This window comes from Lemur catta, chromosome 2 (genome assembly GCF_020740605.2).
Source record: "Lemur catta isolate mLemCat1 chromosome 2, mLemCat1.pri, whole genome shotgun sequence".
Taxonomy (NCBI): domain Eukaryota; kingdom Metazoa; phylum Chordata; class Mammalia; order Primates; family Lemuridae; genus Lemur; species Lemur catta.
The window spans coordinates 55310821-55371768 of NC_059129.1; the positions used below are offsets into that span (position 1 = coordinate 55310821).

The 60948-nt window shown below is 41.8% G+C and overlaps 1 long non-coding RNA gene across 1 annotated transcript; it reads right to left on the reverse strand.

Moving 5' to 3' along the window:
• Positions 1-32987: 32987 nt before the first annotated feature.
• Positions 32988-54079, reverse strand: LOC123631987. The gene is made up of 3 exons (XR_006733276.1): positions 53992-54079; positions 51716-51833; positions 32988-33758 (listed from the first exon to the last, which is right to left on the reverse strand). It is a non-coding gene; the product is annotated as an uncharacterized LOC123631987 (long non-coding RNA).
• Positions 54080-60948: the final 6869 nt, after the last annotated feature.

Below are 60948 nucleotides of genomic sequence, written 5' to 3' on the forward strand. Positions count from 1 at the left end.
GAAAAACAATGCCACAAAGTGCTACAAGCAGAAGTTAAAAGACTGGCAGCGGAGGGGCTATGTATATTTATGTTGCTTTCGGCTATTGTTTAGGTAAGTTTCAGCTGTTGTTAATAATAATAATAACCATAGTAATACTTTCACTTCACCAGATCCCTTGCTCTGAGGATCAAAACACACCTCACAATTCACACCTAGCTCCTACACATCTGCTATGGTCTGAATGTTTGTCCCCCCCCAACCCCCTCAAATTCATATGTTGAAACCTAGTCACCAAGGTGACAGCATTAGAAGATGGGGCCTTCGGGAGGTGATTAGGTCATGAGTGCTCCGTCATTGAGAATGGGATTAATACCCCTGCAAAACAGGCCCCAGAGAGCTGCCTTCTCCTTCTGCCACATGAGGACACATGGAAGGTGCCATCTGTGAGAAATGGGCCCCCACCAGACATTGAATCTGCTGGCACTTTGATCTTAGGCTTCCTGGCCTCCAGAACTGTGAGCGATGAATTTATTTTATTTATAAATTATCCAGCCTAAGGTATTCTGTTATAACAGTCCAAATTGACTAAGACAATTTTTTTTTTTTACTAATTGGGATACTAAAAGAATTAAATACAGAGGTGAGGTGGAAAAACAATAGGAAATGAAATTAGGGGAACAAGAGGGCTGCGTGGTCTGAGAGCTGAGTCAGTAACACATAGACTACTTAGTGAGTAAATGGTGGAATCAAAATCAATTATGTCCCAGAGGTGACATTCAAAGTTTGTCAGTGGATAAACTAAGGCAGTGGGAGAAGGTACCCAAGTTCTCAGAGCCAGCATGCTCTTTAAGAACATAGTTTCATTTCATTTTAGTGCGAGTAATAGGCAATCAGTTAGAATGGATGGGATGAGGAATCGGCCCTTTGGTTTCTCTTAATGTGTATGACCCATGAGAAAAATATTCCTCTGATGAGGAATGAGCAACACCTGGCAAAGGGGGTCAGAACTGTCCCCCTGGGTATGATGTGCCACCATGCTCAGAAGAATCCTCTGTTGTGGGGAGTGAAGTTGGTTGGGTGCCTGCATTTAAGCAGAGCAAGCAGAACACAGAACAAAATTTGATGCAAAAATGCAAAAACGTAGATCTTGGCTTAGGAGTGAGAAACTTTTACTCTAAGGTTGCTATTGGGTGAGACAGGTGAGAGGAAGTCCTTCACACCAGAAATTTCTGTGTCCTCCTTTCCAAGACTCCATGGTGAGAATTTGCAGGTTTCTCTGCGTGGATGACAAATATTTTTAAGGACACTGGAGCTATTTTTATGCAGGATGTGCAAAGCACATTGCCCCAACCTCCATGGAAAGAGAGAAACAATCGCTACATAACTCTCTGCACGCTGGAAAGCACTCGTTCCTTTCACCATGATAATAATTCTATAAACAGAGCGGGAATGATTGCAGATGACCCCAGTTACACGATAAAGCAGGAGCTGTCTCCTATGACGGCCATCTCTGCTTCATCAGACCCTCAATAACTAAAAAGAAAGAAAGGAAGAGAAAGGAAAATGGAAGAAAGAAATTTCAAGGGAGAAGAGATGTCAGCGAGCCCATCTCTGACACTCATCTCGTGGCTTAGAGGCTAGGGTGGATCATGCCTCATTTTTCTCTCCGTATTAATGATGCTGGATACTAAGAGGCAGCTGCATAGCTACAGGCATAAGGCTGCCCAGGTTGCTTGAGGCATTCTTCTACAGTGCTCATGGCACCAGAGACAGCAAAGGTGTTCAGAGATGGTATTTTCTCCTCTTTGTGTTTAATATATGTGGGCCTAAAAGGTACACATTGTTCTCTAGAGCGCCAACCACTTGGCAGATGGTAGAAAAAACCAACACAACAGCCAAACCCCTGCTTTTGGGATTGGGGAATGGACCAGGGAGCCCCACTGAGATTTAAACACAGGTGAGCAGGGTAAGTTAAATGAGCATCTGGGATAGGTACTCTTCCTACAAATCAGTTTATCGGTTTTTGCTTTCAAACCGCAGAAACAACAGGGTAATCTGCAACAAGCCAAACAGTACTGCAATGTACACCTACCTGTAAAGCCAGACTTCCTTCTCCCTCCATCCTCCTCTGCCCTCCACCTACCTAGGATGAATGGTTTGGTATGTATTCTATCTACCATATCTCGTTACAACCAAACATACATATGTGCATTGTATTGCGATTTTTTTCTTGTTTACTCCGCATCCAATCCATCAGGAAATCCTGTTAGCAGTATTTTCAAAACCCATCCGGAATCTGACCACTCACCCTCTCCACGACCACCACCCAGGTCTGAGCCTCACCAGCTCTGGCCTGGATTAATGTAGTAGCTTCCCAAGTGATCTTGTCTCTTCAGGATTTTGAAAAACGAAGATGCACATCCCTTCCCTGCTCAAAGCTTCTAAACAGTCCCATTTGCCTCAAAGCTCAAGTCCTTTTCTACCCTCCACAGGCCACGCCCCATTGCCTCACCCAGCCCCCACCTCCTACTCCTTCCCCCCACTGGACCCCAGCCTTCCGTGCCCAGCCTGAGCTGAGGCTCCTGCTTCTCACACACACCAGGCACGCCCCCCGACAAGGGTCTTTGCCACGGCTGGGCCCCACTGTCTGGAAGACCCCTCCACAAAGATCCAAACAACCCTGTCCCTCTCTGCCTTCAACTCTTCGGGCCAATGTCACCTTCTCAGTGTGACCCACCCTGCACACCTTATTTTAAATTTAAAATGCTGTGCCCACCCCTCCACCTTACCTGCACTGTACTTTTTCGCAGCAGTAGTTTCCTTCTAACATACTATGTAAGTTCTTAATTTACCGTATTTAGCATTTATTGTTCTTCCCCCAGATAGAATGTGCACCGTTTTCATCTGTTTGTATTTCAAAGTCCTAGATTAGTGAGTGCCCTGGAAGACAATAAAAGTTGAATGACCAAGGAAAATTATTTTTTTACATAATTATTGAAAATTATTGCATGATATTCCATAGATGCATGTCCCATAATTTATTCACTCTTGATGGGGAACTAAACAAGAACAACAACAAAAGATCCCAACAAAGAAACAAAGTATATCCTGTGAAACAGAATGAGGAAATTGTAGAAAGCAGGAGAGCATGCCCCAGCTATAACATGTATTAAGACTAGACCTTTATAAAATGTAATGAACATCACTTTCCCCGTGAGTTTTGGTACCAGTAGTATTGCTGGTACCATTGGAATACTGGAAATAAATAGTAATAACAGAATAAAAGGAAAACATCTGAAAAATAATTTGGGTCAAGCTTCATGATTTAGGAAAAGTCACTCTTAGATCTTCTTTCTTTGAGCTAGATTTCTAAAAATTAGGAGTTATCAATATCAATGCTAACTCTATCTGCCTAGTGCAGTGTGAAAACTAACACAGCCAAAGGTCTAGTATTTCTAGAGAAAATGAGAACTACCAGTCAATTTGACATCAAACCCCTCCAACCCTCCACCTGCCACCTAGACACCTTTATCATTCGTTTTTGTTTATTGTTGCTCCTTTTATAGCTTCCCTGTGCTGTGCAGTTGCTAGAGAAACCATAAACAGTGTCGGATATGGCGAGGGTGAAGAAGGGATTAGAATACCCACGCTGCTGGGTGAAGTTTATTTAGGTTATGGGAGGGGAGGAAATTCACTCCAGGAATTATTGTGATTGCTCTCATGTGTCTAACAGTCTATAAATATACGTGCCAGAGCTTCAAACCTCTCTCCTTGCTAGAGCTCAAGAGCCTTAAAGGACAATTGAGTCTGGCAGGAGTGGGAGGGACTCTTAGCAGGCATGCAACCCAAACATATGAAATTCAACGCAGTTGCTGAGCAGCTAGCCGGTATTTGCAATGACTCCATCCATGCACATTTCTTTCTCCTGGCTCTCCCCTTCCCTCAGACAATCAAAGATCCTTTTGATGTATACAAGATTATCACACAATTACCATGGTATTAGCCCCACCAACCCAGTCAGATCAGTAGTCCCTCTATGTCATCTTTTGGTTAAATATCAGCCCAGTGTCTTGAGTTCTTCCAGATCCAGGGTTTTGCCTCTTTCCAAGTATCATGGCCCAGAGGTGAGGGTGGGAATGGAATGCAACAATGAGAGGGCATCCAATCTGGCTGTTGCCTTGGCAACTTGCTGTTGAGTGAAATCCCAGTGTGGATGGCTGAGTGGTACTTGTGTGTAGCAAATTTTGCATTCATCTGTTCATTTATTCAATTCATCCAACAAACACTTATTAAACACCTAATATATACCCCAAATTGTACCACCATGAGGACAGTGACTATTTATCTTTGTGTTTGCATAATGTTATTATAGATCATAGACAAAGACCCTACCCATAATGATCATCTACTCTTGCAAGAGAGATAGGGTATCTTACCTTTATAACTACAACACAATGCAGAAATTAATCATTACAAAGAAGTAACATGGAGAAATGTCACCTGATAAAGTGCTGTCAGAAAATCCAGGGAATTTCTGCCCAGCTGGGGGTAAGGCACAAGGTTGAATGAGGGGGGGGAAATCTAGTCTTATGGCATAGACATTAACACTATGCTTAAAAGATGGATTTGCTTCTGAACAATAGAAAGGGAGGTGAGAAAAGGGAAGGAGGAGGGAAGGTAACATTTGTTAGTACTATGGAAAAGCTACTAGAACCAAGACCAGTAGCTAGAAAACCTAGAGAAGTATATGAAGTTTGACCCGGCTCGCACGGCCACTTCTCCACTTGGCTGCTGCACACCCAGGCTCCACGCCCCCCTCTCCCACCCCATCCCCACATCCTCCACCTCCCTGAAGGTGGGAAGCTGTGAAAGCAGACTTGTCCCCTTCCCCACCCCCCGTTTCACTCCCTACCCTTTTCCCTTCAAGATCAGATAGTCAGCTCTCGGGAAATGACTCATCCCAGGGTATAAATTACCAATATTGACACACCATGTTACCCCAAGCAGATTGTGCACTTTGTGAGACAAGCAGCCTTTAGCCAAACAAATGACGTGGGATCTCAGATTGCAGGGTGCCCAGAGCAGTGGGCAGTGAGTGTTGCTAAGAGAGGTGGCTCCCCCAGAAATTGCCATCTCATGTGGATGTGGGGTCTGCTCTCCCTTCTTTATGTATTTACTTTGGGTCTTCCCTCCACTCAATGTAAGCTCTTTGGGGCCAGTTTCGTCCATCTTTTTTATCTCTACATCCAGTGCCTAGAACAGTGCCTGGGCTCTAGTAGATATTAAAATAAATACTTGTTAACTGGCTGTTCAGGGAATGTTGTCCATTTCTAGTGCCCTGCAGCACAGATCTGATAAACCGAGGAAGAGAAGGGGAGGCAAGAAAGCCTGACATTTAAAAATAAATATAATTTTGTTTCATAAGAAGTACATGTTTACTGTTGGAAAAAAATTTTAAATACAGATAAACAAACTTAAGATAACAAAAAGCATTCATGATTCTCTCTCCAGAGTCAATTATTGCTAACACAGTGATGTAAACCCACCCAGATTTTTATCTATATCTATACTTATATATATACTTTAATCAAAAAAAGCACACTGTACTTTATTTTATGGCTAACTTTTTAAAATACAGTAGATCATGACCATCTTACCATGTAATAACGTATTTTATATCCTTTTAAATGACTGTTTAATAAGGTAGCACCTAAATATACCAGCAATATTCTACCAGTTCTCTATTGCCAGACATTAGGTTGTTTCCAACTTTTCGCTACTATTTATAAAAACACAGAAAAGAATGTCTTTGTTGCTAAATCTTTGTGCTTGTTATTTCCTCCTACAAGTGAAAATATCATCATCGTTACTCATAAAAAAAAAAAACTGGCCATATTTATTGAATGCACCTCTCTGTGCCAGGTACTTTACAAAACCTTATTTTATTTAATCCTTCCCCAAACACAATTATTTACAGATGAGGAAACTGACTTTGGAGATGCTGAGTAATTTTGTCCGAGATTACCGCTAATCATGTCTTTGATGTTTTTAATACCTATTGCCGAACTGTCTTCTGGAAACAGGTTTTGGAATGCTTTAGGGACTACTGGAAACCTGTCATGTCAGGTAAATCCTCCATTAAGGAGAGATTACATAATCTCTGTTAGGGAACTATTCCCATATTTTATTGACCTGCCAACATTTGTTTTCCCTTTATGTTTACTCAAAACCTTTGTGATAATTTAATTACCTTATACTACCTGGCAGGGAGGTAGCTTTTGATTTGCCCTCTGATTAGACTGCATTCCAGAGAAGCAGTAAAGTCCGGGGCTCAGAGTCCTAAAATACAGGTTTGGACCCTGATTTCATCTCTTTTCCTGGAATGAGGTCCTGGGGCACATCAGTTAACTCATCCAAGCCTTGGCTTCCATCTAAAATGGCAAAAATAATATTGATCTAACTCATCTCCCAGGATTGTGATGACAGGATGAGATAATGAAAATGAAAGAGCTTTGCATGCTGGAAAGAACAACAGGATTGCAAGGCACTGATAGCATTGTCAACATCATCATCATTACCTGCCTCCTGAAATCTATTACCTGCCTCTTATTTGGGCCTTTGCTTTCTTGGACAGAACCAGTTTGCTTTTTGATACCATTTCCTATGTAAAACAAACATATTTTATCTAAATGCATATGGAACAAAGGGAAGCATCTTTTACTGGCAGCTGTTAGCAGCAAGAGTTAGGGCACTGAGAGAGAAGAGTTTGAGATTGAGAGCTGTAGGGAGGTCCTGAGAAAAGACCAGAGTTGAGGGTCACAATTGAAAGAAGAACCCCTTCCCCAGGAAGCAGGAATATGAGGGCTTTTAAAAGGTAAAATCAGGCGGGGCGTGGTGGCTCACGCCTGTAATCTTAGCACTTTGGGTGGCCGACGCGGGTGGATCACTCGAGGTCAGGAGTTCGAGACCAGCCTGAGCAAGAGTGAGACCCCATCTCTACTAAAAATAGAAAGAAATTATCTGGCCAACTAAAAAAATATATACATATAGAAAAAATTAGCTGGGCATGGTGGTGCATGCCTGTAGTCCCAGCTACTCGGGAGGCTGAGGCAGAAGGATCGCTTGAGTCCAAGAGTTTGAGGTTGCTGTGAGCTAGGCTGACATAACGGCACTCACTCTAGCCCGGGCAACAGAGCGAGACTCTGTCTCAAAAAAAAAAAAAAGATAAAAGGTAAAATCAATCAGAGCAAAGGAAAATAAAAGAGGGAGGGAAAGAAAGATAAAAGAAGAAAACAGAAATCAGAAAAGAATGAATGGTGGTATTGGGGGCACTGTGTAAGAAAAAACAATTTATTGAAATTCAGAACAGGCTGAATGAGACTGGACCATACATTCTAGTGCCTGTATTCAGAGGACAGTAAGTTAGAGAAAGCCTATCAGGAAAACGACTGAACTAAACCTGTATAAACCCGCGGGCTACACCAATAATTAGGTTGGCACCTCATTGTCCTAATCTTTAAAATGAAGGCGTTAAAGTATATTCTTGGACCTTTCTAGTTCTGAGTTCTACAATTATCAGCAGTATTTCCTATCAAATTCCTTTGTCCTCTGGGCTATGAAAAGTTCTTGTCCTCCTTCCAAGGCCTCGGACTTCAAGACCACTGAAATCTCACCCTGCAGGGACAGAAAATACATTTACAGCACCCAGTCTGTTATTCAAGTTGATGTGGTCCAAAATGCATTTGTCTTTCTAGCAAGCACAACACAGCATGAAGTAAAGGTTTTTTAGGAGATCCCGTTAATATTGCCTACAGGGTCTGGGGGGCTTGAGAAAATCTACTGTGCAGAGAAGTTTAATTTTTAAATTTAATTTCTGCTTGCTAATTAGTCATTCCCAAAAGAAAGAAAAAAGAAGTTAATCTAATATAAGCTTTGAAACAAAGCAGAAGATTAAAGTTAGCTTCTCAGGAAGAATTCTGAGGACAGCACAAAAAGAAAGGAAAATGGATAATTGATATTAAGCATGACATGTCAGAAAAAAAACTTGAATGCTTTCTAAATGGAACTATTCTCTCCCATTATTTCTTAAAGATGCATTTCCCCCTAAGGATGGACATGAGACTAATGGCTTTCCTTCCCTCACTTTTAAATCGGAGAGCTGGATGTCATTTCACTGCCAAATTTTTCCAACATTATTACTTGGCTTTAAAAAGGCAAAATGGCTTATTTCTATGAACGGTTTGGGACGCTAAAAACTCAAATGACTGAACCTAATTTACAAAGCTGCTGCGGGGGAGGATGCTGAGCCCAGAGGAGGGTTCAATCACCAATTCGTGGGAACCAAACGAGCTGTTTGCACGGGTATCTCCGATTCTTTGCATGGAAAACTGGGACTTGGTTTTCCAGCCCGTCATGTCAGATTGAAAAGCTTTGTCTTAAATCCTGTAGACGTGAAGTTGGGCAACGAATCCTGTGAGGAAATTCAATTCCTGGAACCAAATAGATGAAAAAAATTTTAAAACAATAGGAAGCTACGTGTCGCCGAAGTGGTATTTTGGAAAGAAATTTATTGGAAATGATGAGAAACCAATTAGAGTTAATGAAGTGGCTTGTCTCGGTTACAGAGGCTGACCTGGGTTTTACAAAGTTACCCTGAGGATTTCTGTTGTGGGAAAATACCCAGGAAGGACTGAGCCCTGCCGGTCGTCATTGGAGGCATTCAGGGGAAAAGGCAGGATAGGCTGTGTGTCTCTCCTTCTGGGAACATTCTGGAAAGGGGTAGTGAGGGTACTGACATCACCACATGGCCTCACTTTGCAGAGATAGAGAAAAGCAAGGGGTGTAGGTGGGGAGAACAGAGAGGTGCTGAGAAACCGAGAGGAAGGGACCAAAGGGCAAGGCAGCACAGTACGTGTGGCAGCACTCGTTGTGACAGCCCTACTGTGCGCGGCATTGAACTCCTGTCAGCCTCCCTCACAAGAGGCCTCTGAATAACATAGTTCCCCTATCAACCTGCCCTGAAATCCCCACATATTTCCCTAACAGCAAAAATGCAGACCCCTGTAGAAAAGCAAAGAAACTATTCTTCGGAATGCTGGAAAATATTAAACTTTCATTACTCATTCACATCTTGGGAAATTTTTATTTACCAGAAGTTACCCCTTTTGCAGGCATGCTGAAGAAATAAGTTACTGCTATTTTGTGTGAATGATGGAGAGAGGAAGACTGGGAAACGCTTGGGAAGAGTTGCATTCATGTACGTATCTAAGCATCACCTGTGTACTAAGCATCTACTCTGTGCAAAGTCCCATAGTTGAAATAGAGACTTCCAAAGAGGCCTAAGACAACATTCTTGTCCTCAAGGTCTTACCCTCTACTTAGGGATCTAAGTTAGGTCCCTGAACTGTATGGAAGGGAACACAGCAGAAGGCAGGACATAAATGCAAATAAAAAGTAGAGGCAATTCTAAGTGGCAGAAGTCAGAGGAAAGAGAAGACCTTCAAGGAGGTTCATGGCTACCCCAAGAGAGGGCCTGAGTAGAATACAGCAAACAGCACAGAAGATGCAAGGGGAATGTGAGTGCAGGGCCACAGAGGGGCTAAGAAGGTGGCAATGGGGACACACGATAGGAAAACAAAACATGGAAAAGGAAAGAGAGCTCTAATAGGGGGTTTACAGATGGGAACGAGACTTCAACAGACCAACCACCATGCTTCTAGCAAGGCAGTTTGGTACAATAGAAAGAGAGTGGGTTTATAATCAGAACATCCTTAAAGTCACATAACTAGCTGTCTTGTGCTGGGCTCCAGGCAGTGCCTTGGTGTCCTTACTTATAAAACTGGGATAAAAGTTCTTATCTCAAAGGGTAAAATACATAGCCCAAAGCACTGTGAGACCTTCAAGCAAGTTCAATCCCTTCCTTTGACCTCCAGGTCCTTTTGTCCTGCCCCTAGCTCACCCAATACGCAAGGACATATGTCTGTCCTTGGTTAGCTCAATCCATAAATCACTTCTATGAACTGTCTCTGGGAGAAGGGAAGAGAGAAGGTATGAAAGGCCACTCTGAATATGTGGGGGGAGAACATGTAGGTTCTGTCCTGAAAGAAAAACCACTCTTGGAAGTAACATAGAAAACAAGTAACCTCCAACTCCTGGGCTCAGGGGATCCTCCTGCCTCAGGAGTCCAGCACGCCTGGCTAATTTTTCTATTTTTAGTAGAGATGGGGGTCTTGCTCTTGCTCAGGCTGGTCTCGAACTCCTAACCTCAAGGGATCTTCCTACCTCAGTTTCCCAGAGCGCTAGAAGTACAAGCATGAGCCACCACGCCCAGCCTGAGTTTTAAAGATCTAACTGACTTTTATTACCAATTCATGAACCAGGCAGCATCCCATCTGTGATGTAGAAAGGCATTCCTCTGAGGTGAGCAGAGAGGGTGGGTTTCATAGGCAGCAAAGGCTGAAGAAAGCAGAAACAAGGAGCAAAAGGCAGGTTGGTCATTTTGCTGGGTGGGAAAAAGCAGAAGGGACGTCCTTAACCCTCGGGCTAAGGTCAACTGGGCCCTTTTGGTCTGTAGCTGTGAATCTCCTGGGGATTTTTTGCTGTTGTTTTTTAAACTGACCTAACACCAGTAACTCCATTCTGGTCTGGTCTGGTTAGGGCCGAGTGCAGGAGCTCACTCCAAAACAATGGTCTCTCAAAAACTTTATTCAACAATGCAAACTAAAATGTTTTACCTTAGGGCTCTAGCAGGTACATTTAGAATATGTAATAACGATTAATTATAAGGAGGCTTCTTCTTATAATGGCTTAGAAATCTTAAAATGTATCTCCAAAATTTGCCCTTCTTAGAACTCTGCCTGAAATTTGGATAAATTGCTCTAAGATTTACTAGCTCCACTCTGGCCAATGATTAAACAGTTATATATCACTTTAATATGGTTAATAGCATATATGCTTTCCTCCATTATATTTTTAAATAAAAATAGAATTTAAAATGTAAATAATGTGTCAGAAAAAATGTGAAAAAAATCTTAAGTGGGCAAAAAATTACTGGATATATTTTCAGTGGAATATTAAATATTGTCTAGTGGATCTTTCAGAGTTATCTGATTCTCTAAGATCTGTGCTTTTAATGGTTGTTGACTGAGCCATTTTATTAATACAACTTTATAAATTATAGAAAAGTGATAGTAATGCTAATGAATCCTGCCAATAATGTAAAGAAAGTGTGTCCAGTGGGGATTCAATTGATTTCTCCCTGGTGGAAGTGACCAGGTTTGCATTTATTAGGAAATTCATTTCACTATTAGTTATTGCCTATTTATATATATCTGATACATGGATTTGCCTTTGTCTGTCTTACTGGTTTTCTCATTAATTGGTAGTTATAAGATCTTATTGGTTCTTCAATAATTGACAGCTTAAATAAAATCTTTGACATGTATTCATTTGATATTGTATGAATCATAATTTTACCATTTGGAAAAATTTCCTTCAGCAATAGAAAAGTACAATAATTATTGATAACTAATTCTGTACTTAAAAGAATGAAAAACTACAATTTAGAGCAAGACTTATCTAGTACATTTAAGGAGATAAATCTACTAATGATAATTCTTACCAAGTCCTCCAAAAGAATTGTGAAACCCCTGTGAGTTCTGTGTCCATTAGGTCATATCCCTCAGAAAATTTATCAAATCAATTTTTTTTTTCCTAAAGAAATCTCAGCTGTGCCTTCCTTCCTCCTCTTCTACTCAGAATTATTTGTACCACTGTGTTCCTGGCACTTTTTCTTCCATCTCTGTATCTCTGGCCCCATGTTTTCCTCTTCCTTTATTTTTATCCCTTGTTTTGGAGATGCATATCCTACAGTATCCTTTGAGAAAGGGTTTACGAGAAATAAATTTTTTGAGACATTGCCAGCCTTATTCCACTCTTATCCCTGATTTGTTAGTTTGGCAAGGTATAGATTTCAGCAAACCCATCCCCACTCCCAGCCCCTCCTCCAGATGATTTCCTTACAATGGCGAATATGTTTATTCATTATCTTTTTTGTTTTCCATTTTCATATTGAGAAGACAAATATCATTCTTACCCTTGTTCTTCTGGAAATGATCTATTTTTCCTCCTGGAACCTTTTGTATTTTTCTCTTTATTTTCACTTTATGGTAATTTCACAACAAAGCACATTAGTATAAGTTGGGTTTTTATTGTTATTTTGTTTTGTTAATTATTGTGCTGGTCCTTGGTGGGTTCCTTCTATCACGAAACTCAAATTCTTCTGTTGTGAGATGTTTACTTGCATTATTTTAATACTTTTCTCCCTTTGGTTTTTTTTTTTAATTTCTATTTCTGAAACAGATTGATTCTCCTCCAAGTTTCTTATCTTTTTCTCTCTATTTTTAAGGCTAAGTTTTGGTCTTTTTGTCCTATATCCAAGAAGATTTCATCAACATTATCTTCCAACTCTCCCTCTCCTTTATTTTTCTTCTCTCATATTTCAAACTTCCAAGAATTCCTTCTTGTCTCTGACTGCTCCTTTCCCTAGGATGTTGGTCTTAATTTGTGGATGCTATAAATTTTCTTGATTTTTTGAAGATTTTAAGTATAAATTTTTACAATTTTCTTTTATTCCCTGAATTATCTCTGGTTTCAAAAACAATCTCCTCAATTCAGGGGGTCGACCAAGCTCCGTCTGCTTTCCCTATCTGCACCACAGCCTGGAAACTCTGTAAAAGCAGCAAGCTGGGGCAGGTGTAGGACTCACCTCATTTGTTTTCCATCTCTCAGGATGCCCTGTCCTTCGCTGACTAATGTCCATTGTCTCCAAAACAGTCATTTCATATATCTCATCACTTCTTTGGTGGTTTCATTTAGGAGAATAAATTGAGTCTTTCTAATTCCATCTTAAGAAGAAACCAAAGGAGTGTGTATGTATGTGTGGGTGTGGGTGTGGGTGTGTCATTATTTTTGTAAAAAAAAAAAAAATACATTTCTGAAATGTCTTGCTGTTTTAATAGTTATTCATTTTTTTCTAGTTTTCTTGATATAATATTTATATCTCTCATACTTTTATCTAACTGTAATAGTGCTGAGAGAGAGAAACCTTGCCTTTTAAAGTTTCTCTAGTGTTTTCATCCTAAGCCTAAGGCTGACTTAGAGTTCGAAATATCTTTTTATTGTTTTTTGGTGAAGAAAGTATCTATTTAATAGAGTTTTATTGTTTGTGTGTTTATTTGTGTTTTTAGATAAGAACTATTAATAGTTATAGTAATAGATTTTTTTTTTGGAGACATAGTCTCACTCTGTTGCTCAGGCTAGAGTGCCGTGGCATCAGCCTAGCTCGCAGCAACCTCAAAATCCTGAGCTCAAGCAATCCTTCTGCCTCAGCCTCCTGAGTAGCTGGGACTACAGGCATGCGCCACCATGCCTGACTTTATATATATATATATTTTTTAGTTGTTCAGCTAATTTCTTTCTATTTTTTTAGTAGTGATGGGGGTCTCGCTCTTGCTCAGGCTGGTCTCAGACTCCTGAGTTCAAACAATCCACCTGCCTCAGCCTCCCAGGGTGCTAGGATTACAGGCGTGAGCCACTGCGCCCGGCAGGTAGATTTTTATTTAATGTCTTTTGGCCATTGATTGAGATGAACGTATGTTTTACCTTTGATCAGTTTTAATATAGTACAATAACATAATATATGTTAAGTATTGATCTATACTTACCTTTCAAAAATAAATTACACTTGATATATTTTAATGGTTTGCTGAATTATATGTTTTTAATACTTATTTAGGATTTGTTATCCCTGTTCTTAAGAGAGGTTGGTTATTAATTTTCTTTTTTAGTGCTACCTTTGTAAGGTTTTGGTACAATGTTACTTTGTTTTTCTAAAAATAATTTGAAAGCTTTGTATATTTCTCAGTGCTCTGAAACAGTTTAAATAGCACTAGAATTATCTGTTGCCCTAAATTTAAATGATTGGAATAATTCACCAATGAAGCAATCTAGGCCTGACATTTTTAGCAGTGACCAGCAGGGGTAGGAGTCAGGGAAGTGGGTGGATAGATCTTCAATAATCTTTTCAAATTGTTCAGTGGTTGCCAGTCTATTTTGTATCTTTGTAACTTCTGAGGTTAATTTTGTTAATTTGTATTTTCTTGGAAATTCTCTCATCCAAGTTTCCAAGTTCATTTGCATATCATTTTGAAAGGTGCCGTTTAATAATGCCTTAAAAATAGCCTCAGCATGTGTGGTTATTTCTAATTTCTCATTTATAATTATTACACTATTATTGATGGGTTTTTTTTCTTTTGTCTTGCTGATTAAGCTGGGTAGGAGTTAACACTGGGTTAAACTGTAATGGACTTCGAGTAAAAATACCTGGATTCAAATCCTGTCTCATTTACTGTTTGTCCTTAGTGTTTCCATTTGTAAACATGCATATTCAATAGGACAGATTAGGTTATGCCATTTGAAAAAACAACATTTCTCCTTAAAGTAACTTTTTAAATGGTAGCAAGGCAGTGAAAGAAAAAGAGTGACTGGGGAGAGAGATCAATATTTTTCTAACACCTACCATTTGCCAAGCACTGTGCTTAGGGGTTTTGTAAAGATTACTTCATAGGTTGGTGCCTTCACACAAATGAGGGAACTGAGCCCCAGTACGGTGAAGTAACTTGCTCAAAGTCATGCAGGTCATAAGGAAGGAGAACGAGCTTTGAACTCACGCCTTTCTGGTTCTGAATCCCATGGTCTTTCTATCAGACCATGGAACCAACAGCAGGTTGGAGGAACAATGCACCAGGCCAGGGGTTCTCCAGCTGTGCTCCTTAAATCAGCAACATCAGCATCATCTGCGAATTTGTTAGAAATTCAAATTCTCAGACCCTACCCCAGACCTAGCCCAGAATCAGAAACTCGGCAGACGAGGCCCAGCAATCTGCATCCTAGCAAGCCCCCCTGGCCAGTCTGACGCTCACCAAAGTTTGAGAACCAGTGCACGAGGCCAGTTGTTCTCAAGGGTATTTGATGAAGGGCTTTTAAATCTCCGTTTAACTGCCTCGGGTCGGGGGGGGGGGGGGGGAAGGGCAATATACGTAACCTAAACTTTTGTACCCCTACAATATGCTGAAATAAGAATAAAAAAAAAAAGAAAAAATCTCCATTTAATATTTTCCTAGCACTTTTTCTCCTTCAAACATGAAAAGCAGTCTTAGAGGTGCGCCCTAGGAATGACCTCCGGTGGCTTCCACGAATCTAGGGTAAGCAGCAGCACAGTAGCTGCTGTTGTGTTCACAGATGTCATTGCACGATATAGAGTCCAACACAACCCTGCCCCAAGGGCCCATGAGTAACAGCATGTACATTCTCCACTCCCCTGGAGAGCAGAGAGCCCAGGAGGGATATAAAGAGACTTCCTGTTCCTTTGTACTTATAAAAATGTGGAAGAACTGGGGAGTGGCTTTAGAGTTCTGGAAGATTCCCACCATCCATAATAAAGGAAACCCAGCAAGAGGGCCCCCCCAGAACAGATTTACCTTGGGGGTGCATGAATCACTCACTCATGCATGCATTTTTGAGCCATATTAGCAGCTAAGACCTTGTTTTAAAGAGCAGGGAAACAGTGTGGTGGGCAGGGAAAACCAAGGGAAAGAGATGCAGTCTGTGGGGTGCCCGGAGGGAGTAGGAGATGATGTCCCCAGTCAGCCCATCAGGGTCTGCCTGACTGAGGGGTTGGAGGGCTTGTCATATAACTGCGAGATGTAGCCTTTTTTCACATCAGCTGGTACAGCTTCTTCCTCCCTATCCCCCTGCCCCACTTCAGCTACTACCTCACCTGCCAGGGCCCCAGACAAGTTCAAGATTTCCCCAAGGCATCCAACTCAGGACAAGTGACCCAATTTACCATGCCCTAAGAGAGCCTGGCATCTGGGAATTGCAGTGTTAAGTCACACTGCCCTTTTGTCATTTGCTCTAGACATGTGTGTGAAATGTCAACTTGCTGCCAAGACAGAGCCCAGACCTGAGGGTACGGTGGTGACACCAACCACATGAACTTTACTTTGGGACGAAATCCTAAAGCGGAATTATGCTGACCTTGGAATTTTCCAACAGGGCACTGGGAAGTTTAGAGAGTTGGTAGAGGAAAAAATTAGGTTAACTAGGAACCAAAAGCCATCAACCACTTCAGTTAACAATGATGGAAAAAAAGGAAAACTCACCCAGTTATGCCCACGGGAATTGTGCTTGTTTCTCTGCTCACTGAAGAGCCAGGGCAGCTTGTGAAATCTCAGTAGCCTCTTTATTTATATGCTAACAAAAGAAAGAGTGAGAAGAAAAATATATTTGCTTTTCACTAAGCAAACACCACAGGTGGGTGTCTGGGTGTTTCTTTCTTTTCTTGGCGAACAGGTTTTTGAGGTTTCCTTGTTTTTGTTTTCCGATAGGTGCTGGATACAGAGGAATGGCCTGGATTCTAAATGAGTATTTTTCTATAATAAGGCTTGTATAACAATCCATTATTTGTGAATTATACTTCAATGTTTACGTGAAGAATGGAAGCAAGGACTCAGGCAGATGTTAGAAAGCAAGCTGAATTATTTAGTAGACTTAATCATATGGCTGCCTCTCCTTGCCCTTATAAACTAGGTCACCAGCCTCTTGCAGAAGAAAATTAACACTAGGTCAAACAAATCCCATTAACATGAATCAAACTTGACATTCCCCAATCAGTGGGGGACCAGAGGCACAGCTCCATGTTTAGTGGTTTCCTGGCCCACAGCCACAAAGTCAGCCCTTCCTGCTGGTCCTATGACCCCCTCACTGCCAAATAGAAGACCTTCCTTTCAAACAAATATAAACTGCAGGCTTATATACGTATAGTAAACATTTGTCATTTTCTTTCAATCTCCCAGCATCTTTTAACACTCTTCTTATGATGAGGAAATTTCTCACTGTAAACACCAGATATATTTGCCTAGACTCCGTTGCAGCTAGGGTCCACCATCGGACTTAGATTTTGCCATCCGAAGCACCTGCTTTGGAAGCCAGGGGCATAAAGGAGCAGGTACCACACAGAGTTCATTTCAGCAAGGATGTTGGCGGCCAGGTCCGGTTTCCCAAGGCAGCAGCGATGAGGGGGTTCTAGCAATAGCTCCCTGTCTTTCAGCGCTGAGATAAGAGCCAGTTCTGTGCCCACCTCCACCCCTCAGACCAGATCTTCTATCTAGCTTTAGGGATCTCTGACTACAAGGCCTCTAATCCCAGTTCTCTAGTCCTGGTGGACGTTCTGTAAGTTATCCATTCTCCGATAAATTCTTTTTCAGCTGAAACTGGCCCAACTGGATTCTGTTGCCTGCAACTAAGAATCCTAACTTGTACAACATGCGGCATCTCATTCAATCCCCAGAACAACTCTTCATAGTAGGGTTAAGCTCATTTCACAGATGGGAAGACAGAAACTCTTAGCAGTCACTTAGCCTAATACATGGGAAAGCTAGGATACCATATCTTCTTTTTCTGATTCCACAGACTTTCAACTACACCACACTAATTATCTACCCAGTGAACTTGGCATTGCAGTTTCTTTGATTTTTCAACCTACAGAATTCTATCCTTAACTCATGAACTATTATTTTTCATTGCTTTAGGTACTTAGGTCTTATCTCTCAGTGTGACTCTTCAGCCGCTTGGACCCTAATGCCTATGTTGTATCACAGATGGCTTTTTTAACTTCTTTTTCTTCCATACTATTTTTATACCACTAAAATCTGATTAAAATGAAAGCATCATAGATAATATTTTGGCTTGTACATATCATAATCAGCATGCAGCCTATAAAAATTCTTGGAAGGAAGGAGGAAAATATTTTTGCCAGACTGGTACCCAGTCTGTGTCTCCGTGCTAGTGGAATGCTAAAGAGCGTCAGTTCTACTTTAGCTCCTGTGGCTTCCTGCCATCTACCCCTACCTTTTCATGCACACTTGCAGGCAGGCTCCCCAGCACACTCAAGTCTTCTCACCCCCAAAGAAACTCAAATAAAAATCTCATTACCCCCCAACTCTCCCTGAGTTCATCTCCTATAACCTTGTCTTCCTGTCAGCCCTGGGGCAATCAAACTCATGAAGGAGGAGGACCAACGCTGCCCCAAGCTCCGTAGTAGGGCTGCGGATGAGAAGGAATGGCCCCACTGGCATTACAAGTGGACATGGTAGTAGTTGCTTATTGTCTAACGTGAGGCCCCTGTTCTAATTCTAGTGTCACCAGCCATAGGCCATTGGGTCCTCCTTTGCAGAGAATGAAGCTGTTGATCATGTGAGGGGTGTACTGGGCTTGGTCTCTCCTATCTCCATCTATTTTCCTTCTTCCCTCTCAGCTCCAGGAAAATTTAGTAGATCTGTGCTCCCCAAAGTTCGCAACTCCTCAGGGTCCTTTGGAGGTTAGGGTTCTCTCTCTGAAATCTCTACTGGTGAGCATGGACCAGGGACTAGGAATGAGAGCAAGTCAGAATGGCAGCACAGAAAGTTGTCATATTTTAAACCACTGCCTGTCACTCAGATGTCCTCCCACCATCAACATTATGAATTCATTCCTCATAGCATTGATTAAAAGGAGGTGCGGAAAATAAGCAACTACCATTTCCCAAGTTCCTGCTATGTGTGACATTCTGTGCCAGATGATTAAAGTTTGTTACTTAATCCTCAGGACAACCCTGCAATATCATTTCATTGTCCTTCGATTTTATGAATAAGAAATTTGAGCCCATGAGAGAACAAGTAATCAAAGTTACATAGGTAGTATCCAGTCAAACTATGGTTTGAACTCCAGATTTTTTGTTTGTTTGTTTTATTTTTTGAGACAGAGTCTCGTCTCACCTTGTTGCCCAGGCTAGAGTGAGTGCCGTGGCATCAGCCTAGCTCACAGCAACTTCAAACTCCCGGGCTTAAGCGATCCTCCTGCCTCAGCCTCCCAAGTAGCTGGGACTACAGTCATGCACCACCATGGCCCACTAATTTTTTCTATATATATTTTTAGTTGGGCAGATAATTTCTTTCTATTTTTAATAAAGACAGGGTCTCGCTCTTGCGCAGGCTGGTCTCCAACTCCTGACCTTGAGCGATCCACCTGTCTTGGCCTCCCAGAGTGCTAGGATTACAGGCGTGAGCCACCGCGCCCGGCCTGAACCCCAGATTTTTTATTCTAAAGTTCCTACCACAGTAAAACAGACTTACAAACAATGTTTGCCTTCTTGGAACATACACAGCATAACAAAATATGGATAAACTGAGATTTTATCTTTTAAAATCCAGGGTGTTTGGTTTTACTTTTGGATATTTACAGAGATGTAGATGCTAGTTGCTTCTTCCTTAAACTGGTTTGTGTTCTTTAATCACGCAATGAAAATTATTTCCGTAGCTGACAAGCCTGGAGATTCAGGCACAGCCACACCTCATTCATTTTCATATTTCTTACAGTGGCACCACTAGCAAAACGCATCAAGAAAATAACACTCATCCCAGGATAGCTTTACAATGCGGAGCAAAATGAAGAAAGTATCCTTCTCACGCTGTCAGATCATATTCTTTGAAGCAAGATTTTAATGAACTATAAATGAAAAGCCCACAGCCAGAAAGCACAGGGAATTTTGGAGTACCGCCAAAAAAATTCCCTGTCATTCCAATTTGTGTAAACTAGGAATTTTTAAAAACAACAACAAAAACCAAATATTATGCATTGAATCAATTTCAAAAGTCTGGGAAACAAACAGAGGAGGAAACCGTCTTCTTTTTTTTTTTTTTTTTTCCAACCTTCAGTTGAGTGTTTTCTGCCCAAGATCTCATAATCGAGTCTAGGAATGTGGAAGATGGTTCCGTTAAACAAATGAACAAACAAACAAACAAAAACACTAACTAACGCTGACTCACTCCAGATCTAGCAAGAGAACAAAGAAATCTTTTACTCCTTGGGATGAATTCAAAGGTACTTAAAGAGAGAGAGAGGAAGGGGAGAGGAAAGAGAAATTTCTTTCCTAATTTGCCACCTTTGGGATTACAGTGTTGTGTTACACTTCAACTGTGGCACCTTCCTCTCCGATTGTTCTTCCACATGACGGATACCCAGCAAATTAAAGTGAAAACCTGCTTTGCCACGACACCTAGAATTTGGGGGCTATAGATTGTGCCCATTAGCTGGGTAACAGGTCAGGTGATTGCCAAATATGCATCTTCTAAGACCATAGTTGCAGAAAATAGAGATGTTTAAAAACTCTGTTCTTACTCTAAAAGAGCTTATATACTTTTGTGGAAAAAGATGATTGCAAATGGGCTGGGCAAAGTGGCTTGTGCCTGTAGTCCCAGCACTTTGGAAGGCTGAGGTGAGAGGATTGCTTGAGGCCAGGAGTTTAAGACCAGCCTGGGCAGCATAGCAAGACCCTCAACTCTACAAAAAATTAAAAAATTAGCTGGATGTGGTGGTGCACGCCTATAGTCCCAGCTACTTCCAGCTACTTAGGAGGCTGAGGCAGAAGGATCCCTCGAGCCCAGGAGTTTGAGGTTGTAGTGAGCTATGATGATGCCACCAAACTCTAGCCCAGGCAACAGAGTGAGACCCTATCTCAAAAAATAAATAAATAAATGATGATCACAAATAAACAGTAGTGAAAATGATATTCAACTATTACATTTTATGGCATATACTACAAGTGGTGTAAGCTTTCAGAGGAGGAGGGAATTAATCAGAATGCTGTTCGTAGGCAGAATCCTGCTCATTAAATTCTTTAGCCTTAACCTACCCCTTCACCAAGGACAGCTCTGAGCCTAGAGGCTTTTCTTTGGGGCCAGTTGGCCCCTCAATTTGGAATTGACCTTAAAGTCTCCAGACATTCATTCCTTACTAGCTTCCGGCTCAAACAGAAAAGTACTGTAAACTACTATGTGCAAAATACTTCCTGTGTTTAGAGGACACAGCAATCACTAAGAAATATTCTTCAGCGACACTTTCCTTCCGACTTCGGATGTTGGCTGCTATACAAACGAGACATGTGACCTTGGGCAAGCAACTCTCTTCGGACAGGACAAGTATTGCAAAGGGCTGACAGCTGAGGGCATCTGCACACAGTACCACCCAGGTAGAGGAGTAAGTCCTCCAGTACTGAAAACGGATCTAGGCGGTACATCATGGTGTCTGCTACAGTCTCTTCTTTATACTGCTTGGAAACACTGCTTTAAGTTCTAGAAGCATTTCCTCTAGAATTCCAGGGGTGAGGGTGAAGGATGGGTGAAGAGTCTGCCGAGGGAAACTTAGAAGAGGAAGAACAAGGTAGGACAAGCTGCACCCCTGGCCACTGCAGGTGGTTTCAGTGTCACAACTGACGTTCATCATCTCATGTGATTCTCCTTCCTCTCAGCTGGCACCTCTCCTGGTCTTGGTGGCTTACCTGGGGCGCCACCCAGATGCTCGTCCCTGAAGACTCTCAGTCCCTGGTCACCCTTCCTATCCTGCTACATGCCTCGTTTCTGTAGCAGCCCCTTTATCATCAAGAATGGACAAGGGAGGATCAAGAGACATCCAAGCAAGTTACTTGGGTGACAAATATTTTCTTGCTGCCCATTGTGTAACAGAAGCCACACTTCTTGCAGACACTCGGTGTTAATTACCCCTGCTAGGACTGTGAGTTGAACTTACATATAAAGCCAAGCTGTCTTTGAATCAAGCTCAGGCTTTTGCCTCATCCATCAGCTGATTGTTAAGTATTTCACACGTGGTCATAGGTGTGACACAGGATCCGGCTACCTGCTCCTGCACCTTGCTTGTGCCCTCTGTCCAATCCTTCATGGGCTGCGCTACCTCCATCCTGCAAGGGACAGTTGCCGCCCAGCCCTATGACTTGGCAGGTCTGACAGAGCTGTGCTGCACATGATGGCCATGGTCATTTGCTGCCACACGATCACTCCACCTCTACCATGGCTCACTGGCGTGCCAGAGCCATTTTTCCAAAGGCATATAATGATTTTCTAGAGTTGTCGTGGTCTTGCTCCAGAATCACAGGGGTCTGTGTTGTGATTCTTCTTTGGAACTTGGCATGATCTCTACATGGAGCCTTTTGTCACCATTGATGATATTTCTAATATCATAGATCTTCTAGGTCTTAAGGTCAATGTCAGGGCCAAATGCACAGCAGCCTTGATCTGCTATAGTGTCATTTCCTGCTCTGGGCCCAAACAAAACTGGCAACGTTTCATGTGTATAGTATATGGGTTGGAGCAATATTCCCAGGTGTGGAATGTGAAACCTTCAGAACCTCAACAGGCCCACCAGGTGTTGAGCTTTATGCTGGGAGGTGAAAGACAAAACAATTTGCCCTTTCCTGCAAAGGAGATATATTTTGGCATGCCACTGAATACCTAAAATTTTTTCTAATATGGGACTTTCTAAATTTTCATAGTTTTCTTTCTTATCTTTTGAAGTGCATGGGGCTTCCAATGAACTAACCATTATTTCTTTCATCTGATCCAATTAGCATAATTCCATCGATATAGTGGACGAGTGCATGTTCTGTGGGATGTCCAGCCAGTCCAGTCTCTGGGAGTTAACACAGCCTAAGAGCAAGACTGTAAATATATAGAGCTATCTGTCCCAAGTGAATCAGAACTATTTCAGATGTAATTTTCTGATACAGATACAGAAGAATGGACAGGCTACATCAGTGACCACATCATGAATCTGAAACTATACTAATCTGCTCTAAAAGGGCAACCCTCTGGGGCAGCAGTTGAAATTGGCACTAGCTTGTAGTATCTACTGTCATCCTCTAGGCTCTGTCTGGTTTTTGCAGGGCTCATCTTGGTGAATTAAGTAGAGATAGGATGGGGAACCACCACCCTACATGATTTAGGATTTCAAGGATGGCATTAATTTCCATCACTCCCCCAAGATATATATATATATATATATATATATTTTTTTTTTTTTTTTTTACTTACTACCTTGGCGCAGGAGAAGAGGTATAATTTCAGAGGTTTCCATTCAGCCTTTCCCATTACAATAGCTCTTACCCACTCCAATTGTGTCTTCTCCAACTATCCATTCAAAGACTGGAAAAAGTACTACTGGCTAAGTCCATGGACCCAGGGGACACATTGCAATATAGAGAGAGGCCTGAGTTCCATTTATTAGCAGGTGTCACATGCCCCTACTCTAAATGAGGGCATGTGCTGATGCTGTGAATTTCTGTGTGTCAGTGTCAGCTCAGACCCTGTGCCCAACAGTCTTGAAATGTTTGAGTATTCCCTTTTCTGCAGCATATGTTACCTGAGTAAATGTTCATAGCTTCTTTTAGGGGAATCGTCACCTGTTAACTCATTGTGGCAATGCAGAATCCTTTCTCTTGGGTATCCGACCTTTCCTTTAGTGCATTCCGGGTTTGAAAACCGGGTCAGATCTAGAACTGGGTGATAGGTCATGACTCTTTGTTGGGCAACTGCCTTCAGCATTCTGATCATGCACTTTTGATTTCTTTTGCTTATATACATTGAGTAGTTTCCTTGTTGCCTGCCCATCTGTTTTGTTCATAGTGATAGGGAGTTATGTCAACCATCTCCATCATCTTCTGTGGGTCAGGCCCCCTGGCTGCTCCTTGGTCCTTGGCCCTGTTTATGATAAATTCTACCCACCTGGCTTCTGAGGCTTACATGGCACCACCTGCAGCTATTGTTCTGGGGTCCTCCCATCCTCACTGTTGTCAGGCAGCCCAGCTCTGTAACTGCATCTGTTATGATCAGCCCCAACCTACAGGTGATAGCTACCACTGGACTTGTTAATGGGGCTGGTGCCCCTCTCACTGGTACAGTCCGTAATGCCTTGGCCAGTGGTGCATCCCATGGGCCCTCCCTGGAGCATAGTCATCTGGCGGGTTTGCTGGCCTTCCGTAATACATTCACTGCAGAGTGCCCACTCTGGAGTCTCCGAAGCCCTTCTTCCATAGCTATGACAATAATGCATTTCTACTTTACTTAATGTGGGCTTCTTCCACACTTGTGGGAGCCATCTAGTAGCACGTTCATGCCTTCTGCGGGTATCTTTGCCAAGGTGTTAAATCCTGTGTTCCAGAATTTCCCCCAATTGATAAAGCCTCTTGATGGTGAACCTACAAAATCCAGTCCTGTTTACAGTCTCCTGGCTCTCTCAGGCATGTGCTGGGTAGGTCCTGTAGCCCCCTAGAGTCTAGAACCTTTTCTCCCTTGCCAGGCCCAGCTCAGTCCTCAGCCAAGTTAGATTGTGATTTAACCTAGTGATTGGCTGGTGACCAGGAGAAATTGGGACAGATTCTGAAAGGGACACACATTTTCCTACAGGGGAGAGAACTCTGTGTGATCTTCAAATATGGGAAGAGTACTGGTGCTTAATGGGAAGAAATCAACTCCTTCTAGGAGCTCAGGGCATATAGAGAAATCCTGGAATTCAAGATTTTTTGTGGCAACAATCCAGCCCCATCTCATGTGTCAGGATCCCATTCTTTCTCAACCAAAGTAAAGATCTTGGCACTGTAGATTTGCCTAAATTGACATCTTAGCTTTCTTTGGAGTTCTGTGAACCTTACAATTAAATCAGGGGCTTCAGCTTCTCAGCCCTCAGGCTGCAGAAGGTGAGAGTCTCTTTATAAACTCCCAGAAAAGCCCTCGGGCTTTCATACTTAGCCTTTAATTGCCAGTTAATACCTCACAGCTTTTCATTAGCTAGTTCCTAAACTGTCCATTGTGTTTAGCAACTGCCTCCCAATTTCACTGTCCTTAGAGTTACTTTTTCCCATACAAACACCTGATACACAGCATCTGCTAGAGCATTTGCTTCTTTCTGAAATACCTTTCCAGTTCACCTCTGGTACAAGTTGTTATTAAGGGCACTGCTACCTGTGCCAGATGCTATCCGATGGTTGGTGGAGGTCGTCATTGCCACTGAGCAGCAAGTGATCTGGCTCCAGAATCACATCTTAGCATCTGGTTCCTCAAACAACTTTTGGCACCAGCTGTCACAGGCTGGGTCCCTAGGAAGGAGGTTCAGAGATAGAGCGTAGTATATGGGAACCATATTACAGGTTGCTCTTGCAATTAATACCCATGGAAGATAAGGGAAGGAAGTGGGATGGGGGAGAGAAAGAGCTCTGTCATGCAGTCCCAACACAGCCTCAGGGAACTCCTTGGAAAGCTCTGGATCTGGGATGGCTATAAGGAGTTGTACAAAATTGGGCAGGCCTTCCTACCTTCACATTCAGCAATCATTGGATACAGGCTGACCCAGGCAGGGGGTCTTGAATTTGGGTGAAGCAACCCTCTTTAAATAATTCTAAAGAGGATTGACAGTTGAAGGCTTTGTGACAATGCTCTCTGCAGCTGGGGGAATAGAATCCCTTGCTTCTAGTAGGGGACATAGGTGACACATTGCAGCATCCACTGCAGCCTCTCTCTGTATTGTATAAAGACATGGAAGGACTAACACAGGCAAGAAACTTAAAGGACCAATTTTTCTTAATTTTGTTTTTAATTGACATGTAAGTGTACATATTTTGGGGGTACATAGTGTTGTTTTGATACATATAATGTATAGTGATCAGATCAGGGTAATTAACATATCCATCATCTCAAACATTTATCATTTCTTTGTGTTGGGAACATTCAATGAGAGAACCAACTTTAGACAGCTTGCCTTGGAAGGTGCCTGTGCCCAGAAAAGGAGTATTTTGTTCAGAGACATTGTGTGGGCTGAATGGAGGGCAGGTTGCTGAGTCAGAAAGACATTGAGGTGAGCTGTGGGGAAAGAGCCATGTGGGAGTTCAGGAGATGAAGATTTTGGCCTTTCCTTTCTCAGCTGCTAAATGACTGGGAAAGTCAGTTTACCTTTCTGACCCTCAGTTTCCTCTTCTGAAAACAAAGGAGGTAGACCAGAGGTCGCTAGTGTCTAGAATATTTAAAGAATTCTCAAAATGCAACAGTTAAATAAAAAAAAAATTCAAAAATTAGTAAAAGGGCAAAAGACACATTTCACTGTGGAGATGACAAATAAATACACAATAAGATGGTAAATGTCATTAACCATTACAAAAATGCAAAATAAAAGTACAATAAGATATCACTATCAAACTATCAGAATGGCCAAAATTGTTTTTAAAAATTAGTGACAATGCCAAATGCTGGTAAGGGTGTGGAGAAACTGGATCACTTGCATTTTGCTAATGAAAATGTAAAATGGCACGGCCAATCTAAGAGCAGTTTGGCAATTTCTTTAAAAACTAACCATGTGCTTACTCTATGACCCAGCAAATATACTCTTAGGCATTTATCTCAGAGAAATGAAAACTTTTTTTTTTGAGACAGAGTCTCACTCTGTTGCCCGGGCTAGAGTGAGTGCTGTGGCATCAGCCTAGCTCACAGCAACCTCAAACTCCTGGGCTCAAGCAATCCTCCTGCCTCAGCCTCCTGAGTAGCTGGGACTACAGGCACACACAACCACACCCAGCTAATTTTTTCTATTTTAAGTAGAGACGGGGATCTCACCCTTGCTCAGGCTGGTCTCGAATTCCTGACCTCAAGCAAGCCTCCCAGAATGCTAGGATTACAGGTGCGAGACATGCCAGAAATGAAAACTTAGATTCACACAAAAAGCTGTATGTGAATTTTCATAGCAGATTTATTGGTAATGACCAAAAACTGGAAGGAACCCAAGTATCCTACAATAAGTGAGTGAATGGCTAAACATACTGTGATACATCCACACCATGGAATACTACTATGCAATAAAAGGAGAAAACTATACAAGTTAATGTGGATCAAAAGGGAATCATGCTGAGTGAAAACAGCCAATTTCAAAATTTTATGTGCTATATGACTTGGTTTATATAACATTTTAAAAATGATAAAATCATAGCTGTGGAGATCAGATTACTGGCAGCCAGAGGTTGGGGGAGGTGAGGGAGGGAGGTGGCTGTGGCTCTAAAAGGGTGACATGAGGGACCCTTCTGATGGAGCTGTTCTATTTGATTGCAGTGGTGGTCACATGAATCTACACATGTGACAAAATTAGCTGGAACTAAATACACACACACACACACACACACACAATGAGTACACATAAAATTGGTGAAAACTGAACAAGGTTGGTGGACTCTATCAATATCGATTTCCTGTTTCTGATATTGTGCTACAGTTATGCAAGCTGTTGCCAATTGGGAGAAACTGGGCGAAAGGCAGATACATTATTTCTTAAAATTGCATGTGAATCTATGATTATCTCAAAATGAAAAGTTAAAAAAGAAAAAGAGACTATGGCATCAGAGGTACTTTTAGAGTTGCAGATCATAAACCAGGAAAGTTTTCATCACTTCCAACTCCAATCATGAGCATGTTAATTGGAAGAGATTCATATATCCTTCTGCATATTCCTTCATTCAACAAGTACACAGGAATTACCTGCGTACTGTGCCGGGTGCCTGTTATGTGCCGGGTGCCAGGCAAGAGGCTGGGGATACAGCAATCAGCAGAATAGGCGTGATCCTTGTCCTCATGGAACTCACAGCACGGAGAGGAAGCCAGACATTAAAGAAACAATTACATAAATAATAAACTCATAATTACTACTGTGGTCTGTGTACAATGGGAGGTCTGACCGTGTCTAGGGGGTTAGGGGAAACTTCCCAGAGGAAGTGGAGTTTAAGATGAGCCCAAAGGAAGAACAAGAATTACTCAGGAGTGGAGAGGAGGTAGCTCCAGGAGGAGGAAATAGACTGGAGCCTTAGAGCAAAAGGGTAGTGCAGGGGCCCCAGGTGCGGCTGGCAAGGCAGGCAGAAGCTGGATCACTTGGGGCCTCGCGGGCCAAGAGCAATGGGAAGATATGGAAGGGTTTTATGCAGAGGGAGAGGTGATTGCAGCTGTAGGAGAAATGTATGCTATTTTAGGAACTTTGTGATTATAAAAGTAATTCAGCACTAGACTAGATTATCAACGGAGCTTGGGAGAGCATTCTCCTCAAATAATTGGAGTTGACTGTTAAGGAAGATAAATAACCTCACGTGGGGAAGTGTGCAGAAGAGAGCTGCAGGGGTTTGCACATTAGGTCAGAGAGTGTGGGATCGGGGGAGGTTGGGCAAAGCAAGTATATCAGGCCTGATACCAGGCCTTTGAAGACATCTTGCTCCTTTTGTCCCAAGCTAAGAGTCTATTTTGCAAGGCTAGAGGAGCATTTTCCTGTTTTTCTGAGGTGCGCTGACATGCAGGGTGATAGGGCAATATTTCAAAGGGGGAGGAATGGTTATGACAGCCAGAAGAACATGTCCCCCAATCTTCTGCAAAGACTTGTTCAGAGACTTCTTCATCCACATCCATGAATGATTATTTTCCTGGAACAACCCCTGTATCCACTAGGTGGGCAACTTGTGAGAAAAAGAAACAAGGAAGAATTTTCAAGTTCTCAGAGGACTTTTTCCTTACCCTATACGGTTTCCCTAATGTCAGGTTAACCTCTGTGTGACTCCATTTGTTTTATTTCACAACGGCTATTACTTAAGAACAAATAGTTGCAATGCTGGATGGGGGAAGTAAAATCTATTGGAACAGTGGTCAGTGGTGAAAATTTCCAAGTACAGTCTCAATTGTACTTGATTGATAATTATGTTAATAGTTGTTGATTGCATATTAAGTGCCATGCTATTGTATAGTTGGTGTTTTATACATGCAATTTCTAGAAAAGTATGAGTGCAAATGTTTACTGAGTAAGTGATTAAACAGTAATTGCTAAGCATCATTAGGTAACCAGAAACTGATAATGGAACTTACGAGCATGGATGAATTAAGAAATGGCTGAAAGGAAGTCCTGCTAAATTAAAGAACCCTAACTGTGCACATTTACCAGAGAATAAATCTGGCTGAAGGTAAATGGGCAATAATCCTCTAATTACCTGCATCGAGAGATCTCTAAATTGGCTTGAAACTCTGTAAAGCTCAAGTACATGCTGGTTTTGGCCAGTTACTAATTGACTTGAAGGGATTATCAAGGAAAAGGTAAACAAATTAGCAGAGACATCTGAGTAAGTTCAGCTATTGTGTGAAAAAAACGACTCATTTTGATTGAGTTTGATGGGAACCACCAATGTAAAACCCCTTTATTTCATATGACCAGAGCTAGATACTAAATGGACTATGGAAATTATGACCTCAACCCCTTGGAGAGGATGTGTGTATATATGAAAAAAAAAAAATGTTGAAAATTGAAAATTCCGACTGGGCGCGGTGGCTCACGCCTGTAATCCTAGCACTCTGGGAGGCCGAGGCGGGTGAATCGTTTGAGCTCAGGAGTTCGAGATCAGCCTGAGCAAGAGCGAGATCCCATCTCTACTAAAAATAGAAAGAAATGATATGGACAGCTAAAAATATATATAGAAAAAATTAGCCGGACATGGTGGTGCATGCCTGTAGTCCCAGCTACTTGGGAGGCTGAGGCAGGAGGATTGCTTGAGCCCAGGAGTTTGAGGTTGCAGTGAGCTAGGCTAACGCCATGGCACACTGGGCAACAGAGCGAGACTCTGTCTCAAAAAAAAAAAAAAGAAGAAAATTGAAAATTCCATATCTAGTAGTATTTCAACCCAAGTCTTCAACCTTAATGTCTTATTTGGTATTCCTCATACATGCCCCCTTCTCAACTTCGTTCTTTTGATTCACTGAGCCTGAGTTTAAAAGTTAAAGGATAAAAGTCTGAGAATCTTTTGAATGGCAACAAGATCAATATATGGTAACCAGCAACATCCAGGATGTTGGTTATTCTAGCAGTCTGGCTCCCTAAGCCAAGACCCTTTCTTGACCCATAGTTGACATGCAATTTAAGGAAGAAAAAAATCTTTGTAGCTGCAACTCACTGGGAGTTTAGGGTTGCTTGTTAATGCAGAACACATCTAGAGCATAGGGCCTGGCTCCCACTAGGAATTCAATAAATGTTTTATTTTGTTTTCTTGAATAAGGCACACAGAATTAAAACATTCATAATCCCTGGTTCATGAGACAGTATCAGTAGTAATCCATGCATGGCTCTCTTTCATTTTATTTATTCTCTTGAATTTAATTATTTTTATAATGAGCATCTATGAGCCTACCACCCAGCCCAAGAATGAGAACATTGTCAATAACCACATCTCTGTGTGCTCTTTCTTCACCCCCACTGAGAATTTCAATTTTCTTTTTCTCAAAACCAGTTTATATGCACAAGCAATTTATTGTTTTGGCTTTCTAACTTTATAAAAAGTATATTATGCTGTCCATATTTTTCCTGGAACTTGCTGTTTTTTTACTCAATCTTACCCATCCAGTTTCTTATCCATAGCAGTAATTCTTTAATCTTCTCTGCTTTCTCTGCTGTATAATATTGCATTGTATGACTATCTCAATATTTAAGCCATTCTCCTGTCAATGCAAAATTAGATATCACTTGTTATTAAATTATTTGAAATATAAAAAATTAGAAAGTCTACCAAGATCAAGTGTTGGAATGATAAGCATTGATGGGATCTTTTATACATTGCTGGTGGGAGTGTAAGTATAAGCATCATTTAAAACAATTGGCATTATTTTCAAAGTTGAACATTGGCATACCTATAACAAATCTCAATAAACGTTGGATGAACAAATGAATGAGTAATCACCCAGCAATTCAAGATACTTTCTGTCTCTCTTCATTTTTGTCATGGAAAGTCTCCCAGTGACATTTCCATATTCATGGATTGTGATCCCTGGTCCACCATTTTCTTCTCTGTCTCATGCCTTTCCATCATTTAAGTTGACTTCAATCCCCAAGCGAATGGCTCATCCAACATGCTGGCTTTCTCTTAACATGACATCACTTCTGATGATTAAATAAGCTAATAAATTTAAAGTGTTTATGGCATTGCCTGGCACAGAGTAAATGCTATGTAAATGTTTATTATAATTGTCTTTCCTTTAGAACTCTTACAGGAAAATGTGAGTATGGTCTGGTACATAGCTCAGATGTTCCTGGTTTCTTGGCCAAATATTATATGTGTATATCCTTTCTATTTCTTTCATTTTGATTTTGGACCAAAATATTTGTTTACCATTGTTTTACAGATTTTCCCTTAGGAGGTCCCCCATAGTGAAAGGTCAGACTGCAGTGAGTTCTGGGTCTAGCCAAATCACCTATTATTCAAATAAGTCACAACTCCCTTTCCTTTCCTTTGGGAGGATAATTTCACTCAAGTGTTGCCTGCCCACAGTGATTACAACACCTAACAAATGTCTGAACTTTACCCACTGGAACCCTGCCTGTGTCTCCTGCAGTGAACCTCATCTCCCCTTAGAGTTGACTTCATTAATTTTTTTGGCCTCTTGCCTTAGTCATTTCTATTCCCCCGCTTCAATCACACAGTCACCTTGAAACTTACCAACCAATGCTTGAGACAGCCCATGCTGTTCCTCCTGTTCTTCCCTTCCCCAAACTATCCAAAATTTCTCTCCCACCTTGTATATCTATCTCAGCCATCAAAGGTAGATTCTGCCTTTGGTTTTATTATTGATTCCCTACTTACAGCTTTCAGAGTACTGTTAGAAACTTTCCTTCTGGTTCAGAATAAAAAATGCACTAGGCACGGCTATTTTGAGATTTAAAGCACAAGCCATTGGCTCTGGAGTTCACCATCTATTTAATAGTATTCTCCCCAAGCCAGGAAGGGCTTGGAGAGAGCTGGGATTTAATCAAGTCGTTACCATACTAGTCATGTGGGCCATGAACACAGTAATTCATTTTTATCTCCACCAGGCAGAGTAGACTCGTCAAAACAAGTCTACTCCCAGGGTCTGTGTCCTGGGCAGCCCCAATATATTGTTTACAGGCTTCTGGGAAAGATCTTGAAATGGAACCTGGCTAACTCACAAAAACACCTAGGGATTTGGTTTGCTCAGTCAGGAACTATGGCATGAACTGGCCTGGGTCAAGCAGAAGACAGAAAAGACAGGTGGATGAGTACGAAGAGTGGAAGGTCAGAATCAGATAACAGGGTTGTAGAGGGGTCACACACTAGACCGTGCATGCCTTTGAATCATCGAATTTCAGAACTGAAAGTGACCTTAGAACCTGTCTAATTTAACCAGCTTGTTTTACAGGTAGGAAAACTCAGATCATAGAGATGAATGGATGTGTCCAAGGTCAGAGAGCTGTCAGTTGGATGGAAAATCCTTTCCATGCAAAGGTGTTTTCTTTATCCTTCATTAATTACAAGGGTCGAGAGGATAAGAAATAACATAAATGGCTAAAAATAGGAGAGAAGTAAGGAAAACTTTTGGTTTATATCAAGCAGTTTATCAAAACATGGAAAAATGCTTGCTATGTTGAGGGTTAAAAATAAAGTGGAAATGTAATATAATAAGATCATAATAAAATAAAATTAACTAAAGATTAATGTTGTTCCCTTGACCAAAATACCATCATTATTTCACCTTGGTTTTTAACCATTAATGGAGGTTTTCTCTGGTGCAAGGAATTATAGTTTTTTTTTTCCTTCTACTCTTCTGTATTTCCATTATAAGCCCATATTTCTTTCAGGATGATTAAAAAATATAAAAAATTTTTGCCTTCTTCATCTCCTTTAACCTTTTCCAAACCCCACCCTCTGCTCCAGGACAACAGATGACCACTTAAGTTTTAGGGAATATTTGATTTTTTTAAAAAAATTCATTGTCATCTACTGTTTTATTGCTGATAAAATAGCTAGAAAATTTGGGCTACAAAGAAAGACAGAAAGAAGCAACTAAAAGCTATTCAAAATTTCACCACCCCAAAATGACCTCTTTGAACATTTTTTGCATATTTCTTGCAGTGTTTTTATTAATTAATTTATTTTGCACACACATAATACACACACAACATGTGGCAGATTTTGATACAAAACTGAGATATTTTACATACTATTCATATACATTGTAAACAATTTTTCAGATCATTAAATATTTTTCCACAGTACATTTAATGCCTGAATAATAATCATTTGCTATTAAGGTTAATGTTTAATTATGTTTTATTATCCCCTCTCCTAGGATTTGCAACATGTCTCTATTTTATCTACAGGAATTCTACTTCTGATTAGAAAGTTTCTAACTACTGTAACTGGTCCTCCATTGGACAAATTTCAATAACCCCTATATAATCCTCTCCCTTAACTACTTGACCTTTTGAATTGTTTCCCAGAAATGGTGGATTTTCTGTAAGACAAAGTAGCTGAGATTCTGAAGGCCTCACGGCAGACTTCCTGACAAGATTCACCATCCCCTGCAACCTGCCACCAAAGCACATAGTCCCTTGTTAGTTATACCACACAGCCTGCCCCAAGGTATGTGGCCCTTCCTTTGAAAGCCCAGAATATCCCTTAGTCCGAGAGATGAATTTGAGGCAGCTTCTCCCATTCTCCCCACAAGATGTCTGTCATTTTAAAAATTCCTTTCTTCCTTGCCAATCTTCATTGTTTCAATAATTGGATCATTGTGTAAAGAGCAACTGGACCTAGACCGAAACTCCCTTACAGTTTTGACAACAATTATGGGGGCTCATCTGGGATGGCGTTGCTCGTGGTTTGGTGGCTGCAGAGCAGGGAGAGACTAAATGCTTCCCTTAGCAGCTGCCGACCATATTTGCTGGAGGGTGGCTTTGGACTCTCTTGAGAGCTCCACTGTTACTGGCCTCCATCGCATCCTCACTAGCCTCCATCACACTGGTGATTGCCTCCTGATTGCCTGAGAAGAAAGGAACTCTGGATTTGGATTTTGACATTTGCATCCAGGCAGGTAAGTGCTATTTGAAGGTACCACACAGTGGGGGATGCCCTTCTCAATCTGGGAAATTCTCAAGGAATGCCCATTTGTTTGGGGTTAGATAAGCCCCCAACCATTTGGTTTTTGAGAGTGGGACTAACCTAACTGTTTTGATTTGGCACTCTCAGGGCTTATGAGGTGAAACTGCAGTTAGATCATCTGAAACCCCTTGAATTTGTCTTTATACTGAGTGTTGATCTGTATTCATGTGGGGCATCTAAATGTGGAGTCTGTTAAGTTCTTTGTCTCTATTTTCTGTTTGCCTACTTTAAATTTGCTGTTAACAGTATTACAAGCTCAGTCCAAGGTCTGGGAAGTTGAAAGATATGTCTGATGGTAGTTTCTCTCGAGGCAGGTTCTAAGGTCTAAAAGGTTAAAAGACACCTCCAGCCGAAGGTCCAGGAGATTGGATGACAGCTCTGTCCTAAGGTCCATGGAGGCAACTTGGCCAAGATGTAGGGATGCCCACTCTTGAACAGGGAAAGAGGAGTGGAAACATAATGTATAGAGATTTATGTAGAACTTCAGAGAATCTCATGGCTAGAGTTCTAAAATAAAAGCTATTAAAACTTTGTGTGCATGTATGTTTATGTGTTTTATGGATGCACAGGCATTTATATGTCTACATGGTACCAAAATTGGCTTATAAAGAAAAGGAGCTCTCATAGATTAAATAAATAAGCCCAAATGCTTTTCAAGTTCATGTGAATTTAGTAATCTTTGGTAAACAAGCTAGTTTTTCAGTGTAAGTAAATTAGGATAAATAAAACTCTAAGTAAATGATAGCACAAAACCAGAAACTTATGATCAAAAGTTTATGAAGATATTTTGTTTTTGGTCACTGTTTCCAAGTACTGGTTGCAAGCTAGCCTGTTACACGTACACTGTGTGCCAAAGCAAAGGCCTTTGCCTAGAAAAATTTTAAAAAATAATCCTTGAACTGCTAATGTTTGCACAATAATTTATTTCAAAATGAACAAAACAGTTACTCTTAGAATCCAAAGAGAATCTCCAAACAGTGTTATTCTTTGGAAGTATTACATGTAATTGAATTTGCACTTAAGTAGAAAAATGTTTTGAGACCAATTAGATTATTTTTTAAAATAGCTTGATCTTGATCCTGATGCAAAAAAAATGTTATGACTTTATGTCATTATATGAGATGTTAAGGATTAATGTTAGAGGTTTATTCAGTCTATAGTCAGATAATGTCATGTCAATAAATTTTATTTTTGGACATTAGTATTTTAGAAAGAACAAGTTAGTTAACATCTTTAAGCAGGATGTGTTGTAAAACTTCTACTGTATTTATAGAACTTAAAGATGTTACATTGTTCAGAATAGCAAGACTTACTAGAATACTTATGTCTGTTATTTTGGTAGGTCTTTTAAGTTTAAAAGTAAAAGTTAAAACTATATTTTGTGATTATTTCTTGGTCTATGTTTTAAATTTATTTCCCAATTTTATTAATAAAAATATGTTTAGATATTAAATTTGTTTAGACATTAAATGACTTTGTTAAGGGCACACTTAACCACATTGGTTGTATACCTGATATTCACAGGCTATGAACATGTTAAGTAAACTGCTAAAATAAATTGGGCAAATGTAAATGAGATCAATGTAATAAAATTGCAAGAGGTTTTCTATAATCTGCTTCTTTTGAAACTTCTCAGATCTGTATCTCAGAAGTTCAATTTTGCTCTGTCTCACCGCTTTCAGCTTTTCCTCCCCTTGAGAAGGCCTGAGATGCTAACCTTCTCCTTCAGCCTTTTTGTCGGCTCCTATAACTTTTTTCCAACTCTGGTTCTAAGTCTGCTGTTAAGGTTCAATGCTGAAATGTTTACCTTAAAAGTCTGAAAAGCAATGTTTTTTCTTAGCTTCTTGTTATGTCTGAATTTGTTCAACATGTTCAAAAATCTTCCTATGCTGTTACTAAGAGTTGTATATTATTTCCCTTCTCAAAGTATAGTTTTATAATTTCTTGTTTCCTTTATATGATGTTACATAGTCTTTCTTTCTTTTGAGACAGTCTCACTCTGTTGCCCAGGCTAGAGTGCCGTGGCATCAGCCTAGTTCACAGCAACCTCAAACACCTGGGCTCAAGCGATCCTCCTGCCTCAGCCTCCCAAGTAGCTGGGACTACAGGCATGCACCACCATGCCCGGCTAATTTTTGTATATATCTTTTTAGTTGTCCAGCTAATTTCTTTCTATTTTTAGTAGAGACAGGGTCTCGCTCTTGCTCAGGCTGGTCTCCAACTCCTGAGCTCGAGCGATCCTCCTGCCTCGGCCTCCCAGAGTGCTAGGATTACAGGCGTGAGCCACTGCACCCTGCCCATAGTCTTCTTATGACCAATAAATTCTGGTACCCTTTTCATGACTTCCAAGTTGTCTAAATGGATTTCCCATAAGAAAAAATAATTGCACTAGAGAACTTTTTTCTTTACCTTTTGGTAACTGGCCTAAGAAGCAAAGATTTTATGTTTATCAAAATAATTCCTATGATGTCCTTATTAGGGTTTTGATTGCTTGGGAAAACTTAAAAAAGTTAAGTTTTTTTCTTGGTTAAGTGAATTGCTATTATTTTACAATAACCTGTGATTTTTGTTTTGATCAAATGTTTTGAGCCTTTTAACGTCTTTGACAAATGTCTGCAAAATCTAAATAATTGGAATGTTTAGCTACCTGTGAGCTTCTGCTTCCCTGTCATTATCAGAGCCAGGCAAGACTTAACAATCTGTTTGTTTAGAATGTTGTTTGTTCATTCTGATACAAGAGCCTTTAAATCCTTGGCTCAAATGGTTTTAATAAATGCTTATGTTCTGTATAGCAAATTCCTACAAGTCTGACAGTAGCTCAATGCTTGTATAATCAACTTATAGATAAGTTAATTTTATAAACTTGGCTTTTGGCATTTGGCTTTTTTGCTCTTATGTTGCTTAAAAGGTTTTAAAGTTTGATAAATTCCTGCCCACCTCCAGTCCCATCTGGCCTAAAACATTTAATTGCTTATAAGCCTCTTGATTTAAGTCCTTTGGCCACAGGGTCTCACCGAGGGACAGGATGGAACCCAGGCATGTAGCCACACCACCCCAGCAACAATGAGACAAAATAAATGTTTGGCCACTGATGCTGCCTCTGGAAAATCTTGGTCAAAAGGTGGTAAATATAAACTAAAACAAAATTCTAGGCACCTGAATGGACCACAACAACTGAATGGACCCCCTCTTGGCCAAGAGGACCCTCAGGAAAAAACTTGAAACTAAGTTCTTGGCCATGAAGGGAAGGGAGGTTGGACACACCTCATTATATCCCCATTCTGTCAGTCAAAAAGAAAAAACCTGGAACCCAGGAATACCGGTTTATTCAAGATCTAAGGGCATTAACCCCAAACTAGAAGATACTCTTCTTATGGTTCCTAATCCTTATACCCTCCTTACCACTTTATCTGAAAATTTTGCCTGATTTTCAGTAACAGATTTAAAAGCTATTTCTTTTGCATTCTTCTTGCTCCTGAATCCCAAGTACTATTTGCTTTTGAATGGGAACACTTAAAGTCTAATGCCAAATGCTAGTACTGTTGGACTGTACTTTCTTGGGGGCTACAAATAAACCCCAACGATGTTCAGAAAATTCTGGCCAGAGATTTGAGAGAAATGGTTTTAGGCAAGGAAATGGTTTTACAGTAAGTCGACAATACCCTGATAGCCAATGAGATGAAAGCTGAATCAAGGCAACACACCATAATTGTATTCAATTTACTGGCTGACAAAGGATATAAAGCATCTCAGAAAAAGCTCAGGTCTCACTTCCCACTGTCAAATACTTGGGGTTTGAATTTTCTCTTGAAACTCAGAACCTCCTTCCAGATTAGAGAGAGGCCGTAAATGGAAAAACAGTCCATAGGACCCACAAGCAGTAGAGAGGATTCTTGGGTATGACTGGGTTTTGCTGGATTTAGATTCCTAACTTCAGGCTAATAGCAAAACCCCTCTATAGAATCTTACAAGATGAAGAAAAAGAACTACTTACTTGGACCAGGGAATGTCGTAAGTCTTTCTTGACTATTAAAAATTAATGACTGCCCCCACATCGGGACCCCTGGACTTACATAAGCCTTCTGATTTGTTCATTCAGGAAAGGCAAGGACTTAGACCCGGGGTATTGACACAAACTTTGGGGGATCCTGAGCAACCTGTACCTTATTTCTCTGAGCAATTGGCAGTAGTAAAAAAAGGATGGCCCACTTGTCTGAGAGCGGTGACTGCTACTTATATTTTACAGGGAGCTGAAAAGTTTACCCTTGGGCGACTGGTGAGAGTTCACACCATGCATTGTGTATTACCCCTACTAGAACAAAAGGGAGGCTTTTAGTTACCAGTGAGTGGCTCGAAAGGAAACATCAGAGTACTTTGTGAGATAATCCACCTTAAATCCAGCCACCTTGCTGCTTACAGACTCTCATTCCCCATTCGATGATTATGTTCAGGTTATAGACCAGGAGTATCCTAGCCTCCAGGATTGAACTGATCAGCCCCTGTAGGACGCAGATGAGGAGATCTTCTTGGGTGGAAGCAGTTAGGAAACAGGGACAATGCAAAGCTGGGTATGCTGTGGTTTCTGGCCAGAAGGTAATTGAGGCACAAGCCCTACTCCATGGGACATCTGAAAACATACCCTGTATGTCTAGTTTGACCTTTGGGAATTTGCATTTGCCTTGCAAGTCAACTCTTTAGTTAAGATCTCTCAATCTATTTCCTCTTCTGCTAACCTATCTCACTGCTGGATCAGCTACCTAAAACTGTTTTCATAAGTGACGAGGGGAATTTTAGGATGGAGATTCCTTCTGGGGAACATTGGGCCAATATTTCCTGGGAGGGATCCTAGAAAGGGATGGGTACTTTTATGTATATATACTCTACTATCTTGGTGGGAGAGGATGGCAACTCAGAAACATGTATGAAAACGTTTCAGTTACAAGCCCAACATGTCCGTTCTTCCTCGTACCCCAGCTATGTCCTATTTCAGCAGGAAGTATCCAGACAGATCAACATCCTGATGCTCCAAGATTGAGGAATGAACTGAAAAGAAAGGGAGACTTGTAACAGGTCCCCTCCATTGAACAAATTTCAGTGATTGCTATATAATCCTTTCCCTTAAGTAACTACTTGACATTTTGAGCTGTTTCCCAGAAATGGTAGATTTTCTGCAAGACAAAGGAGTTGAGATTCTGAAGGCCCCTGAGCAGATGTCCTGACAAAATTCACCATCCCCCACAACCTGCCCCAGGGCACTGAAGCCCCTTGCTAGTTGCACCACAACCTGTCCTGAGGCACGTGGCCCCTCTGCTAAAAGCCCAGGATCTCCATTAGTCAGGGCGACTGATTTTAGGTAGCTTTGAATTTCCACTCTTTCCATCCTTGAACACCCAGCAATCCTCCCTCTGAGCTGTCTGTGTACCTGGCTAGCACTAATATTAGTGATTCTTGCTGCCCACCCTGCTGCAGCCGGCAATGACCAGAGGATTTAGATGCTCTCTTTTTGCTTCACAAACCCCCAAAGGGTGCTCAGGCTGGAGACTGTTCTGCTGGTTGGCTTAACTTTACCAACCATGTGAGAAACCACATAGCAAGTTTAGAAGTTTTGATGCTTATACAACCTGAATTCCTAGAGGAAAGAAAATAGGGCTATTACTAACTGTAGTAAGCTTTTAATATCTCCCACAATATATTATCCTTCCTAAGGAAAGATTAGACTTTTGAAGAAAGTGATTATGATGTTATCACTTTTAAGAAAATTGGCATAGAGAAGGCCCTCCAAAACAGTATTCCCATATCAATAGGTTTCTTTGATCTCAAACAATAGAAATTGACGCTGACAAATTTAAGCAAGAAAGAAGTTTAGTAATAAGTCCTGGATAGCTCACAGAATTAAAAAATAGTATTGAAACTCAGAAAGATAGGGAGGAAAGCAGTTCTGCAAATCTTGGTAACCAGGACGAATGGGCAGGTCTGACCAATGACACAAAGCCACAAGGATCATTTATCTTAAGCAGATCACATGGAATGGGGAAAAAGAGTTTCCCTTGAAAAATGGGGCTCTTTTAAAAAGACAAAGGGAGTGATACTCAGTGAACTAATACACACGTGTGTGCACATGTGTGTGTTGCAGGTGGGGAGAAGAAAAATCCATTGACTAACACTGTTTATGTTGCAAGCCATAAGGAATTACAGGAGCAGTATTTGCACCTAAATAAAGGCAGCAAGGAGACCACAGAAAGGTGTCATTTCCCAGGCTATACCAGGTACTGGCTTTCACCAACTCTCCAAACAACTGATCTGAAAGTTGGGAAGTTTTGTCATTTGGAGAGTGCTAGACTTCCTAGAGAAAGGGGGATGGGGGTTACATAAAGTTGAAATATGCTTTGACTACATTACAGGAAGTTTAAAATCATTCTCTCCAAGGAAGCCCATGAGCTGCAGGCTTCTCTAGATCTGGTACTGACACGCACAACTTGGCCAAGCCCAGCCCTGCAGCCACCGGGGCAGCCTCAGAAGCTGCTCCCCAGCTGCACTCTGATCACCCCTCCAGCAAAATGCGCTTGACTCACCAACTTTTGCTTTTGGGAGATGGTATTTTCTCTGTGGGGGGCTGAAGGCCTTGCCAGACTATTCACATTACTTAACTTCTTAGTTCTGGAGAGAAGGGTTTGTGTTACAAAGGGTAATGAACAATTCTGAGAGGCCAGTATACTGTTTTTTTCACTGAGAGGATTCTTTAGCTTTGTGTAATCAGCACTTTTCCCTTTCTTTCATGTAACTGTTTAAACCAAAAATCTGAGTCTCTGGCTCCCATGTTAGTGGGGAGGAGGGGATTGGTTGGGGAGTTTGGGGGACACAATCTGTGCCTCTAGGGGGCAATAGTCATTTAGTCATTGTTGTCACATCCCACCGCAGTCACCAACATTTCTCCAAAGGACACAACCATATCTGTCCATTTAAAACTGGCTATGTCATTTGTGGGAACCAGTACAACATGAACATGTGGCAGATCTTGTTCAAAACTTATTAAGAATTTCAGGACTGTGACAGCAGAGCATTAAACCAAGCACGGATGCTCCTGAGTGCAGGGCCCGTGTAAATGTATAGCTTGCATGCCCATGAAGCTGACCCTGGGTCCATTACTTCCACCCCACTCATCACTAAATGGACAGCATTTAAACTACTTGTGGAGCCCAAGAGTCGCTCTATTCTCTCTTCCAGGTCTCTTCCAGGGCTGTCTCTACCCATAACTTTCATGTGGAGTTCCCAAAGTGAAGAGAATGTAGTAGTGGGAAGATGCTGGTATTAGTCAGGGTTCTCCAGCGAAACAGCTCTAATAAGATACATATATATAAAGAGATTTGTTATAGGTAATGGGCTTACATGGCTATGGAGGCTGAGAAGTCTCATGATCTGCCATGGCCAAGCTATAAACCCAGGAGATCCAATGGTGTAGTTTCAGCTCAAATCTAAAAGCTTGAGAGCAGGAAGAGTCTATGGTGTAAGTGCCAGTCTAAGTCCTAGACTATAGGCAGAAGACCAGTGTCCCAGCTCAAAGACAGGGAGGCAGGGAGAGCAAATTTCCCTTACTCCATTTTTTGTTCTATTCAAGCCAACAGTGGATTAATGAGGTCCACCTAGATTGGGGAGGACAATCTGTTTTGGTTAGTCTACCAATGCAAATGGTAGCCTCATTCAGAAACACCCTCATAGACACACTCAGTATGATATTTAATCCAGGCACCCCACGGCCCAGTCAAGTTGACACAAAATCAACCATCACAATCCTCTTCTTCTCTCCTCCCCCCACCCATCACTACAATCCCCATAGTAGTTTTATTCCCCGCAGTAGAAGGTGAAACCTAAGCCTGGCTTTCAAGATAACAGTGAAGACAGCAATAACATCTGTCTCTGCACACTGGCCTCCAGCCTGTCCTCCTTACTCTGAAGTTGTCACATTGATCCACTCTGTATACCCCACCAGAACCTTCTTCCTATTCTGTGCTGGGCATCAACCCCTCATGATTCTAGGTTTAGCTCTCTTGGCTTTCCCTGAGCCTAACAACTTGGTATGTCAGTCCAGAAAAAAATCTCAGACCATTCTACACCTCTCCACTCACATGATGTCACTATTTCCAGAGCAACTTCCTGATCCCATTTCATCCATTTCTGATACTGAGGATAGAACTAACATGTCAGACAAGAAGAGCCGTGTCTCACTAGAGACATTTGGAGTCAAATAGGGAGTCAGGACAACAGGGCTTTTCTATTTTTTTTTTTTTGAGACAGAGTCTCAGTCTGTTGCCCTGAGTAGAGTGCTGTGGCATCAGCCTAACTCACAGCAATCTCAAACTCCTGGGCTCAAATGATCCTCCTCCCTCAGCCTCCTGAGTAGTTGGGACTACAGGTGCACACTACAACACCTAGAATTCCTGAGCTCAGGCAATCCTCCTGCCTTGGCCTCCCAGAGTGCTGGGATCACAGGCATGAGCCACTGCACCCAGCCACAACAGGGCTTTTCTATTTTTCTTCTTGTACTTGCTAGAGGAGCAGGGTTGTTTCCTCCATGTGGCTCTTGGCTGCACTTGCTTGGTGGGGAGGAAAAGAGTTGGGTTTTTAGAGTGACACCTGCCTGAATCCATTGCTAACTTGCTTAGTGGCCTTGGATACATTTCTTTTTTTAAGTTTTACTTAATTATTTGTTTATTTTTGAGACAGGGTCTCCCGTTACCCAGGCTGGAGTGCAGTGGTGTGATCTTAACTCACTTCAGCCTCGCACACTTGGGCTCAAGTGATCTTCATGCATCAGCCTCCCAAGTAGCTGGGACTACAGGCATGTGCTACCATGCCTGGCATTTTTTTTTTTTTTTTTTTTTTTTGGTAGAGACCAGATCTCGCTATGTTGCCCAGGTTGGTCTTGAATTCCTGGCCTCAAGCAATCCTCCCGCGTTGGCCTCCCAAATTGCTGGAATTACAGGTGTGAGCCACTGTGTCCAGTCTTGGACATATTTTTTAGAGTTTCTCTTTGGGCCTCAGTTTCCTCATCTGCAAAGTGGGGAGGCTAATATCTACTCCTTGAGATTGATGTGAAGATCATAGATAAATGTGTAAAGCACCTGGCAGATAACAGAGGCTCAGAAAATGGTTGCTCACAGCCCAGCTCCTTGTTCTACAACTAGATCCTTGTTGACTCATTCTGAAGAGCACGGCAGAGATGAGCACACACCCTCAGGGAGACCCTGAGCAGACCAGGTGTGTCTTGCACCTTCAAAGAAGAACCCTGGGGCTTGGTTTAACCTCTTGCTTTCCTTTCCCCAAATCACTTCCCCCACTGGCTTCCTGCAGCCCATACCACCCTGAGGTGATTGCTGAAACTTGCTGCCAGCGTCCCTCCCCTCCCTCACTCCTCCCAGGGCAAACATGTCAGAGCTTGGTGCTCAGAAACAGAGTTTGGGGGCCATGCTGGCATAGCCAGTGGTCACAAGGAAGCACTTGGCTTTGGTTCACGTTTGGTAGTCAGAGAATACCTGGGGACATGCAGCTGAGACAGGTGATTCAGGCCCCAAAACCCCCTTTCTCCCTCCCCCTCTTAATTTGCTCTGTTTGCAGAATGCCACCCATAATTGCTTCATAATGACATACGTGCACCGATATCTTTCTGCCCCAGACCCCTCCCACAGTCACGCACTAAATTCTCAAGGGTCGAAAGCAACTGAGGTTGATTCCTCTGCCCCGTACACAAAAGATAAGAAGACAAGGGCTTTGGGTTCCAAGGTTCCCCTGGGGTCATTCGAGGTGTCCATCTGGCTATATTTAATGGACACAAAAAAACAGACCTAAGACTGTGTCCAACTGCAGCCTCCTGGCCCCCTCAGTCTGTCCCTCAGGCCTCCTGCCCTGCAGCGGTCGCCTGCGTGGCTCCTCCCTGCATTCAGCCTCAGGCTGGCCAAGGGCCTCCGGTGCAGGAGCCTCTACAGCAGTGTTTGCAAAGGTTTTCTGTAAAAGGCCAGGTAATAAATATTTTAGGTTTTATGAGCCAAGAGGTAAAATCAAAGATATCATGTGTGCATTAATAGAACACTTTAAAATATACTTTTTTACTTTTAATAATTTTAATTTTAATTTGCAGAGGTTCTGTCTGGTTGTCCAACAAGCCTAGTCCTTGTCAATAGTCTCTTATATTTCACTCATCCATTCGATGACATCTTTTCTGTATTAAGCATATTAAACACACTTAAATTCATTCCACAATCAAAAATGGAATATCTGAAGTGTTCGTCAGCCTGCACCTGCTGTCTGTTGTTGGTGCTGGGTCTTTCTCATGGTGCCTTGTTTCCTCGAGTGTATTGTGATTCTTTTTTTCAATTGCGAGCACCAGGTCAATGGAATTCTGTGTCTGGGAATCTTTTGAGGCCTGTGATGACAGTGGTTCCTTCAGTGAGGACTAGTGCATGTTTCTAGACAGAGAGTTTTCCCAGCTCTGAGCCACATGAAAACAAATGATCAGCCAGGGGTTTCCAATTTTACACCACAAGTGTAAATTTGGCTGTAAGCCTGCATAAAGCCAGCCTATGGTTATAAATTCTCGGACTTTTCCTCCCGCCATCCAGAGCCAGGGTTGAGACAGGCAGGTTTCCTTTCCATCCTTGAGGAGGAAAAGGCAGTTGCAGAAATTCCCGGGGTAAACTGTCACCGAAGAGATAGCCTTTGGACTGTAAGGTGATTTATAAGAAGGTCTCCGATCTGACTTCCCATGTTTCCCTAGACTCTGGCTCACATTTGTGGTGCAGATATCAAAACCAGCTCTCTGAGTCACTTGAGGGCAGACAGATGAATGACCCCACCCCGGGGAGCCCTCAGCTTAAGCACTCACTTATCTCCCTGGATGCACGCTTCCTCATTCGTCTGTTTGTTTTACCTCTTACTTTCCTGGCAGCGTACTGCTGCATTTTAAAAGATTTTTAAAAATAGTTTACTTAGCACTTTTAGGTGCTTTAAAGAAGAACTGTCCTTAGAATACCCAATTTACTATATTGCCTCTAGTTTATATTTTAAAAGCTCTAGTGTCAGGGTGGGAGGTGGGTAGATGATGAGAAATTACTTAATGGGTACAATCTATGTCATGCAGGTGGTGGGCACCCTAAAAGCCCTCTCTGAGATAATAAATGTTTGTTGTTTAAAGCTGCTAAGTTTGGGGGGAACTTGTTGCACAATAGTGGATATCAAATGTAAACTCTTTCCACCCTACCTGTAATTCTAAAACTTTTAGAAATATTTTATGGTAATATGTCCAGAAGTTCCTCATTAAACTGTGTGCCTATTCTATAGATGGGTAAATACATTAATACCTCACCCCACATTCTTTTACATAACTGACTGCCCCCTTTTAGAAAGCAGACCTGGGCGCATGAGACGCGGGGTGGGTAAGTTATGTTGAGAGCGTTGGGGGTCTGCAGTGGGGACGGCACTCACACGGGGACTGTTGTGGACAGGAACACGGTGCAAGGAGTGACTGGGGTCACCAAGGAGGAGCCTCCCTTCTAACCTCTGCTCACGCTGTTTCCTCCCCTTGCTATCCCTGCCTGGTCCTCCCAGGTTTTCTGAACTCTGCCCATTCCTCACTCAACTCAAATCTCACCTTCTCAGTACAACCTTCTCTGACCGCACCAGGGACGAGGGGTTGTTCTTTCCTGTTGTGAGCTCCCACTGCACTCAGTTTTCACACCTTGCAGGCAGCACAGAGCACGCCCTGCCTGCCTCCAAAATTAGTCTAGCAACGCCTAGCCATCTACCTAGCTGCTCTCCACAAGGATGAGGATGAAGGCCAACCTCGGGAATCATTTGCCTCCTGAGAAAAACCTATAGCAATAGATTTAAATACTTAGATTGGAGCTGTAAGTAAGATGGTTAAGATGCTTTAGCCTTCTAAGACGTAATGTCCTCACTGGTGTAACGGGGACACACCTGCAGTAGGGTAGTTCAGCAGCTCTCCAGAGCCACCATGCAGTTATAGAGCGTGTGATCCCATAAGGGGACCCAGCTGAAGGCGAGCATGAGTGCTGAAATCCAGGTACCATTCCTCTCCCCAAATCTTGTGCCAGCTCAAAGGAAGAGGCACATTTTTGTAATTCATCCACCCAGAGGGCAACTTTTGTGACATATGCAGAGACGCTCTCTGTGATAGCAGGGCCTGCCCACATCACTGTATAGAGTGGCACTGTCTTGCCACCCACAACCCGCCTTAAAGTCTGAGCTCATGGACTCTGCTGTTACAAGTCCTGGGATCACGCAGGAAGCTGGTTCCCTATCTCAATCCTACGGTAAAGAAGTGAGGGCTGCTTGCTTCCCTGTGTGACTCATTAACCCTGACTATGATCTTGATTAGATACTTCCTCCCTGGCCAGGATTTCTGCGGGTTGCCATGTTACTGCCTCCCCGACTCCTGTTCATTCTGTCCTTTTTGTGTGTTTAATGCTTATTGTTTCCTGGTTAAACCAGTTTTTGGAGTTGATATTTAACACTATTTAAGAAAAAAAAAAACCCTGCAGGCTGTTTCCATTTGTACAAACAGAAGAAAACATCCAATCAATGGGCCTCATAACTGCTGCTCAACTGGTAACATGGCCCTTTTGTTCCGATGTACAATACCGTAGCTGTTCCTGTCCATCTTCTTTCTAAAATCTTCCTGCACCCCATCAGCAATGCTTTATGACCAAGAGACGGTACTTAAAATTCTTTATATTACCAAGGTATGTTCTTGTTTATTTATGTGTATATAAACCTAAAGCCTACCCTTAGCCTGTAACCAAATTTCCAAACCATTCTAACTTGTGAGAAGATGATAATGTTCTCAGAACAATCAAATCCTTCCTTACTATGTCTTCCCACAACAAGAAAAATGCTACCATTACAAAAATCCAAGTGAACATCATAAATACTTTTCCCAAAACGTGGTCTACATTCACTTTTGACCAAAGGGTCAACTGTTCATAATGGTTTTAACCTGCAGTAAATAGTAGCTTTGATACAGGGTCTAAAAACCAAAAATTAGAGTCTCACATTCTCTCTGCAGCCCTGAGCACCTGGGACTCTAACAACTAAGTTATTCCCCCAGTGCCTAGAGGTGGCCTCCTTCTATCTTCCATTCTTCACATGTTCTTTTCATTGATATTTTTCCACCTCAGTTCTTTTTTTTCATCATCTGGGTCAGCATTATGTAGAGACAGTGTTGGAGGTTTCTTATGAGCTATGATTAAAAGAAAATCAGGGAAATCTTCCTAAAATATTGACACCAACGAGTACCACAGGCCCCAAATCCATCATGAGTTGAGCCCCCCTTGCGTTTAGGTATTGCCTTTGCTTAGGGTCCCCCTACTTTCTTTATTCTCTCAACATTTTATTATAAAATTTTTCAAGGATACAGTAATGTTGAAAGAAGTGTGCCATGCATACAAAGTGTACAACCACTAGATTCTACAATGAGTATTTTGCTTTCTTACATATATTATATATCTAGACATCTATCCATTCATTTATGGATCATACTTTCTGATACATTTCAGAGTAACTTGCAGACATCAGTACACTTCACTCCCAAACTCTGCAGAATGTGTATCATTAACTAGAGTTTAATATTTATTCATGGTTCCTTTTTTTTAAAGGTATTATTTACATACAGTGAAATGCACAGATCTTGAATATACCAATAAGTCTTTTAGAACATCCTCTTTTAAAACACAAATGTTACCCACTGGAATAATTCCTGAAGTCATTCATGCTTGAGCATGAATTGGATTTACTTGTTTGCTTTCTTTTTCACAAGAAAAAAATCCTATAACAGGATGAAAATACATAGGAAAAGGAAAGTGGACAAATATCTACTTCATTATTTTGTCTCAGTGGAGCTGAATTGCTTTCATTTTCTGAAGTTAGTTGCTCTTAATTGTGGAATGTATTTCCAGTTAACTATAATATTATTGTGAAAATCAATATTTCTGGAAAACATTATCATTTTCACTAACATTTATAAGGATCTTCTGGGCCGGGCGCGGTGGCTCACGCCTGTAATCCTAGCACTATGGGAGGCCGAGGCGGGTGGATCGCTCGAGGTCAGGAGTTAAAGACCACCCTGAGCAGGAGCGAGACCCCGTCTCTACTAAAAATAGAAACAAATTATCTGGCCAACTAACAATATATATAGGAAAAAAAATTAGCCGGGCATGGTGGCGCATGCCTGTAGTCCCAGCTACTCGGGAAGCTGAGGCAGGAGGATCGCTTGAGCCCAGGAGTTTGAGGTTGCTGTGAGCTAGGCTGACGCCACGGCACTCACTCTAGCCCGGGCAACAGAACGAGACTCTGTCTCAAAAAAAAAAAAAAAGGATCTTCTATGTGCTACTGGGCACTGAACTGATTTCTTTATATGCACATATTCAATCTTCACAACAATTATATAAGGTACATATTATTATTTTTTAATGTAGAAATGAAGGTTCATAAAGTTAAACAACTTGCTCAAGGTCACACAGCTCACAAGTGGTACAGCAAAAACTCAGAACTGGACAAGCCTGATTCCCAACCCCACCCAATAGTCAACATTTCCCCAGTATTTACTGAACACTCACGAAATCCTTACCACAATTCTAGGCACCAGGCACACAATTGTAATCAAAATTTTATGCCTAGAAGAGCTTACAGCTTAGTAGAGGAGACACATTAAACAAATAAACACAAAAATTTTGTTTAGTAAATAAATTTTCATGGAAATAGTGAGTAATAGATTTTATTATCCCTGAGAATTTATAGCAAAATAAAAAGAAGCTAGATTCCTCAAAATGAAATTGATCAAAGACTACAGTTCTACAAAGTATGCCAATGGCATTGAAACAAAGATCAGTTTCACATGTAGGTCATTAATGGCACATGATGGTTATTTTGTCAGGAAGATTTTCTAAGGGAAAAGCAAATCAGCAAAACCCTTTGACCGAAATGGACGCAAAAAAGAAGACAAATTCAATTGAGCACAGAAAACAAATCGTACAGCCTTCGCCTGTGCCCATCCTGACCTACAGAAAGATGAAACAGCCCATGAGGTGAAGATCAACACAGAAGAAACAAGCCTCTGAAAATTGGATAACTTGCAGCAACAGTTTCCCAAAGAAAACAATGTAAAGTAAACTTGGGAAAAAATCACCAAGATGGTTTTTTTAACAAATTCTTTTCACACAGCAGTAGCAGGATGTGCTACTGCTGCTACTTTGGCACTTCTGAGCAGTTGTGTCCACACAGAGCAGGTATATACCTCGGATCCGTCTACAGCAATTGAGACAAATAATCCCTAAATGCAAATCATGGCAAAGTTTAAGGGCCCAAGTTCCATAAGTGAGAACAATGGGAATCAAATTAGCTTGTGTTTGATCCTTTTGTTTTGTGTCTTAGAAAGGGGGATGAGGGGAGAGTAATATAATTACAATGATTCTTAAAATATAATTAAACCAGAATCTCCAGGGATGGGGTCCAGACATCAGTGCATTGGACAAGCTTCCCGGGTTGATCGGAACGTGCAGCCAGGGTGAAAACCACTGGCATTGAAGAAAAGGCTGGGGGTTGGAGTCAGGGGACTGGGTTTCATGTGCGGCTACAAGTTACCAGCCTTGTGGCATTGAAGGACATTACTAATCTCTCTTACGCTGTTTCCTCTTTTACAAAATTGGGGAGAACATCAATCTTACAGGGCTCTGGTGAATATAAAATAGGACAATGTGAGCACAGCATTTAACACAGTGCCTGACGTAGTCTACATGTGCCACTGAAGTCAGGGAAGCTGTTCTTTACACACATCCTGGTAGCAATATACACACGTCAGATTTGAGTGATCTTGCTAATGGCCATGCCCCCCCGCTGTGCCAGGATCATTAGAAGATGCCAAATGACTTATTTCTTCTCCCACCACACACACACACACACACACACACACACACACACACACACACACACACACACACAAAGCAATGCTGTTCAAAGGAAGCTACAAATAATTGGCAGTTGGGGAACTAAGCACCCAGGGCCAGAGGAAAGAAAGAACAGGAAAGTAAAATATGGTCAGGAAGGGATGAATCAGGGGCTAAAATGACATCTCAGGATGCTAGGGAAGGTCGGTTTAAAACAAGCGTCAAAGAACTGACATCTTAGAAAGCCAGACAAGAACAGTAGCCTCAGAAAAGGATATATCCTTGGCTTAGGAAACTGGAAGAAAAATCAAAGAAGTTAGGGACTCTCTCCAAGGAAGTCTGACATCCAACCTGCATTTTTACATTTTCAAACTGTACACATATTGTCCTTACTGCCTCTTGCAAAGTAGTTGCTGCTAAACTCAAGGTATCTGGTCTGAATGTGTTCCGTAATTTCCAATAGTAATAGCTAACAACTATGGAGCACTTTGTTCCAGACACTGTGCTAAGCCCTTCACATGCATAGAGAGAACAATTCTATGAAACAGGCTCACTCCTCTTCTTCCCATTTTACAAATGAGAATGCTTCAAGAGTTAGATAACTTGCTAAGGCTATGTTATAGTCTTAGGACCATACACATCCAGGTCCATCTGATCCCAAAGCTAAGGCTCTGAGGAACTGAGCTCTGTGCTCATACCTGCTGGTATGAAAATCCCTTTACTAATCAACATGGATTTTACCCAGCAACTGCTTTGAGGAAGAAATACCTAGGGTGCCAGATGAATGAGACAAGGTTCCTACTGTCACAGAATGTGCAATGCAGTAAAGGATTAAAAAGAGTCATGCACGAAGGGTTGCAATATTTAACATGCATACACACACAAATACAGGATGCTCACTTACATTTGAATTCCACATAAATGACGAATAAGTTTTAGTATAAGTATTTCCCATGCAGTAATTGGGCCATACTTAAACAAATTTGCTTGTTGCATACCTGAAGTTCAAATTTAACTGGATGTCCCATAGTTTATCTGGCAACCCTACTGTGTAACAGGTTTTATGACAGAGATTCAAAGTAGAAATGCACAAGAGACAGAGCTCTGGGAAAAGTTAAAGTCAAGATATGAGACATGGCAAATAGATGGGATGCCGAGGTAACTGAGAAGAAAAGATCGTACCCGATTATGTGGTTAGGAAGCGCTAAAAGGTAGTATTTGAGCTTGATCTTAAAAGGTAAATAGGGGTTGCCCATGTGGAAGAGCAGACATGGGATTCCAGGCCAAGGGAACAATGTGAGCAGAGTGTGGAGGTGGGAAAAAGCAGAGGTTCAATTCAATAATGAATTGAGTCGGTTTAGAGCCTGGGTTTTTCTGGGTCCAGAGTCCATGACTATTCCATCCTACTAGTTAGAGAAGAACAAGGTCTGCAGAAGGGAAACACCAGCAATAGAGGTTGCTTGGAAACAGATTATGTAGGGACTAGAATGCCAGGCTTAGGCTTGTGGGCTTACAACCTTTTGAGATCACTATGTGCCCAAACAATAGCTAACATAGGGATTCCAGAAGGCTTTGGGAGTGAGGATGGAGAGAGCAGCTGAAGCCACAAAGCAGGTCAGTTGGCCAGATGCTGTCCCCACCACCCCCAGGCCCACACCTGTGTGGATGTCCCCACTGTGCGACTTGGTGTAACTGGGAACCAAGCAGGCCCATGGCATTTTATTACTCAAAAAATGCATTTGGCTTCAGCTAGATATCAGTGTCCAAGACACCATATCTATCTTATACTTGTTTTTACCCAAAAAAGGGAGGGAGGGGGCCGTTGTGCAATAGCGGACGTCTCCCTTGTAAATCAGAGAAAAAGAGAAAAGCCCTTTAACAAACTCACCCACGATTGTGCTGACTCTGAAAATGCATTCTTGATGAGTAGTTGGGTCATGAGAACAGTCATTCTAACCTTATCTTGGTTGCAAAAATGTGTCTGTTTTCTCACCCGGTTGTTCTACCTGTGGGAGGTAGAGTGGGAGGAGACTTTGGAGTGGGGGCAGGAGGGGTCCAGGGCAGGAACAGGGGACAAACATGCATTGTCTGCTTGTTAGCAATGACTCATTCGAGAGCCCCTGGTCTCTCGGAGCTGCACATTCACGTGGCTTCTCATCCTGAAGAGCAAACTTGCCACATAGGCATTCACCCAGTTACTCATCCATCTGAAGCTCTGGAGAGAGGCAAGGCATTAACCAATTAACAGTCATACTCAAGATCTCAATACTGAAGAGCTTTGTGAATCACGTGCATTGTGGGTGGGAAAGCCCTTGAGGAAATCAGTTTGAAGGCACTGAGGTGAGTGAAACGTGCCCTGGCCGGAGAAAGGACAGCAATGGCCACCACACAACTAAAACAGCTGCCATTTGCCCGTGTCTGCTATGGGCCAGGTACTGCATACCTTTGAAAAGTAGACAAACTTTTTTCTTTAATTCTGATATTAAACTCACTCTCATTTTTTTTTTTTTGTTTTACCCTGACCACGCTGAATGCAGACGAAAGATACTTGTTTATAAGAACTAATTTATGGAGATAGAAATTAGACTAATGATTACCCCAAAGTAGAGGGGAGGTTGGTTGACTAGAAAGGGACACAACGTAATTTTCTAAAGTGATGGAAATTGTCTATATCTTGATGAGGGTGCTAGTTTCAGATGGTATGCCTTTGTTGAAGCTTATCAGACTGTACACTTACTGTGCATTTAACTGTAAATAATTGGAGGCCATCTCTTATCTGGAGCCTGAGGTAGCTCTGCGACCAAAGAAGGGAAATCAGCAAATTCTACACCGCCATAAAGCAATCCAGAAAGCCACTGGTGGTGACAGTCTAGCGTTTCCAAAGTCTGATATTTAAATTCTTTGTAACTATGCATTTTACATTTCAGTTTTTGTTTTATATTTTAACATGTATTAGAAAACATAGGAACTGGCCCAGTAATTACATGGTTTTACAGCTATTTCTCAAATGAAACTGAGTAGAGAGAGATTGTGACAGCTATTAGTAGTTGCCTAGACTAACTCAGCCTCTTCATTCACAGAATCCCAGTTTTGTTGAGGAAGCAATGTTCCCAGTTAAAAATATTCACCTCCCCAGACTACTTTATAGCTATGGTGGCTGTATGACCCAGTTCTGGCCAATGAGATGTAAGCAAAAGTCTACTGGGAATTGGGATTTGGGGAAAACTATTGTTTTCCTAATAAAAAAAAAAAGGGTCAGACAGCTGGCAGACACCTTTTTCTCCTCAGTTCTCCTCCATCCCTGTCTCTGCCTGAAGATCAAGTGAAAGGATTGGACTAGGTGCAGCCATCTTGGGCCATGAAGATGCTGAGGTTGTTGGAGCAGGAAGGAAGAAAGAGGCTGTTTCCTTGAGCAGCTGCTCTTGTCCTGAACTTCTTAACTGTAGACTCTTTATTACATGAAAAACAATCCCCTTGTTTGGTTAAGCCACTGAAGTTATATATTTTTTATATCTAGCCAAATCCAATTCTGGCATTTTAAATTTAAATATTTTAACTTAAAAGTATGAATTAGCTATAAGTATAGGTGGTGTGTGCTTTTGCAGAAGACATGAATACGAGACACAAGGAACTGAGGTCTAAGAAACATGGGACTAGACTGTGAGCTCCTTGAGGACAGAGGCCAAGCATATCTAATTGTTGTTGTTACACCTTTTAATATGCCCAGCGCTGGAGCACATTAGGTGTCTGATTTATATTAGTTGGATGGAACTCCCTGCCAACTTAAGCAAGGAACCACATTTCAAGAGAGCCTTTCTCCTAGGTCCAAAATAAATTATTTTCTCCATAGGAAGTTAGTAGGGACAATCCCTGTATTTATGGGACTTCTCCTTCAACCAAACTTGAATTTTTCCTAAGACTACATAATGATTTTATTCCCCCCTTGATCTGTCTTTAACAAGGCACAAATAGCCATATACTCCCATTCAAAACATTACAAACTCTAACCCAGTGCAGATTGTGAAAGAAGGTTGTTCCCTGATAGCACCTCTGGACTTACAGAAATGTTCCGGTTTCCCATGTGAGGATTATGTTGAGAGCCCACCAGAGAGAATACTTACCACGCTTGTGTGTTTGTGTTGGGCTGAGTTTGTGCTTACGTACTGGTGTGTTGGAGCTGCCTTGCACTGGTGACAGCTGCAACTCCTGGTTCAGTGACTTCACCATGTAGCTCGGAGTGGGCCATGGCGAGAACATCTATAGCATGGAAATGGCAAATGCTGTAAATCAGAGTTCCCCTACCCCCCGCCACCCTGGTCCCAAGAGCTGGTTACTAAGCGTTTACCAGCAAACCACTGTGCTTGTCTATCCACTTGTCCTCGCTCAAGTAGCCACTGTAATGCCGATCATGACAGGATCTTATATTTGGATAGTGGGTTACAGGTTTAAAGTGTCACCACATAAATGATCTCTTTTGACTCTCCTAGCGACCCTAAGAGGTAGACAAGGCTGTTGCTATTTGCCCCCGTATTAGTTTCCAACTGCTACTGTAACAAATGATCACAAATTTACTTGCTTAAAACAACACACGCAGGCCGGGCCAGGTGGCTCACGCCTGCAATCCTAGCATTCTGGGAGGCCGAGGCGTGAGGATCACTTGAGGTCAGGAATTCGAGACCAGCCTGAGCAAGAGCGAGACCCCATCTCTACTAAAAATAGAAAGAATTATATGGACAGCTAAAAATATATATAGAGAGAAAAATTAGCCAGGCATGGTGGCGCATGCCTGTAGTCCCAGCTACTCAGGAGGCTGAGGCAGGAGGATTGCTTGAGCCTGGGAGTCTGAGGTTGCTGTGAGCTAGGCTGACGCCACGGCACTCTAGCCCGGGCAACAGAGTGAGACTCTGTCTCAAACCGCCCCCCACCTCACACACACACATACAATTTTACAGTTCTGGAAGTCGTAAGTCTGAAATGGGTCTGCAGGGGCTGAACCAAGGTGTTGGCAAGGCTGTGCGCCTCCTGGGGGCTCTAGGGAGCGATCAGTGCCTTGCCTTTTCCAGGTCCTAGAGGCCACCTACATTCCTAAACTCATGGTCCCCTTCCATCCTCAAAGCCAGCAACTGAATCATTCCAACCTCTGTTTCCATGGTTATTTTTCCTTCTCTGATGCTGTCTCTCCTGTGACCCTCTTTCCCTCAAAAGGACCCGTGAGATTACCCTGGACCCACCTGGATAACCCAGGACAATCTTCCCATCTCAAGATCCTTGATCACATCTACAAATTCCTTTTTGCTGTTTAAGGTAACACACTTACAGGCTCCAGGGGTTAATATGCGGACATTTTATGGGGAGAGCAGTCTTTATTCTGCTTACCAAACTCCCTTTTACAGATGAGGAAGCCAGCTCTGAAAGATGATAGCTCTGGTTACATTCATGCAGCTATCAGCAGTGAGAAGAGACTCGGCCTGAGTCCTGTGCTTTTTCCACTGCAGTGTGCTGCCTCTGTTTGTGAACAGTTGTCCAACAACTGGCCCAGGGTAGGGGCACATTCTGGGCCAATGGGTGTAGTGCATCTAAGGATAGATAGTATCTGTGAGACTGAACCTATGACTTCGTGGGCCCTCCCAGGTCCATAGTTCTGCTAACCACACATCCTCAATCTTCCATCCCAGACTCTCTGGGAGACGTGGGAGGTGGAGGTACAATGACCAAAGGTCCCACAGAGCTAGATTTTCTTGGTTGAGACATAACTGAGGACTTGCCAAGACACACAGAGACATTTCTTTCCACCCTCTCTTTAGTCACTCAGCAGTCTGATTACCCCCTTTCCTTTCTGGGGCTGAGCCTCTAACCTCATGACTCATGTCCCTACCCTGCCCTCCAGGTAATCATCACCTCCCTTAGATGAAATGGGGGAACTGTTAGGAGGTCAGTGCATTGTAAAGACATCTGCGCCTCCCAAACTGATTAGACCCAACTGGAAGAAGTATTAATAGTAGCGCCCTTGCCCACTCCTAGCACTCTATGCCAAGAGAAGGTAGCCTAAAAGTGATGAATTAGGAAGCTTGCATCCTCATTCACACACTCTGCTTCCAATTCATTGTGTGACCTTGCACAATCACTTTTTCTAATGACCCTTAATTTATAAGTTTTAAAATACATTATTTGCACATCTTTCTGCATTGGTTCATGTATACTTGAGTTCTATATAAAAACAGTATCCCTTTTATTTAAAAAAAAAAAAAGCATTTTCTGGTGGTTACAGTTAGAGTAAGATAATAACTAAATGACCTTGAATCTCTGTTTCTTCATTCTAGAATGAGATTAGTATTATTAATATCTCCCTCACTAATTTGTTGTGAAAATTAATGTAATTAAATGTGATGACATGTATGAAATGACAGCTATAGATGTCTAATAATGGTCAACTGGGTTTCAATTTGAACCTAGTTCATAATTAAGTATTGTTGATTAGTATTGATTTTACTTTACAGTGTACATTATCGATATGCAAAATAAAAGGAAAATGGATCAATTCATTACATGTTGAAATCCAGCTCCTCAATGCTATAGAGTGTATATCACTTTCATTTTCTCTTGTTTTTAGAATTTAGGTGATAAAGACCCTCTTTGTACTTCAGAGATAAGTCAGAGAAGTAGCTGATGTTTATCCAAAAGGCAATATTCAAGCCAGGAGTCAAAGGAAAGTTTAGACCAGTTACAGTCTCCTTGGTTATTTATAGTAAAACTTTGAAACCCCTTTGAAACTTTCCTTTTGATTCCATCTCAGAAGATTTTATCTGATTAACCAGGCAGTCCCCAGATTCCAAAAGAGTTTTGACCCTCTTTGTTTAAAATCAAGGACCTACCCCTGACCGTGAACTGGAAATGGGGCTTCATGTGGTTCCCCAGATTCAATTCAACAAATACTGAGTTGCTGAAAGAGCACAATGGACTGACTGCTTTCAAAGTCAGTGGCTTCTTCAACCAAAGGGGCTCACTCAGAGCTTGGAAACTTTCTACACATGGGGAGGAGAACAGCAGCAATCCAATTCATTGAGCTGAGGCATTGTGCCTGCTTTTCCTTTATCCACCAGAGCTAACGAGAGAGTTTTTCTTAAAACTTTTTGGGGTGAGATTTTAAAGGTGAACCAACATCTTGGGGCTCTGATAAGTCCCAGCCTGGGAGGAAACAACTGATGAAAAGACTAATCTGTCACTTTGAGTCTCATCTACAGATAGAGACATGCCTTCTATTTACAGAATCATCACTCTTCAGGGTACTAGCCCTTTTCTACTGCTCCTGAGCCTTCTCTAGTCCCCACTTGTCCAAATATAAGTGGCTTCTCACTTGTCAACAAATCCATGTAAGTCCTGGAGATCCAACAAAGCAACAGTCCCAGGTTCAAAGAACAGAGATAGCAAATCAAGATAAGAATGTCTGCAGGGCTTCTATGTTGAAAGCATAACTCTTGATAAATGCCATAAGGGACACAGTCTAAGATGCTTTTTGTTTATTGGGGGAGATATTTTGTCCACAGGGATGTTCTACAGGGACCTGGCATTCAGGATGTTCAGACCTCAAACCATCATCACCATTCTCATTTGCTGAGTATCTACCATGTGTATGTCAGGCACTTGTGTGAGGTGCATTTATTGCTTGACCTCATTTCAACCCTCACAACTCTGCAAGGTTGATTTTATCAGCCCCATTTTATAGGGGGAAGATGTCAAACCTCAGCCTAGTCGAATAACGTAGCTGATGTTCCCTGGCTAATTCAATAAAATTGACATTGGCTCCCCCAGGCCCATCTGACTTCAAAACCCTGCTCTTCCTATTTTAGTTAGTGACACAAAAATAAATGCACATGTTCACACCAGAACACAGGGAATTAATTCCTCCTTCTCCTTTACCCCCAGCCTCTCTTCCACCTGATGAGCCATCAAGTCTGTAACAGCTCCTGTTCTCATTCATCTCATACCTGCCTCCTGCTCCATCTGCATCTCTAGCACTCTCTTGACTGTCGAACGAGTACAATTTCCTCCCATCATCTTCCCGACCCCAATTTTCGTGGCCCTCCAGCTCGTCCTTTGTACTCCTCTAAGAGGCATCTTTCTGAGCCTCAGATCTGACTACATTCTGCCTTATTTGAATCCTTCAACAGCCCCTCCATAACCAATAATAATCATTTTATAGCGGTTACCATGTGTTGGATATTATTTTAAGCATTTTACATGTAGCAACTCATACAAAGTAAATATTGGTATCATCACCACTTTACAGATGGGAAAACTGAAATTTAGAGAATTATGATCCTTACCCAAGAATCACAGCTAGTGAGTAGCAGAAGGAGGATTTGAACCCCATAAATATAGCTCTACGGTCTGTGGTTTTAACCCCATACTGTTTGTAAAATCTGGGTTTTAATATGGTATGTAAACCCCTTCGCAGTCCTATATTGTCTGCTCTGATCTTCCTCCCTGCCCTCTGTTCCAGCCACCGGTAACTGCTTGGAGATTTCCCAATGTGCTGTGTCCTCCAGCTCACGCCTTCCAGCCCCAGGTCTGGCTCCTCTGCCTACATCCTGCCCCTCCATGTCTGTGCAGTTGATTCCCACATATCCTCTGAGCCTGAATTCAAGTGTCACAACTTCTAGTAGGACCTTCCTATGACCCCAGCTTCTGCTGGAGGCTGATGCTAAAGACGCAATCCGTACTATAACAGTCCATGTGCCAGTCTGCCGCTGCCCTCCAAAGCAGGCTGTGGGCTGCCTGAGAGGGGCCTGGGTCTTGATCATTACATACCCCTGCTGACTGGCACGTAGTAAGTGCTCAGTAATTTTTCTTGAACAGAAAAGTAAAAGTACAATAGTGATTAACAAGTGACAAGTAAGTTATACAGAAAGCAAGAGAGGAGAGGCTATTAAAAAGTTTGAAAGGAAGGAGAGTATAGTGGGCTGGAGCATCCAACAATGTCCTCACTTTACCTAAAAGAAAACTGAGACACAGAGAGGTCAAGTAAGTTCCCCAAGGTCACACAGCTAGTAAACGGTAGAGATAAGGTTTGAATTGTCAGTTACTAGATCCCATGCTCTACTTGCACAAACCTTTTTTAACAGTATGTATTAATATTTAATTTACAGTATGTAAAAGTAAAAACTATGACCTAGTAATTTTATAGATATTATTGTTTAGAATGAAAATGTGAAACCAATGTGTCCATTGGTTTCAAATGAACAAATAAGTCCATTCTCTTTGGGGAATGATAGAAGAGTGGTTCCCTAACTAACAAAACTCAGGACCGTGGAACGATAGTGACTCATCAATGACTATCGCTATGAAACTCATAATAAACTATGATAAGAGAAATGTTGACAGACCTGTAATTTACATATCTATGTCAGATAGCCACTGAGATGCACTATAAAGCTGACTTCACTCAACAAAAATTTATGGACGAGTTAAACTTTTCCACCGTAACCTTGGGAGGTCTCATTCCATCGTCAATAAATTCCTTCACGCTTTGGACCTTTGCCCTAAACACTTTCACCTTTTCCTCCCCCTTCTACTCCCTTCCCGTGCTGAAAACCTAACTTGTTCTTTAGCCTGGCTTTTAACTCTCTCAAGTAGGGTTCCCTTCCTTCTTCATTTCTCCTGTATCTCAAAGTTAAGAAGAGGGAAACATTCTCAACTCCCTCCACCCCACTGTTCTTTCCAGACCATCTTTGCATTACCTCCCACCCCCTAATTTGACAATATCTCTCCTCCTTTGAAATCCACATAAGATGATCACTTTTTCTCCACCTTTGCCACTGCTATCTACCAACTTTCACATTACCTTTCCACATTTTTGAAGACTCTGACCACAGCAATATTTGAGTGTGACTACATTTTGCTTCTTAAAAAATCTCTTCATTTGTTCTTTGAGCTTTGTGTTCCTTCACTTAAAAGGTGAGATTTCTGTAAGGTCCTGCACACAGCCCTTAACTGTTTTCCCTTTCTCTATTCTACCTGGTGACCTTCACATCTTCAACCATTACCTCTTCTCCAATGTTTCTCAAATCCACATCACTTGCTCAAACCTTCTCCTGAGCTACAGGCTGAAATTGCCAAATGTCTCTTTGCAATATTCTCCAAAATATCCTGCCAGCTCAAACTATATCAAGAACTCTCTCTCCTGGCTCACGCCTGTAATCCTAGCACTCTGGGAGGCCGAGGCAGGAGGATTGCTCGAGGTCAGGAGTTTGAGACCAGCCTGAGCAAGAGCAAGACCCCCTCTCTACTAAAAATAGAAAGAAATGATCTGGACAGCTAAAAATATATATAGAAAAAAATTAACCAGGCATGGTGGCACATGCCTGTAGTCCCAGCCACTTGGGAGGCTGAGGCAGAAGGATTGCTTGAACCCAGGAGTTTGAGGTTGCTGTGAGCTAGGCTGACGCCATGGCACTCTAGCCTGGGCAACAGAGCGAGACTCTGTCTCAAAAAAAAAAAAAAAAAAAAGAACTCTCTGTCTCTCCCCTCTAAACCTGGCTCTCCCTCTGGACCTCTTTTTCCAGTGAGTGGTAATGATCTAGAGGAGAATGCTCAGAGTCACTTTCAAAGCCTTTCTCTCCTTCATCGTCTTCCAGCATTCCCCTGGTCACCACACCTCCCAATCAATCGCCATTATTCTGTTCTTACAGTTGCTATGCAGCCTGCCCTCACTGGTGCTCAGCCAGACCATCCCATGTGCCTCATTTCATGGCTCCCACTACACCAGTTAACAAAACATACTACTAACCTAACACTAGAACGTGGCGATCTCTGGCCTAGACTCCTTGCAAGTGTCCACTTTGTCTATAGAATGGAGCTCACACTTTTTAGCTTGAAAGCCAAGATTCTCTCCCCAGCCTATTTTTTTTTCCATCATCTCCTTCTATATAAATGCTATTCTAACCAATCCAGATTTCCTGATGCCACCTGAATAATCCATTCATTCATTCATTCATTCATTCAAGAAATACTTATTAAGTACTTGGTATCTGCCCAACATTGCCCTAAGTGCTGGGAATATAATGGTAAACATGATTTCTATGTTTAGATTTGGATGACACAAGTAATGGAAGTAAAGTGTGG